The sequence below is a fragment of the Meles meles genome, chromosome 1 (genome assembly GCF_922984935.1).
Source record: "Meles meles chromosome 1, mMelMel3.1 paternal haplotype, whole genome shotgun sequence".
NCBI classification, from domain to species: Eukaryota; Metazoa; Chordata; class Mammalia; order Carnivora; family Mustelidae; genus Meles; species Meles meles.
This window is the reverse complement of record NC_060066.1, coordinates 141,093,713-141,165,801: the sequence shown is the minus strand read 5'-3', so window position 1 is coordinate 141,165,801 and position 72,089 is coordinate 141,093,713. Positions and strand designations below refer to the sequence as shown.

The 72,089-nt window shown below is 40.3% G+C and overlaps 1 protein-coding gene and 2 pseudogenes across 2 annotated transcripts in view; 1 reads left to right on the top strand and 2 right to left on the bottom strand.

Moving 5' to 3' along the window:
- Window positions 1-3,393, bottom strand: part of LOC123949176 (guanylate-binding protein 6-like) — an 11,424-nt gene extending 8,031 nt beyond the window's left edge. For both annotated transcript variants that reach the window (XM_046016532.1, XM_046016538.1), the window contains exon 1: window positions 3,237-3,393. The gene's annotated coding sequence lies outside the window, so the exon portion shown is untranslated. The remainder of the gene's footprint in view (window positions 1-3,236) is intronic.
- An 11,564-nt stretch (window positions 3,394-14,957) lies between these two features.
- LOC123953295 lies at window positions 14,958-15,794 on the top strand (annotated as a pseudogene).
- Window positions 15,795-43,850: 28,056 nt separating this feature from the next.
- On the bottom strand, window positions 43,851-61,287 carry LOC123954118 (annotated as a pseudogene).
- Window positions 61,288-72,089: the final 10,802 nt, after the last annotated feature.

Here is a 72,089-nt window from a genome sequence, read left to right as displayed (position 1 = left end):
AAGGCTAAGGTGGTAATCATATTGTCATATGTAAATGTACCAAAGCAACATGTTTTATACCCTAAAACTTACATGGTGTTCTATCAATAAAAATAAAAATAGATAAGAGGTGAATAATTGAGGCAGGTAAATGAGATTATATTTAGTCCTATTAAAATTCCACTTACTGGAGGCGTGGGTGGCTCAGCTGGTTAAGCATCTGACTCTTGGTTTTGCTCAGGTCATGATTGCAAGGTTGTGGGATCGAGCCCTCATGTCAGGCTCTGCACTGGGCATGGAGCCTGCTTAAGATTCTCTCCTTTCTTCTCCTTCTAACCCACCCCACTTGTGCATGCACCCTCCTTCTCTCAAAAAAAAAAAAAAAAGTTCAACATACTTCAAGGAACCAATTGTGAGAAAACTAAATTTCAAACAATTGGTTCCTTGAAGTATGTTGAACTTTATATATATATATATATATGTATATATATATACATATATATATATATGATACAATATACACTGATATACCAGAGAGGATAAACACTTCTCTCAAAGCGCATATATATATATATATATATATATATATATATGCTATATATTATCCTACAGGATATTTCCTCAGATGCAGTGGAAACTTGCAAACCCAGAAGAGTGAGTCTCACAGTAAAATAAGACCACAAAGTCATTCTCTTGCCTCAGAGTTATTCAAAGGATGCATACATTACCACTTCTGTACTTTTCCGTGGCCCAGAATGCAGTCTGCTGCCTTCATTATTCTCCATATTCCTGATGAAGCTAGTGATGAAACCCTGGGTATCATCAGTCTGCGATGTTTTGCCCTCATTGATATTTACAAGAACCTGCGAAGTAGGCTTATGATACCCACTTTGCAAATGAGCTTAGTGGGGCTCAGAAAGTCCAAGGAAGGTATTTTTTCCAAAGCACATAGTGAATAAATGGTAGATCCATGATCGGAAACCTGGAAGGTCTGTTTTACTATTCCATGTTTCGCACTCAATTACCTGACAAGACAGTTTTCCTCAAACATGTTGGTTACCCATGCTTGATGACCAGTAACCTCTAGAGGATTTCTGTTGACTCTCCTATCCCCAAAACACCGTCTCTAGTGTGTTATTATTCTGATCTACTGGGCTCCTCTTGTTTCTGCAGCATCAGGTTGTCATCCCGCAAACCACTCAGCAGTTTTCAGACCTGGATCTCTTCTGTCACAGCTAGTGCTTGCCGGGGGCTGCAGCTCACCTCCGGTTTAGGGAAGATATCTTTCCATATTTTTATTCCTTGATCTCCAGTCCCATTTGTTGTGGCTTTTTTTTCCCCCTCAACACACTGGTTGAACTTCTATTATGTGCTGCACATTGTGCTTGTGTGCTTGGAGAAAAAGAGAAGCTGTGGCTCCTGCCCTCCGAGTTATACTAAGGTAAATGTATTGCTTAGGATTAGGTTCAGCTGTGATAATTAGACAAACAAAAAAAGTCTCCTAAACAATTTACATTGATTTCTCCCTCATGAATTTCGGGTCAGTAATGTAGAGATGGTATGTGCTTTTTGTTTCATAAGGTTTGAGGCTTCAGAACCTTTTTGTCATAAGCTCGGTCATCTATAAGGGGTGGCCCATGGTGTGAGACGATGAGCTGTCATATTTGTATTTTAAGCCGGGAATGGACAAGGGGAAGATAGGCCTCTCCTTTCTGACTCTCTATGTCTACATAAACCAAATTGTTTCTTAAATTCATCTGTATTCCCATACACAACCATAGGAGAAGCTGGAATTGGCATCATTATTCTGGGAAATTATGTGCATGGCTAATTAGCAGGAGCCCTATTAGTACTGGAGGAAAGAAGAATGGAGATTAAAGAGAGAGTTAATAGTGTTTCCTGGTAACCATCTCCAACTAGGAAGACAGCAGACAAGACAATGATGATACTCTACTGTTTCTCATCATTGTAATTATCTCCACTAAGTCTAAGCTTGAGGAGAAATGTGTAATGTCTGTTCTGTTCTCTTCTTGGTCCCCATGTTGGGCACATCGTAGATTTGTGAAACTGAAATAATCCTGAGGAAAGAGATATAGGTGAGTGATGGGGGTTAATTGAATTATGTGTAGAGATGACTTAATTCAACTTACGAATACAGAAGAAGAAAAGTCTTGGGGGAACCTTAAGAGGTGGGAGGCCTGGGAGAGCATGGGGTTTCCGAGGCAATGCAGACAGAGTGAACATCCAGAAGCAGGGAGAGGTTAGCTACATGAAATACCCAGAAAATTCCCTGCAAGTATTAGTAGTAGGATGGCCAGGGATGTCCTTACTAAGCACAGACTTACTGGAGTGATGGAAATAGTCAGGGGAGAGGAAGGAGCAGTCCTGGGGGAATGAAGTGGATCCAAAGAAAGGAAGAAGAGGAATTTCTGGATCCCAAGATAGAGGTGTGAGTATTTAGTGGAGAAGAGTCATGGCCTCTGTTACTTATTCCCCCAAATAATAATCAGAATAAGAATGTAAGTAGAAAAACTTCCATATCTGTTTAGAAAGAGAATGCAAATATCACAAAATATCACCACAGGTTAAATTTAAGTGAAAGGTATATCATATTTCTTAAGCTTCCTCTGTAATTCAGATTTGTTTTTAATATGTAGACTTTTTGAATATGTAGATTTTAGAGCAAGAATATGTAAACAAGGGACTCCTGGGTGGCTCAGTTGGTTAAGCGGCTGCCTTCGGCTCAGGTCATGATCCCAGCGTCCTGGGATCCAGTCCCACGTTGGGCTCCTTGCTCAGCAGGGAGCCTGCTTCTCCCTCTGCCTTTGCCTGCCACTCTGTCTGCCAGTGCTTGCTCGCTCTCTCTCCCTCTCTCTCTGACAAATAAATAAATAAAATCTTTAAAAAAAAAAAAAAGAAGGGGCGCCTGGGTGGCTCAGTGGGTTAAAGCCTCTGCCTTCGGCTCAGGTGGGATCGAGCCCCACATCGGGCTCTCTGCTCCACAGAGAGCCTGCTTCCTCCTCTCTCTCTGCCTGCCTCTCTGCCTAGTTGTGATTTCTGTCTGTCAAATTAATAAAATATTAAAAAAAAATATGTAAACAACATTAAGTAGAAATCGCAAATGTAAGGTTTTATATCTTCTATATTTAGATCTATCAATTGCGTTCCACTTCTCAGTTCCCATTTTTATCTCATAAATTAAAGTTTTAAGCCCAAACCTAAAGTACCTCTAAAAGAAAGTTTAGAAATGAACATACCTGCATCTTAGCACTGCTGGTCTGTTCACGAATGAGCTTTCAGCTGTCTCTGAACTCACCCTTGTTCTGTTTCCTCCTCCCGCAGAAGCGGAGAACAGACTGAGAAAGTTGAGAAAGAAAAAGGAAGATGAAACGGAACCTGAAAGTGAAACTACTTTAAGTATTGGTTACATATTGAGAGAAGGCATGCCAGAACCGAGACACCAGAGCTCGAGGAAGTAGAGGAGGGAGGGAATTCAGGGACTCTTAGTTACTCTGTACTTAGACCTTACTAAATGTCACCCTAACTAGCTTTCTTTGTTTTGTCTCCAACTTATCTGTCCACAAATAGACTGTTATCAGAGGCCAAGGGCATAAGCGAGTCTGGCTCCAGGATTCCTGAGCAGATCAGGTTCAGCCACTTGCCATTGACAAAACCCAAAAGCAGAGAGACCAGTGATGGTGCAACAAGAAAGAGATTTATTCCAGGGAAGCCATGGGACGCAGAGGACTAGTGTCCAAAGTGTGTCTCCAAAGTCTAGAAAACTTCCAGGTTTGTAGAAGGAAAAGGTGGGACAGAGGTCAGTGGGTACATGCAGGTAGGCAGTCAAGGTCAGGTCATTGTCCTGGGGTCAATCACACAGGGTCTTGCTGGTCTTAAGGGAACTTAATTAGTTAGAAAGCACAGACTGGTGTCCAAATGTAGGTAGTTTGGTTAACTCCCCAAACTGGGTCCTCTTTAGGACTATGATGTAAGTTAGGTATGCATTCTGTTGTACTTTCATGTCTTCGAATTCATGGAGCTTCTTGAATGAGTCGATTAATATTTTTCATAAATCATGCATGTTTCTGGTTATTTTTTCATATGTTTTATGTCATACTTCCTACCTTGAGCCGATAGATACATATCCTTTGTTGACACCTGGTTTCAGAAGGCATTATTCCTGCATACACAAGGCCTCACTCACCTTTAGCTAGGTGAATGTAGGAAAGAGTGAAGCAAGGAAAGTAAGTAAACAGATCTGAGGACGTGTTATGGAGCCACTCTGAGTCCCTGGGGCTCAGTCCTGCCAGGGTACTGTGAGTGAAATTCAAGGAGTATTAGAGAATGCCTCATTGCACAATGTGTCTGATGAAGGGAGAGCCATCAGTGTCATAGAGGTTGGTGATAAGGGACTTAAGCCACCTGCTTATGTAATTTTGTTTTGTCCTGTAGCCACCCAAATAAACTTGAGATTTGGATGGTCTAACCATGTGTAGCTCATGATGAAAAGTTCTGCTCTTGTAGTGACTTGCTATACCGAAGTCAGGAGCTCAGTCTCAACAACAGCCCTAGAGTAGCTTTACAAACAGCGAGTAACCTTCTGATGCATAAGCTTTGACATTGTCGTGAGACAATAAAAGCTCTGCTAAGACTGTTAGGATTGCAGGTTACCTCTCCTTCCTCATGCTCCCTTTGTCACCACCATGTCTCTCCTGGCCACATCAAGGTAACCACGATCCTGCTTTGGCCCTTGATACAGCTGGATCCCTAAAGTGTGTATTCTGTAATATCTAATGTCTTGTACTCAATACTATGCATGTGAGATTTGTCCATATTTCTGTGTATAGCTGTAGATTGTTTATTTTCTATGATGTATAGTAGTCAATAGTAAGGATATTCTAGAACTTGTTTATCCAATCATTTTTTGACAGACTTTAAAGTAGTTTCTTGTTTCTTGGCTGTTATGAAAAGGGCTGCTCTAAACATTCTTGCATGCATCTTCTAGGTCACATATCTGCGCAATCTCCTTGTGTCTATACCTACGAGTGGATTGTTGAAGTGCATATGTTCTGCTCACAGATTTGACAGTGTCCAACAGTCCCATAGTTGTACGAATTTATGTTTGCACTAGCACTGTAGAGCTTTCCACGTGCTGTTCAAGCTTATCAGACCTCAGTAAGGTCTGCCTCTGCTTCATTCGGTAGATGAGTAGTAGTGGTTTGCATTGTGGTTTTAATAACTTATGAAATGAACTATGAAATGAAGTGTCTTTTCTTATGTTTTTAGCTTTTGGGATGGTCACTTTTGTTATTTTTTGTAACAAAAAACATTGCCTTTTTAGAATATTATGCATTTTTTCACTTATTCATGTTTCTTTTATTTTTTTTAAAGTCTAACAATGCTGAAAGCACTTTTTTTTTTTTTTTTTTTTTTAAAGATTTTTATTTATTTATTTGACAGCGAGAGAGAGAGATCACAGGTAGGCAGAGAGGCAGGCAGAGAGAGAGGGAAGCAGGCTCCCTGCCGAGCAGAGAGCCCGATGTGGGACTCGATCCCAGGACCCTGAGATCATGACCTGAGCCGAAGGCAGCGGCTTAACCCACTGAGCCACCCAGGCACCCCCCTGAAAGCACTTTTTAAAATATTTTTTAAAAATTTATTTATTTATTTATTTATTTTTAAAGATTTTGTTTATTTATTTGACAGACAGCACAAGTAGGCAGAGAGGCAGGCAGAGAGAGGAGAGGAGGAAGCAGGCTCCCCGCCGAGCAGAGAGCCTGATGCGGGGCTCTGGGATCATGACCTGAGCCGAAGGCAGAGGCTTTAACCCACTGAGCCACCCAGGCGCCCCTTAAATTTATTTATTTGACAGAGAGAGAGGTCACAAGTAGGCAGAGAGGTAGGCAGAGAGAGAGAGGGAGAAACAGGCTCCTCACTGAGCAGAGAGCCTGATGCGGGACTCGATCCCAGTACCCTGAGATCATGACCTGAGCTGAAGGCAGGGCTTAAACCACTGAGCCACCCAGGCGCCCCACTTATTCATGTTTCTATTTGATCTTTGTGTCACGTGTGTGTGTGTGTGTGTGTGTGTGTGTGTGTGTGTGTTGTATTCTTGAATAACTGCTTAGAGTAGATATAATATTTGTATTTCCCAACTGAAACACTTTAGGCAGTTTTGAATTCTTTGGTTTTTTTTCTGGGACTGTTTTCTAGGTTTGGCAGCATAATTATCTCTAGCTCATCATCCAGGGAATATCTCAGTTTTAATCTCATGCAAGGAACTCGTGTGCAAGACACTCTTTTGACCCATGAGACAAAATAACAAACATGAATCTGTCCGAGATTATGAAAGGACCTCCCTTCTTCTTCCTGAGACCACACTTTCAGAGCTCTCCTTCACAAACTAGGTTGTGATGGACTTATTTACTCTAGTAAGGACACCTATTATGCCAGAATCTCATTTATCACTCAAACATATCTCAAGGTTCATGCTCTCCCAAAAGGGAAGAAGATCAGGGACTGATTTTCACTGCATTAATGTAATACTTATAATGTTTGAGTGGTTTTCCAGGGCTATCTGAGACCATGCTCAATCACTTTCTGTTTCCTTACGGCATAATTTTTGCAGTCATTGTGGAGGTGATCTTTCACCTTTGGAGTGTAACACATCAGAGAAAGAGTTGGGTATAGCTTCTCTTATAATTCCCACTCCCAGATGCAAGACTATCCCCAAAACAGGTATAAGTGTAATGGGCTTTACTGAATAGGGGTAGGGGATATCATTTTTTTGCGATTTTTGTCTTAATTCCACCTAGTTAACATACAGTGTTATATACGTTTCAGGTATACAAATAGTGATTCAACACTTCTGTACATCACCAGTGCTCATCATGATAAGTACACTCCTTAATCCCCCTCACTTGCTTAACCCAGCCTCCCACCTGCCTCCCTTCTAGTAACCATCAGTTTGTTCTCTCTAGTCAAAAGTCTGTTTCTTGGTTTGTCTCTCCCTTTTTTCCCTTTGATTATTTGTTTTGTTTCCTAAATTCCACATCTGAGCAAAATCATATGATATTTGTCTTTCTCTGACTGACTTATTTCACTTAGCATACTAGTCTCTAGTTCCATCCACAGCATTGCAAACGGCAAGATTTCATTCTTTTTTATAGCTGAATAACATTCCATTGTGTATATGTATACCACATCTTCTTTATCCATTCATCAATCAGTGGAAACTTGGGCTCCTTCTATATGTTGGCTATTGTAAATAAAGCTGCAATAAGCATAGGGGTGCATGTATCCCTTTGGATTAGTGGTTTTGTATTTTTGGGGTAAATATCAGTAGCTTGAGTTCTGGATCATAAGGTAGTTCTAGTTTTAATTTTTTGAGGAATCTTCATACTGTTTCCCTGAGTGACTACACCAATTTGCATTCCCATCAACAGTACAAGAGGGTTCCTTTTTCTCTGCATCCTGGCCAGCAACTGTTGTTTGTTGTGTTTTTTTTAACTTTAGCCATTCTGATATCTCATTGTAGTATTTTTTACAAAGATTTATTTATTTATTTTTATTTTTTATTTTTTAAAATTTTATTTTAGTTTTTCAGTGTTCCAAGATTCATTGTTTATGCACCACACCCAGTGCTTCATGCAGTACGTGCCCTCCTTAACACCCACCACCAGGCTCACCCAACCCCCCACCTCCCTGCTCTCCAAAACACTCAGTTTGTTTCTCAGAGTCCACAGTCTCTCGTGCTTCGTGCCCCCCCCCTCCGATTTCTCCCAACTCACTTCTCCTCTCCATCTCCCAATGTCCTCTTTGTTATTCCTTATGCTTCACAAGTAAGTGAAACCATATGATAATTGACTCTCTCTGCTTGACTTATTTCACTCAGCATAATCTCTTCCAGTCCTGTCCATGTTGATACAAAAGTTGGGTATTCATCCTTTCTGATGGAGGCATAATATTCCATTGTATATATGGACCACATCTTTTTTATCCATTCGTCTGTTGAAGGGCATCTTGGCTCTTTCCACAGTTTTATTTATGTTTTTATTTATTTGAGAGAGAGAGCACTAGCAGGGGGAGGGGCAGAGGGAGATGGAGCAAGAGAATCCTCAAGCAGACTCTGCTGCGAGTGCAGAGACTAGTGGGGGCTCCGTCCCAAGACTCCAAGATCATGACCTGAGCCAAAATCAAGAGTTGGAGGCTTAACCAACTGAGCCACCCAGGCTCCCCTCTCATTGTAGTTTTGATTTTTATTTTCCTGATGGCCAGTGATGATGAACATCTTTTCATGTGTCTGTTGTCCATCGGAATGTCTTCTTTGGAGAAATGTTCTGTTCATGTCTTTTTAAATTGGATTAGTTGTTTTTTGGATGTTGAGTTTTATAAGTTCTTTATATATTTTGGGGCAATGGTGTTAGCAAAATTTGCATTGGGTGTCTAGTCCAGTGCTGGATTCCCTGAAGCACTGCCTTGGCTGGGGACTGCCTGCCAGGGTCCCGGGAGGAGGTTGGGTGCAGCACACGACCATGGCTGCCCACCCCCCAGCTGGGTGTGGTGTGGCAGCTGTGCAAGTTTGGACATAGCCTGCAACAGTGGATGGGGTACATGGTTGGGCACTGTAGGTGGGGGCAGCTGAGCATGCAGCAGCTGGGCAGGGATGAGGCTTTAACAGAATTTGCCCTGAGCCCTGGGTGGAGGCTCAAGGTGTTGGTGCAGTCCTGCCTCTGGCAAGTGACTCTGTGTTTATGCTGGAGGACAGGGGAGGAAAATGGCATCTGTGGGCTCCCTCATTTTCTGAGAAGTCCCCCAACACGTTCTAAAATTAGAACAGATCTGTTTCCCCTTTGCGGTAGGGTTGTGCAAATTGCTGATCTTAGGTTGCCTCCCTGCACAGGCCGCTGTTTCTTTTAGGGCTGCAGCAACCTGGATATTAATCCCCCCTCCAGACTCCTCTCGAGCTGAGTTAGCTGACTTTTAAAACTCCAGGCTCCTGGCCCACTGGTTTTACAAACTCACGGAATTTAGCCCCTCTAGTTTTTAAAGCAATACATTATGGGGATTAGTCTTCCCCTTATGATCTCCCAGGTGCAAGGGCTCATTTCTCTGCCCTCTCATTGCACACAGCTCCCTCCCTTCTGAAGGGAGCCTCCCTCTGCCTTCCTGACCTTCTTAACCTTTCAGACTCAGCTTCTTCTCTGTACTGTTGTAGAGTCTGTTCTGCCAGTCTTCGGATTGCTCTCTGGTTTCTTGACTCCATCAAGAAATCTTGGATGGGGCTGATCTCTGTATTCTCCTGTTCCTGAGTCCCCCTGCAAGCTCCCCTAATTCAGGGATATTTTCACAACCGTCTTTGCCTATCAGCTTTGGGAAGAATGACAAGTCTTCCAGTCCTCAGAAGCCCAAATCCTTTTGACCCTGTGGGTCCTCTCTCTCTCCTTTACCTTTTCTGTTTTCTTTTCTCTGTCCAGGATCTGATTTAGGAGGAAATAAAATGGTCTAGTAAGGCAAGTTAGCAGTCCCTTTTCATTATTTAGCTTTCTGCTGAGACTTGCAACCTGGTAATCTCCTCCTTTGTTCCGGGAAGCACTTAAACGTATTTTTATAAACATATGCATTTTCTTCTATGTCAAGAATAATAACCTGTTAGAAAAATAACCTTTGTTTTAGACAATAATCATGTTATCCCAGTAGTTACTCTGCTGTGAGAGAGGAGGAGGCCATATGTAAACTATGAGTTTTATAAATGGGGTACCAACACCCTTTGGAAACCCTGGGGCACTATGCTCCACAGGTGGACAGAGGCATGGAGCTGAAATGAGGGCTCTGGAGCTTTGGTGACACGTTGAAACAAGTAATAGCTACACATGCCATCACGTTTTTCTAGTTTCTAGTTCACCTCCTCCACGGGGGTGGAGGGTGCAGTGGAAGGAGGTGTCTCAAGAGTCTGCACCTTCTCTCGAGACAGAGGTGACAGGTGTCCCCTCAGGGACAGTGGTTTAGTTGTCCTTGAACACCTTGATGTAGTTTGCTAAGACCAATTAAGTCATGTCACTTTTCTGCACAAGATCTTAAAAGCTCCTAATTGCAGTTAGAAGGAAGTTCAGTCTCCATACAAGGCCTGTAAGATTCAATACAAGAGATTTAAAAATCATGTGTGTATTTTTCCCTGATGAAAAAGCAACCAATTTCCTGAAATTGAGCCTGTTATGAAAGTAGATCTTCATTGTTTTCAGTTACGATCTGAATTAAAATTGCAGGAAGTACTGTTTGTTTCATGTGGACTTGAATGACCTCAGAGATTGTTATTCTGGCTTGAAATCTTTATGTGAGTTTATTTTAAAACATGTGACTATCTGGTTCAAAAGATAGAAGGGATTGCAGCAGATAGGAAAGTCTGTGGAGCAGAGGTTGAAATAGGGCCAGAGTTTGGGTGCGGCTCCCAGTAACAGCAACAAGCAGAGGCCTTCCATTGTGTCAGCTTTCTGTCTAACCCCTTGAGGATTTTATGTTGTTCCCACTGAAACAGAGACAAATAAGCACGCTATGTCTAGGTCTAAATATGGGCATATGTAGTAGAAGTATGTGGATGAGAAAAGAGAGGGTGGGAAAAGTTTAGCTTGTTTTGGGGGGAGAGGCAGGAAAGGTATAGAACAAAGTTCTCTTAAATAAAAAAGTACAAAGCTAACAAAAATAAAATTCAAATGTTTGAATTTGGGAGGAAAAAACCATACTATCAATTACACTTCAATAATAAACATTAAAAAAAAAACCAATGACTTGTTAAATTCATAGGAAGAGAAGGTAGAATGGTGGTTCCCAGAGGTTTGGGGGAGGGGAAAATGTTAAGTTTTTTAATGAGTATAGTTTCAGTATTTCAGAATAAAAAGTTCTGGAGATCTGTAACATAATAACGTGTATATAGTTAACAGGACTGAACTGTATAGTTACAAATTAAAAAAAATACCCAAGAAACAATAATGACTGGAAGCATGTGCAGTTGGGAAGGAAAAAGTTTATTGTTTGTCAGCAGCAAGAATATGGGTAGCCCTTGGTGTTTTAAATCTTTGTACACACCATCTGGTCATTTTAGGAAGCTGTGAGTTGATCTATTGTCAGGGCTGCTGATGTGCTGGGAATCATCACTGGGCCTCATCCAATTCATTCTCCATTCAGTCATCACAGTGGATTTTTTATTATTATGTTAATCACCATCCAGCATATCACTAGTTTCCACGATTTTTAAAAAACTACCAATTAAGTCATGTCACTTTTCTTTTTTTCTTTTTTTAATTTTTTAAAGATTTTTATTTATTTATTTGACAGAGAGAGATCACAAGTAGGCAGAGAGGCAGGCAGAGAGAGAGGAAGGGAAGCAGGCTCTCTGCCAAGCAGACAGCCTGATGCGGGACTCGAACCCAGGACCTGAGATCATGACCTGAGCCGAAGGCAGAGGCTTAACCCACTGAGCCACCCAGGTGCCCCTCATGTCACTTTTCTGCACAAAATCTTAAAAGCTTCTATTTGCAGTTGGGAGAAAGTTCAGTTTCCATACAAGGCCTGTAAGATCCTACACAATCTAGCTCCTGCCTGCCGTCCTCTAAAGTCATGCTTGCTGTCTCTCCTTCGCCATGTGGATTGTCATTCAGGTAAACACAGTCTCTCTTCTCCAGTAAGCAAATAGGCACAGTCTTCTGCCTGAAACTCACTTCTCTCATATCTTTCCTAGTTGTGCTCTTACAAATTCATCATACTTTTACTTCCTCAGGGAAGGATCACTGAACTGAACTCAGAAGAATCACTGAACTGATTAATCTAAACTGGGGCTCCTTCTACATTTACTCTTTGTAGCCTGTACTACTTTTTTACAATGTCAGATGTTCGAAGTCTCATTTGTTGATATAACAGTTTGGTTAATGTTTTATTTCTAGATAAAAAACTCCATGAGCATAGGGACCTATGTTGTTTTGCTAAGCTAAAATCCTTGCTCCTTTCCATACTGTGTAGCAGTCAATATGTATTTATTGAATGAGTAGATGCAATCATGTTTAGAAGTGCCTGCTTTGGTGTTAGTAAGGACTATGTTTGATTTTGATTCCTAGCATCTTGGCATTTTGATCTCATGAGACAAGCTATGGAAAATCCATCCCATAATGCTCATAAATGATTTAATGAATGTGAGCTTTTGTTACTGACTATCTAGTGTTGACCTTCTTTTCATCCTTTTCATTGCCATCATCATCATCTTATCATGTTTTCTTTACAATGGATGGGTCATTAATCCAAAGATTAATTAATCTTATCTTTATGAGATAAATACCTTATACCAGAAGTGGTAAGTTTAGAGGCTTTACTTAGATTTGGTATATATTTCCAGTGAAATGAAAGTTTTGGATTTCATTCTGAGTTCAATTATTTAATATTATCCCGAGTAAGAAAATGAAAAGGATTACAAGAACCTTTGACATTTGACAATATTTTAAGGTTTTTAAATATTAAAATATTTAAATATTAAAATGCTTCACATCAAAATGTTAAAAAAATTGATAAAATTTGGTAAAAATTCTTACCCATTGATAAACCAACACAAAAACAGAGACTGGGAGGATTTATATTATGAGTTGGTAAGTTGGCTCCTGTTACTGTTGTCTTCTCCATAGAGAGTTAATTTAAACACATTTTGAAGCAAAGAAGACCTCTTTCTTTTGTCAAGTGGCCCCTCCTTCCATGCTTTCACCCAGCCCTTATGGCTGTTTAGACCCTGAAATACCTATTATGAGAGTAGAATGTGATTATTTGGAGATGGTTTTATTTATTCCAGTTCAGTAGTACTCAACTGTGGTGATTTTGCACCAGTGGTGATTTTTCAAAATGTCTGGAGCCATGTTTGCACTTGATCTTAGCCAAAAGGCCGAGAAGCTATTGGAGCCATATTTGATTGTCACAGCTGGATTGGTTAGTAGAACAGGTACTACTGGCCTCAGGGGATTAGAGGACAGGGTTTTGCTAAACTTAAGCACAGCTCCCACAATAATCCAGCCCCAGATCAAGAGTGCCCAGGCTAAGAAACATTTTGTAGTGCAATGAAAGAATAAACTCCTGCTGGCCAGGAAAGAATTACTGGCTCCAGGGTCACTTGGATGGCTCTGTCGGTTAAGCATCTGACTCTTGATTTTGGCTCAGGTCATGATTTCAGGGCTGTGAGATCAAGCCCTGGGTCAGACTCCATGCTGGATGTGGGGCCTGCTTGAGATTCTCTCTTTCCCTCTGCCCCTCTGCCCGGCTCATGCTCTCTCTCCTCAAAAAAATAAATAAAAATAAAAAAGAAAAACTGTCACAAATGGATTGTTGAGTAAAGAAGTTATTCAGAAAAGAGTACATGAAGTTATTTTATATGAAATTCAGAAACAGATTAATTTTGCTTGGTGATAGGAGTCTAAATAGTGTTTAACATTGACTAACCATAATGAAGGAGGTTAATGTAGACTGCATTCCCATATGAATTTGATTCTATTTTCAAGTGTATTCTGTTGGTCTATTTCCAAATGTGGACCCCAGAGGCATACTCAGAATTCTAGCTATTGTTAGATGTAAGTCTGTTAACTTGGATCTAAAAGTAAGGAGATTGGCTAGTAAAAGTTGAACTGTTAAACAACCTCATCCTTTCATGAATAAGATTTTATATCAACAATTTATAAAATTATATTTTTCTTTAAAAGTACTTTCTCTCATTAGATCATAAGAGGATACTTGCAAGAGGATGCTTGATTTAGTCTAGAAAACAGGAAGGATATCACACCCTTTCTGATGATATTTACCCAATATGAATGTAATACTTGGGTGTTATGTAAGGTTAGAGGACAATTTCTTTGAGGTTCTCTAGCCACAATTATTCTGCTCGGAGAGAGCTCATGGTCTGAATGGCATTAATTTTCACCCATATGTTAAAAGAAAAAATGGGAACTTCTAAACTGATATAGAAACCTGATAGAAACACTTCCAGGTAGGAAAATAAGAGAATTCTCCCTATGCTGTGTGCTGATTCAGGCAGATTCTCCTTCTTGGAAATAACTGCAGCATTCCTATGTCTGTGCTTATCTACTAGCTTTAGACCAGCATGTCAGCCCTTGATGGTTGTAAGATTCCTGCTAACTGGCAATGACCTTGGTAAAGCAACCCATTTTCTGCTTACATTAGATATGATTGATTAGAATTTCTATTTGAGAGGCACCAGAATGACTCAGTTGGTTAAGCATTCAACTCTTGATTTCAGCTCAGGTCATAATCTCAGGGTCATGGGATAGAGCCCAATGCAGGGCTCTGTGCTCAGCACAGTCTGCTTGAAGTTCTTTTTCTCTCACCTGCCCCTCTCCCTGTTTACATGCTTTCACTCTAAAATAAATAAATAAATAAATAAATAAATAAAATCTTTTTAAACAAAGAATTTGTACTTAATACCCTGGAAGCCCCATTTAATTTTGGCTCTGTTAGAATCTTCTAATACAGCAGCATATACCAAAGGGATGTTATTTAAAACATGTAGCCTTTGATGTTTTCACATTCTTGCATATTCTAATTTTCTGCCTAGGGCTCTTTTCCACAGGTGAGAGCTCAACTTGAGTAATAGGTGCAAATACAACAAAATTTACTTTATACTCCTTTTTCCAAGAGGCACAGGACCCTTCTCTCATATGCTCAGCCAACTATGAGGGGCCAGCCAAGTTTATCTGTTGCATTAGATGAAGAATAAACTATGGTAATCACAATGAACAAATTGTGATAGGTAATGTATTTAAATGCATTCTTTAAACTTTAAATTACAAAAACACATAGAACACAAACTTTTTGTTAGAGTAGAACAATGATATGTTGAAAACACTGTTATATTCAATTTCTCTATGTTATATTCTCCAGGCTTTGGAAAATAATGTCACATAAAAGTAAAATATGAGGTTCATCTTCAGGCGGCAGCCATGGCAGTTCAAGAGGATCTGGTGCAGCGGGAGATTCACTAGAACTGGGCAAACCAAGAATACATTGAGGTTATCACCAGCAGCAACAAGAAAATCGCAGACTTTCTCTGCTCGTTCGATATATCTTGTCATTCAAGACTTGCAACTCTAAATGAGAAATTGACAGCCCTGGAACAGAGAATAGAGTACATTGAAGCGTGGGTGACAAAAGGTGAGACCCTCACCTAGCGCTACACCTTGGTGCTGCTGGGAAGTTGCTTCATGGAACACAGGTTGATGTGGGAAAGACCCCAGCAGCCTCAGCTCCTTCTTCTTTCCTTAAAGAGCAACAGGGCTTATTCTTGTTTTTGTTTTTTCAAAAGCGTGGACTTTGGCTTCTGCCAGGTATGTTGGAGTTGATGTGGCATGTGGGAAGTCATCCAGGGAAGCTCTTGGAACCAACATTAGGCATTTTATCTTTTAAGTAGCATTTTGTAGAATTATCTGTCAGTGTATGAGGAGCTCAGAGCCAGATGCCTGGGACTCTTTGTTAAGGTCCTCCACACCTCTCTTTCTCTCAGACTTTCCTTACAGCTCTCATTGCCTCTGCATTGATTCTAGAAACAGTCTTTGTCTCCTTTTCACCTGTGGTGGGGGTTGGGAGGCAGTCCTGGCTGAGACACTTATGCCCTGCCAAGGTGGCCACCAGAGAATGTTGTTGCTAACCTACCAGTTTCTTGTCCTTTGGGGGAGGTAAAGGCCAGGCCCCCAGTTGGCTCGAAGGGACATTTTCAGATTTTCTTTCTGTCACTTGGGGTATCTTTGCCTCTCTTATTTCCCTAATAAACTCCTCAACTTAAAAACAAACAAACAAACAAAAAAAACCAAAAGTAAAATATGAGCCACAAATAGCCAAATAATAATCACTGGATTTGTGTAGTCTCCCCTTCAGAGTTAGAATTAAAGGGAGCTGTGGGAAGATGTGAATTTTAATGCATTTTTGAAATTAAAAACCTGGCCTGTGGTGTCAAAGTTCTGAATGGGCCATGGGACATTTAACTTCCAATAAAAAAAGTAGGGAAGTTCAAGCCTCTTCAGAAGTAGTTTTCAAAATTTTATGTACAAGAGAATCACCTGAGGTGATTGTTAAAGACCAACCCAGATTATGTCAGGCACCCTGCTCAGTGGAGAACGTGCTTCTCCCTCTCCCTATGCCACGCCGTCTGCTTGTGCTCTCTCATGCACACTCTCTCTCTTCAAATAAATAAATAAAATCTTTTAAAAAATATTAAAAAAACACCTAGACTCTTATGGCCCAGAATTTATACATATAAGTACCACTGGTGAGTTGGATGTTTCTATAGGAAAAATGACCATGATCAAAGCTCAGTTTTGACTGAGGTGTTATTTTTAACTGATAGAAGTCAATTATGTAAGGATTCAATTCATTTCTACATAGAGACCTACAGAGGATTCACTTCAAGGCTCATTAAGTATAAGTAATAGAGTCTACAGGAGACTCATTTTAAACTGAAAGATGTTTCCAGATTGAAGTTGAGGGGATAGAGAACCATTGTTCATGCTAGTGGACCTCAAAAGAAAGCTGGGGTAGCAATCCTCATATCAGAAAAATTAGATTTTAAACCAAAGTCTGTGGTAAGAAATGTAGAGGGACACTATATAATACTCAGTGGGTCTATCCACTTTTTACCAAGAAGATCTAACAATTGTAAATATCTATGCCCCCAATGTGGGAGGAGCCAATTACATAAACCAATTAATATTCAAAGTAAAGAAACCATTGATAATAATACATTAATAATAGGGGACTTCCAACATCCTCATTCACAGCAGTACGCAGATTATCTAAGCAAAAGATCAACAAAGAAACAAGAACTTTGAATGACACACTAAACCAGATGGACTACATAGATATATATGGAACATTCCATCCTTAAACAACAGAATACTCATTCTTCTTGAGTTCCAATGAAACTTTCTCCAGAATAGATCACACACTGGGTCACAAATTAGGTCTCAACTGATACCAAAAGATTGAGAACATTCCCTGCATATTTTCAGACCACAATAAGAGGAAATAAAGAAGGAACTCAAACACTTGGAGATTAAAGAATAGCCTGCTAAACAATGAATGGGTCAACTAGGAAATTAAAGAACTTAAGCAGTTCATGCAAACTAATGAAAATGAAAACATGTCAATTCAAAACTTACGAATACTGCAAAGGCAGTCCTAAGAGGAAGTACATAGCAGTCCAAGCTAATCTCAAAAAATTGGAAAAATCCCCAATACACAAACTGATCTTACACCTAAAGGAATAGGAGAAAGAACAGCAAATAAAGCCCAAGCCAAGCAGGAGAAGAGAAATAATAAAGATTAGAGCAGAAATCAATAAAATAGAAACTAGAAGAACAGTAGAATAGATCAAGGAAACTAGAAGCTGATTCTTTGAAAGGATTAATAAGATCAACAAATCTCTGGCCAGACTTATAAAAAAGAAATGAAAAAGGATGCAAATTAATAAAGTCATGAATGAAAGGGGAGAGATCAAAACCAATACCAAGGAAATACAGGTAATTGTTAGAACATACTATGAACAACTATATGCCAGCAAATTAGGCAATCTAGAAGAAATGGATGCATTCCTGGAAACTTACAAAGTTCCAAGATTGAAACAGGAAGAGGTAGAACATCTGAACAAACAAATAACCAACAAGGAAATTGAAGCAGAAATCAAAACCTCCCAAAAAACAAGAGTCCAGTGCCAGATGGCTTCCCAGAGGAATTCTACCAAACATTTAAAGAAGAAATAATATCTATTCTACTGAAGCTGTTTCAAAAAATAGAAATGGAAGGAAAACTTCCAGACTCCTTCTATGAGGCCAGCATTACCTTGATCCCAAAACCAAACAAAGACCCCATCAGAAAGAATTACAGACCAATATCCCTGATGAAGGTGGACACAAAAATACTCACCAAGATACTAGCCAATAGGATCCAACAGTACATTAAAAGGATTATTCACCACGACCAGGTGGGATTTATTCCTGGAATGCAAGGGTGGTTCAACATTAACAAATCAATCAATGTAATAGAGCAGTTAATAAAAGATGAGAATCATATGATCCTCTCAATAGATGCAGAAAAAGCATTTGACAAAATACAACACCCTTTCTTGATTGAAACTCTTCAGAGTAGAGGGATAGAGGGAACATGTCTCAATGTCATAAAAGCTATCTATGAAAAGCCCACAGAAAATATCATTCTCAGTGGGGGAAAATTGAGAACTTTTCCCTTAAGGTCAGGAACATGACAGGGATGTCCACTCTCACAATTGTTGTTCAGCATAAGTACTAGAAGTCCTGGCCTCGGCAATCAGACAACAAAAGGAAATAAAAGGCATTTAAATTGACAAAGAAGTCAAACTTTCTCTCTTTACAGATGGTATGATACTTTATGTGGAAAACCCAGTGGGGTGCCTGGGTCAGCTCTGGCAGTTAAGCATCTGCCTTTGGCTCAGGTCATGATCCTGGGGTCCTAGGATCAAGCCCCACAGCAGGATCCTTGCTCAACAGTGGGCCCACTTCTCTCTCTCCCTCTGCTCTTCCCCTGCTTGTTCTTTCTCTCTGTCAAATAAATAATTAAAAAGGAAGAAAAGAAAACCCCAAAGACTCCATCCCAAAATTGCTAGAACTCACACAGTGATTCAGCAATGTGGAAGGATGCCAAATCAATGCACAGAAATCAGTTGCATTTGTATACATTAACAATGTGTCTGAAGAAAGAGAAATTAAGGAATCCCTCCCAGTTACAATTGCACCCAAACTCCCAAGATGCCTAGAAATCAACCTAACCAAAGAGATAAAGGATCTGTACTCTGGAAACTACAGAACACTTACAAAAGAAATGGAGGAAGACACAAATAGATGGAAAAGCATTCCATGCTCATGGTTTGGAAGAATAAACATTGTTAAAATGTCTGTGTTTCCCAGAGCAATCTACACATTCAGTGCAATCCCTACCAAAATACCACTGATGTTTTTCACAGAGCTGGAACAAACAATCCTGAAATTTGTATGGAACCAGAAAAACACTGAATCGTGTTGAAAAAGAAAATCAAGCTGGGGGCATTGCAATGCCTGACTTCAAGCTCTCTGTTACAAAGCTGTAATCATCAAGACAGTATTGTACTGGCACAAAAGCAGACACATAGATCAATGGAACAGACGAGAGAGCCCAGAAATGGACCCTCAACTCTATGGTCAACTAAACTTTGACAAAGCAGGAAAGAATAGCCAATGGAAAAAACACAGTCTCTTCAATAAATGTTGCTGGGAAAACTTGACAGTTACATGCAGAAGAATGAAACTGGACAATTCGCTTACACCATACATAGGCAGTCTCTTCTTGGTCACAGCAACTTCTTTCAAGACATGTCTCTAAAGACAAAAGAAGCAAAAGCAAAAATGAACTATTTGGACTTCATCAGGATAAAAAGCTTCTGCACAGCGAAGGAAACAATCAACAAAACTAAAAGGCAACCTATAGAATGGGAGAAAATATTTGCAAATGACAGAGCAGATAAAGGGCTGATACCCAAGATCTAAAAAGAACTTTTCAAACTCAACACCCCAAAAAACAAATAATCCAGTTGAAAATGGGCAGAAGACATGAACAGACACTTCTTCAAAGAAGACGTACAAATGGCCAACAAACACATGAAAAAATGCTCCATATCACTTGTTATCAGGGAAGTGCAATTCAAAACCACAATGAGATACCATCTTACACCAGTTAGAATGGCCAAAATTAACAAGACAGGGCACAACAAATGTTGGAAAGGATGCGGAGAAAGGAATTGTTGGTAGGAATGCAAGCTGATACAGCCACTCTTGAAAACAGTATGGAGGTTCCTTAAGACATTAAAAATAGAGCTACCCTATGACCCAGCAATTGCACTACTGGGTATTTACCCCAAAGATACACATGTAGTGAAAGGAAGGGGCACATACACCCCAAAGTTCATAGCAGCGATGTTCACAATAGCCAAACCATGGAAGGAGCTGAGATGTCCTTCAACAGATGAATGGATAAGGAAGATGTGGTTTATATCTTCTGGAATGGAATATTACTTGGCCATCAGAAAGGATGAATACCTACTATTTGCATCAACATGGATGGAACTGGAAGGTATTAAGCTATGTGAAATAAGTCAATCAGAGAAAAAACAATTACCACACCAGTTTCACTAATATGTAGAATATAAGGGATAGTGCAGAGGACCATAGAGGAAGGGAGGGAAAACTGAATGGGAAGAAATCAGAGAGGGAGACAAACCATGAGAGATTCTAGACTCTGGGAAACAATTTGAGGCTGAAGTAGGGAGGGGGTGGGGAAATGGGGGAAACTGGATAATGGGCATTAAGGAGGACATGTGATCTTATGAGCATAGGGAGCTATGCGCAACTAACAAATCACTGAACACTACATCAAAAACAAATGGTGGACTATATGTTGGCTAATTGAACTTAGTAAAAAAAGTATAAAAATTTTTTAAGAAGTATAAACAATGGAAATATAAATTTAAAAAAAACAATCTTTTCTGATGATAATTTTCTGTAAACTCCTAAATGAAGACTATTGTTGTTCTGTATGTCCAGAAACAGCCATCTATTGAAGGGAGGATGGTACTTGATCTGAGAGGCCATCAGAGAAATGAGCCTCCTTTTCTGAAAATCTGAATATGGGCATGGAAGCACTTTAAAAGATTTTGCTTGAGAACTGTGAGTTTAAACTTACCTCACACATCACCATTCTAGTATATGTGCCCAAGGGATGTAGTTAGATATCAGTATATTTTAAGTGCACTGAGATACAGGCTTTTTCATTGGGAGACAGCCATTCTGGTTTTGCCTAGTGTTCCCTATAACGGGCTAAACATTATGGACACCTGGCAAGGGTGTGGGTTGGTTAGAAAATACTGCCACCTGGGGCACTCTTTAGATTAATTAAATCAGATGAGGGCAGGAGAGAGAATTATTGGTACTTCCTCAACAGCTAGGTTGAGAACCAGTGGTCTATCATAATATACATTACAGAGAGATGACTTGAGGTCATGGATAAAAGCGTCTCCCTGCACCTTTTTAAAGGACCAGAAGAAGACCTGTATCTCTCCATGCAGTGGTCATTCCATCCCACTTGCTGCTTCCCAGGGTTATGTGATATGACAGGAGGCTGTCACCTCCCAGTACCCTCTAGTTCAAGTGGAGAAGTTGAACTCCCGCAGAACTGAAACCAGTAACTGGCCCCTCCTGGCTAGACTATCAGGCCACCTTCTTCCTTATCTCTCCATTCTTCCAGTGCTATTTTGAATTAGAGATGGAGAACTTCAGGCTTATGGGTAAGTTGCACGTAGCAGAAGGCTTGTGAATGAGCATTTCTCATTCTCATCACTGCAGGGCAGTGAGTTCAAGAGCAAGCTCTCAGCTGCCTTTCTCAGCCTCACTCCCCGACTCTCCTCCTACCCTGCTGTCTCCCTTATGGAAGCTGAAAGAATATAAGGACATCATCACTGCCACAAAGGAAATGAAGCAGATGATAAAACCTGGAACACCAAGGAAAAGGCCAGAGAGGCCAAATAAATATGAGACCAAGTAGATTTCACAGCAATTAATACAATGAAGAAAGAGAAGGTCCTTTCACCATGAGAAGCTGTCTGTTCATCAGGAGGACATCAAAATCATAAATGCTTATGTATCAAAAACAGATTTTCAAGATGGAGGAAACAAAATCTGACAGAACTTCCAGGAGAAATAGACAAATTGATAATTATAGATGGAAATTTCCATACCTCTATCTCAATAACTGCTAGGAGAAGCAGAAGGAAAACCAGCATATAGAAGACCTGAAGAACTTTATTGACTAACCTGTGCTGATTGATACTTATGAAAGATTTCACCCAACAATGGCAAAGTGCATATTCTCTTCAAATGAACATAGAACATTTCCTAAGGTAGAATATATGATGGAAGGAAATAAAACATGTCTTAATAATTTATTTTTTTAAATAATTTGGCTAGACTATTTTAGTGAAGTTTCTTTCCCCCTCACTGTGAAGTGTCTGGTATCAGTCCTCAGACAGCCCATCCTTGGGCATGCACACAGTCACCCTGGGATGGCAGAGATTTTATCAGGCTTTTCTTTGTCTCCTTCCCAAATCTGTCTGTCTTCCATTACTGGTATCACAACCAGCTGGCAAAACTCCACTAGTTTCCAGCTGATTGCTCTATGTGCTTTTTTTTTTTCCATTTTATTTATTTTTTTCAGCATAACAGTATTCATTGTTTTTGCACAACACCCAGTGCTCCATGCAAAACGTGGCCTCCCTATTACCCACCAACTGTTCCCCCAACCTCCCACACCTGACCCTTCAAAACCCTCAGGTTGTTTTTCAGAGTCCATAGTCTCTTATGGTTCGCCTCCCCTCCCCAATGTCCATAGCCCCCTCCCCCTCTCCCAATCCCACCTCCCCCCAGCAACCCCCAGTTTGTTTTGTGAGATTAAGAGTCATTTATGGTTTGTCTCCCTCCCAATCCCATCTTGTTTCATTTATTCTTCTCCTATCCCCCTAACCCCCCATGTTGCTTCTCCATGTCCTCATATCAGGGAGATCATATTATAGTTGTCTTTCTCCGATTGACTTATTTCACTAAGCATGATACGCTCTAGTTCCATCCACGTCGTCACAAATGGCAAGATTTCATTTCTTTTGATGGCTGCATAGTATTCCATTGTGTATATATACCACCTCTTCTTTATCCATTCATCTGTTGATGGACATCTAGGTTCTTTCCATAGTTTGGCTATTGTAGACATTGCTGCTAGAAACATTCGGGTACATGTGCCCCTTCAGATCACTATGTTTGTATCTTTAGGGTAAATACCCAGTAGTGCAATTGCTGGGTCATAGGGTAGTTCTATTTTCAACATTTTGAGGAACCTCCATGCTGTTTTCCAGAGTGGTTGCACCAGCTTGCATTCCCACCAACAGTGGAGGAGGGTTCCCCTTTCTCCACATCCTCGCCAGCATCTGTCATTTCCTGACTTGTTAATTTTAGCCATTCTGACTGGTGTGAGGTGATATCTCATTGTGGTTTTGATTTGTATTTCCCTGATGCCGAGTGAGGTGGAGCACTTTTTCATGTGTCTGTTGGCCATCTGGATGTCTTCTTTGCAGAAATGTCTTTCATGTCCTCTGCCCATTTCTTGATTGGATTGTTTGTTCTTTGGGTGTTGAGTTTGCTAAGTTCCTTATAGATTTTGGATACTAGCCCTTTATCTGATATGTTGTTTGCAAATATCTTCTCCCATTCTGTCAGTTGTCTTTTGGTTTTGTTAACTGTTTCCTTTGCTGTGCAAAAGCTTTTGATCTTGATGAAATCCCAATAGTTCATTTTTGCCCTTGCTTCCCTTGCCTTTGGCAATGTTCCTAGGAAGATGTTGCTGCGGCTGAGGTTGAAGAGGTTGCTGCCTGTATTCTCCTCAAGGATTTTGATGGATTCCTTTCTCACACTGAGGTCCTTCATCCATTTGGAGTCTATTTTCATGTGTGGTGTAAGGAAGTGGTCCAATTTCATTTTTCTGCATGTGGCTGTCCAATTTTCCCAGCACCATTTATTGAAGAGGCTGTCTTTTTTCCATTGGACATTCTTTCCTGCTTTGTCAAAGATTAGTTGACCATAGAGTTGAGGGTCGATTTCTGGGCTCTCTATTCTGTTCCACTGATCTATGTGTCTGTTTTTGTGCCAGTACCATGTTGTCTTGATGATGACAGCTTTGTAATAGAGCTTGAAGTCCGGAATTGTGATGCCACCAACTTTGGCTTTCTTTTTCAATATTCCTTTGGCTATTCGAGGTCTTTTCTGGTTCCATATAAATTTTAGGATTATTTGTTCCATTTCTTTGAAAAAAATGGATGGTATTTTGATAGGGATTGCATTAAATGTGTAGATTGCTTAAGGTAGCATAGACATTTTCACAATATTTATTCTTCCAATCCAGGAGCATGGAACATTTTTCCATTTCTTTGTGTCTTCCTCAATTTCTTTCATGAGTACTTTATAATTTTCTGTGTATAGATTCTTACCCTCTTTGGTTAAGTTTATTCCTAGGTATCTTATAGTTTTGGGTACAATTGCAAATGGGATTGACTCCTTAATTTCTCTTTCTTCTGTCTTGTTGTTGGTGTACAGAAATGCAACTGATTTCTGTGCATTGATTTTATATCCTGACACTTTACTGAATTCCTGTACAAGTTCTAGCAGTTTTGGAGTGGAGTCTTTTGGGTTTTCCACATATAGTATCATATCATCTACGAAGAGTGATAGTTTGACTTCTTCTTTGCCAATTTGGATGCCTTTAATTTCTTTTTGTTGTCTGATTGCTGAGGCTAGGACTTCTAGTACTATGTTGAATAGCAGTGGTGATAATGGACATCCCTGCCGTGTTCCTTACCTTAGCAGAAAAGCTTTCAGTTTTTCTCCATTGAGAATGATATTTGCGGTGGGTTTTTCATAGATGGCTTTGATAATATTGAGGTATGTGCCCTCTAACCCTACACTTTGAAGAGTTTTGATCAGGAAGGGATGCTGTACTTGGTCAAATGCTTTTTCAGCATCTATTGAGAGTATCATATGGTTCTTGTTCTTTCTTTTATTAATGTGTTGTATCACATTGATTGATTTGTGGATGTTGAACCAACCCTGCAGCCCTGGAATAAATCCCACTTGATCGTGGTGAATAATCCTTTAATGTACTGTTGAATCCTATTGGCTAGTATTTTGGCGAGAATTTTTGCGTCTGTGTTCATCAAGGATATTGGTCTGTAGTTCTCTTTTTTGGTGGGATCCTTGTCTGCTTTTGGGATCAAGGTGATGTTGGCCTCATAAAATGAGTTTGGAAGTTTGCCTTCCATTTCTATTTTTTGGAACAGTTTCAGGAGAATAGGAATTAGTTCTTCTTTAAATGTTTGGTAGAATTCCCCTGGGAAGCCGTCTGGCCCTGGGCTTTTGTTTGTTTGGAGATTTTTGATGACTCTTTCAATCTCCTTACTGGTTATGGGCCTGTTCAGGTTTTCTATTTCTTCCTGGTTCAGTTGTGATAGTTTATATGTCTCTAGAAATGCATCCATTTCTTCCAGATTGTCAAATTTGTTGGTGTAGAGTTGCTCATAGTATGTTCTTATAATTGTCTGTATTTCTTTGGTGTTAGTTGTGATCTCTCCTCTTTCATTCATGATTTTATTGATTTGGGTCCTTTCTCTTTTCTTTTTGATGAGTCTGGCCAGGGGTTTATCAATCTTATTGATTCTTTCAAAGAACCAGCTCCTAGTTTCATTGATTTTTTCTATTGTTTTTTTTTTTTTTTTGGTTTCTATTTCATTGATTTCTGCTCTGATCTTTATGATTTCTCTTCTCCTGCTGGGTTTAGGGTTTCTTTCTTGTTCTTTCTCTAGCTCCTTTTCGTGTAGGGTTAGGTTGTGTACTTGAGACCTTTCTTGTTTCTTGAGAAAGGCTTTTACCGCTATATATTTTCCTCTCAGGACTGCCTTTGCTGTGTCCCACAGATTTTGAACTGTTGTGTTTTCATTATCATTTGTTTCCATGAATTTTTTCAATTCTTCTTTAATTTCCTGGTTGACCCATTCATTCTTTAGAAGGATGCTGTTTAGTCTCCAGGTATTTGGGTTCTTTCCAGCTTTCCTCTTGTGATTGAGTTCTAGCTTCATTGCATTGCGGTCTGAAAATATGCAGGGAATGATCCCAATCTTTTGATACCAGTTGAGACCTGATTTGTGACCCAGGATATGATCTATTCTGGAGAAGGTTCCATGTGCACTAGAGAAGAATGTGTATTCTGTTGTTTTGGGATGAAATGTTCTGAATATATCTGTGATGTCCATCTGGTCCAGTGTGTCATTTAAGGCCTTTATTTCCTTCTTGATCTTTTGCTTGGATGATCTGTCCATTTCAGTGAGGGGGGTGTTAAAGCCCCCTACTATTATTGTATTATTATTGATGTGTTTCTCTGATTTTATTATTAATTGGTTGATATAGTTGGCTGCTCCCACGTTAGGGGCATAGATATTTAAAATTGTTAGATCTTCTTGTTGGACAGACCCTTTGAGTAGGATATAGTGTCCTTCCTTATCTCTTATTATAGTCTTTGGCTTAAAATCTAATTGATCTGATATAAGGATTGCCACCCCAGCTTTCCTCTGATGCCCATTAGCATGGTAAATTTTTTTCCACCCCCTCACTTTAAATCTGGAGGTGTCTTCGCATCTAAAATGACTTTCTTGTAGGCAACATACTGATGGGTTTTGTTTTTTTATCCATTCTGATACCCTGTGTCTTTTGATTGGGGCATTTAGCCCATTAACATTCAGGGTAACTATTGAGAGATATGAATTTAGTGCCATTATTAGTCTGTAAGGTGACTGTTACTGTATATTGTCTCTGTACCTTTCTGATCTACTACTTTTAGGCTTTCTCTTTGCTTAGAGGACCCCTTTCAATATTTCCTGTAGAGCTGGTTTGGTGTTTGCAAATTCTTTCAGTTTTTGTTTGTCCTGGAAGCTTTTTATCTCTCCTTCTATTTTCAATGATAGCCTAGCTGGATAGAGTATTCTTGGCTGCATGTTTTTCTCGTTTAGTGCTCTGAATATATCATGCCAGCTCTTCCTGGCCTGCCAGGTCTCTGTGGATAAGTCTGCCGCCAATCTAATATTTTTACCATTGTATGTTACAGACTTCTTTTCTCGGGCTGCTTTCAGGATTTTCTCTTTGTCACTAAGACTTGTAAATTTTACTATTAGGTGACGGGTTGTGGACCTATTCTTGTTGACTTTGAGGGGGGTTCTCTGCATCTCCTGGATTTTGATGCTTGTTCCCTTTGCCATATTAGGGAAATTCTCTCCAATGATTCTCTCCAATAGACCTTCTGCTCCCCTCTCTGTTTCTTCTTCTTCTGGAATCCCAATTATTCTAATGTTGTTTCATCTTATGGTGTCACTTATATCTCGAATTCTCCCCTAGTGGTCCAATAGCTGTTTGTCCCTCTTTTGCTCGGCTTCTTTATTCTCTGTCATTTGGTCTTCTATGTCACTAATTCTTTCTTCTGCCTCATTTATCCTAGCAGTGAGAGCCTCCATTTTTGATTGCACCTCATTAACAGCTATTTTGATTTCAACTTGGTTAGATTTTAGTTCTTTAATTTCTCCAGAAAGGGCTTTAATATCTCCAGAGAGGGTTTCTCTAATATCTTCCATGCCTTTTTTGAGCCTGGCTAGAATGTTCAGAATTGTCATTCATAACTCTTGATCTGACATATTACCAATGTCTGTGTTGATTAGGTCCTTAGCCTTCGGTACTGTCTCTTGTTCTTTTGTTTGTGGTGATTTTTTCCGCCTTGTCATTTTGTCCAGATAAGAGGATATGGAGGAACAAATAAAATACTAAAAGGAGGGGCACCTGGGTGGCTCAGTGGATTAAGCCGCTGCCTTCGGCTCAGGTCATGATCTCAGGGTCCTGGGATCAAGCCCCGCATCGGCCTCTCTGCTCTGCAGGGAGCCTGCTTCCTCCTCTCTCTCTGCCTGCCTCTCTGCCTACTTGTGATCTCTCTCTCTGTCAAATAAATAAATAAAATCTTAAAAAAAAATACTAAAAGGATGGCAAAGACTCCAGAAAAATGCGCTGTAACTAAATGAGAAGAGACCCCAAATTGTGGGGGGGAGAAAGGGGATAAAAAGAGGTTCAGAAAAAAAAAAAGAAAAAAATTTAAAAAATAAAACAAATAAAGAAAAAATATAAAAAAGAAAGGAAAAAAATATATATTTATATAAACTAGTCAAAAAACGTTAAAAAAGAAAAGGGTAAAAGTTTTAAAAAATTTAGCAGAAGAAGAAAAAAGAAAAAAAATTGAAAAAAGAAGAAAAAATTTGAAGTAGCCGCAAGACTAAAGAATCATGGGGAGAAAGCCATGAGTTCCGTGATTTGCTTTCTCCTCCTCTGGAATTGCGCTGCTGTCTTAGGAATTGAGCCTACTTTCCTTGATAGATGAACTTCGTCCTGGCTGGATATTTTGTTGATCTTCTGGGGGAGGGGCCTTTTGTAGTGACTCTCAAGTGTCTTTGCCCGAGGCGGGATTGCACCGCCCTTTCCGGCGGCCGGACTAAGTAATCGGCTCGAGTTCGCTTTTGGGAGCTTCTGTTCCCTGAACGCTTTCCATAGAGTTCCGGAGGACGGAATGAAAATGGCGGCCTCCTAGTCTCCGGCCTGGAGGAGCCGAGAGCCTGGGCCCCCACTCCTCAGTGCGCCCCCAGAGGACAGCACCCTATCACTCCCGTATCCCCAGCCTCTAGCCGCGCTCCGAGCTCACCCAGCCCGCGACCTGTTCAAGGTAACCCCGAGCTGAGAGTTCAGTCCTCGGCTCTGTCTCTGCAGCCGGCTTCTCCGTTCTAAAACCTGCGAGCTCTGTGACACTCTGACACCCCCATCCTTCTGTGACCCTGCGGGACCTGGGGCCACGCTGACCCCGCGTGGGCTTCACCCTGGTTTAGCCTCTGGAGCAATGTCCCTCAGTGGAACAGACTTTTAAAAGTCCTGATTTTGGGGGCGCCTGGGTGGCTCAGTGGGTTAAGCCGCTGCCTTCGGCTCAGGTCGTGATCTCGGGGTCCTGGGATCGAGTCCCGCATCGGGCTCTTTGCTCTGCAGGGAGCCTGCTTCCCTCTCTCTCTGCCTGCCTCTCTGTCTACTTGTGATCTCTCTCTGTCAAATAAATAAATAAAATCTTTAAAAAAAATAAAAAATAAAAGTCCTGATTTTGTGCTCCGTTCCTCCGCCACTTGCCGGGAGCTGGCCCCTCCCCCCGCAGTCTATCTTCCCATTGTTTTAGATTCACTTCTCCGCCAGTCCTACCTTTCAGAAAGTGGTTGATTTTCTGTTTCTAGAGTTGCTGTTCTTCTTCTCTTCGATCTCCCGTTGGATTTGTAGGTGTTTGCAATGTTTAGATAAGCTATCTAGCTGATCTCCTGCTACCTGATGTAGTCTCAGCCTGCTACTTCTCCGCCATCTTGACTCCTCCCTCCAGCTGATTGCTCTATGGTTTTTGACAGTGCCTTGGGAAATAATTGCTCCAGTCCAATCCAATCAAACTCAGGGAAGTATCGTTTTTGAGGCCAGTTGGAGTTCTGAATGCAGAACTGAACTTCTGAAAGAAGAATGCTTAACTCCCTTTTCTCTGGTTCTCTCTGATGAGTTAGCTGCCCTATGTTGCTTTTAATTAAGAGGAGTATATAATTTCTTAATTGATGACTACCCAAATTGCCATTGGTTTTTAGGCTTGGACTTAGGCTTGGACTCCCCTAAAATTGGTTCCAAACAAAGTCAGTTCCTCTGGAGAGAGCTTCAGATTCTCCCTCCCCCCACTTAATTCTTTATTTTTATTTTATTTTTTCCACCAAACTTAATCACTAAGTTGTACAGACTTTCTCCTTTTGGTGTAAGCCTTCTCACACTTGTTGCTAGGTTCAACTAGTTTCCCAGAGAGATATGTACCAAAAAAGACTGAGCAAAAATCTGGCTCTTTTTCAAATTGGTTCTTTGCATGAAGGCTCCAAGTAAGATGTTCTTCAGTGTGGTCAAATCAATTCAAGATTGTTCTGTCAAGATTCAAAGTTCCTGTGTATGTTAACTCCAGCAGTTTCTGAAATCTATCAGCCTTCATCTGACTCCAATCAAGGAAGACATTATTCTCACAAGTGCTTCTGTAGATCACACCGAAATACTCAGTAAATAAAGCAAACACATTCCTATGAGCTTTAAACTGGAATTCCCTAATCACTACGGTGCAGTCACAAAGAAAACCTGCTTCCTGTTGTTTGTTCATCCTCTCTAAAAGGTGCTCACAGTGGTGTGAAAACTGCATTTTGATATCAGAATGGAATTTTACCTTTGTTCTAGAGCAATCCAAGAGGGAAAAGTTTCTTCACACTCTCTCTGCTATCTTGGAAGGATACCCCAGAGTCTTTTATATTATGGACCCTCTCCTCCCTTCACACAAAATCTCTGAGCTGTGGTCCAGGGAGGATAGAAGTGGTGAGACAGTGGCCCACTTCCCTCTGAGTGACACCTCTGCTTTAAAGCAGGGTGCTGGGCAAGGCCAATAACCTCTTGTTTTCTCTCCTTGCTCTCCTGAAGTGGAACCTCTGCCCCATGAGTGAGCCATGAAAGTGTGAAGGATTCCAGTATTCTCCACCTGCTGCACCAGCCATAGCTCTTCTACCCAATCAGTGGGAAATGGGTAGAGGGAAGGAGCCCCTCACTTCTTAGCTGCACTCATTAGGAAATTAACCTCTGCCACTCAGAGCTGGGGGTGATGAAGAATGGTGGTGGTCTACCCCTCTCCATGTGATATGTTGTCCCTTGACTGGAAACTGAGGGTAGGGAGATCCTTGTTTTCTTGGCCACACCTATCCAAAATGGATGTTCTGTTTCCTGTGGAGCTGAGAGCGGGTGGCAGGGGATGTTGTGGGTAATGGCTTGAGTGCCATGGACTCTCACTGTTCTTTCCAAAATTCAGTAAAATTTCTTAAATATTATTTATTTGCTCTATGTCCCTAGGGCAGCTTCCAGAGGCTTTAAATGGTTGCTTTTTAAACAATTTTAAACATTTTTAAACATCATTGTTTTGCTGGAAATTCAATGCCATTCCAGAAGTTGAATTCAACCATTTTAAAAATAGTTTAGTGTAGGGGCACCTGGATGGCTTAGTCAGTTAAGTGTCTTCCTTCAGCTCAGGTCAGGATCCCAGGGTCCTGGGTTAGAGCCCTGCATGGGGCTCCCTGCTCTGGGAGCCTGCTTCTTCCTCTCCCTCGGCTGTTCCTCCTGCTTTGGTCTCTCTCTCTGTGTCAGATAAATAAATAAATCTCTAAAAAAAAAAAAGTAGTGTGGCAGTATCAAGAACAGAGAAAGATCTTTTCCTGTCTCACAGGAAGTGGCTTCATAAGCCTACAGCTGGAAACAATGGTGAGATAAATGTTCACCATTTTCAGCTGAAGGAACACCCAGCTTTTCTCACCAGCCATCTCCCCACACAGGCACAACTGGGAACACTACCCTCTCTCCTCCTCCACTATCATTTTCCGGGAACCACAACAGTATCGCCAAAGGACTGCCACCAAGCATCCACTAAAAAGCAGTCACCTAACAGATGTAGCTAGATGACGTTTTTCAGGAGTTGCCATGCAACTTTTTCTTAGGGCCTGTTTATGTTCCAAAATATGACTTATTGTCATGAAATCCATGTCTGTTCTTCAGTTCTTCCTTCCTTTCTAGGGAGTGCTTAGAGATCCAACAGTTAGAAAGTAAAAGAAACTTGGAATGTTTCCCTTCTCCTCTGCCCAGTCCTCACAAAACAAGAGAAATAAATTCAAGGAGAAGCAGTATACTTGTGGGAAAGTATACCACATCTTTTGGAGGTATTCAGCAAAATCATAAATGATACAAAAATATATTTTTTTAAATATTTTATTTATTTGACAGAGATCACAAGTAGGCAGAGAGGCAGGCAGAGAGAGAGAGAGGAAGGGAAGCAGACTCCCCGTTGAGCAGAGAGCCCAGTGTGTGGCTCGATCCCAGGACTCTGAGATCATGGCCTGAGCCGAAGGCAGAGGCTTTAACCCACTGAGCCACCCAGGCACCCCCAAAAATGTTTTATCTTGGTATGCTTTGACCCTTATTTGGGAAAGAAGAACATAGCAATCATTCTGTTCCTTATTTCATTTCATTTCATTTCATATCAGAGGGAGAGAGAGAGAAAGGTGCATGAGCATAAGCCAGAGAGCTGCATACAGAAGGAGAAGCAGGCTCCCTGCTGAGCAAGGAGCTCAAAATGGAACTCAAGCCCAGGACCCTGGGACCATGACCTGAGCTGAAGGCAGACACTTAACCGACTGAGCCACCCAGCCTTTCCCAGTCATTCTGTTGCTTTGAAAGCCTGAATTAGAATGTCTTAGACAGGAAGCTATGGAGTACTACTTACCCTCTTAAACCCACTCTCACAGCAAACCACTTCATACCTTCTGAATATCAAGCAAGCAAGAAATAGGCATTGTGATATTTCCTCTAAATATATTAGCTTTTATCTGATTAATGACCTTGGTTAGAATTCCACTGGTCAAACTGAAGAACAGACATGCATTTTTATGATGAAAAATCATACTTTGGAACATAAAACAACTCTCAATAACTTAAAAGGATTAAAATCATACAGAATATGTTCCCTGACATAAAAAAAATTAGATTAAAAATTAATTTCAAAAATCTATAAAATGCAAAATATTTGGAAACTAAGCAAGCACACGTATATAACTCTAGAGGTAAAAGTAAAATCACAAGGGTAAACTAGAAAGTATTTTAAAAATAAACCATATCAATATTTGAGGAATGTGATTTAAGCAATGATTATAGAGAAATTTGGAACTTTAAAACTTTAAAACTTCATAACATACAAAAGAATTAAAATCACTGATTCAACTGATGTCCTAAGAAATAAGAAAGAGGAAATTAAATGCAATTTGTATAGAAGAAAGAAAATTATAAAACAAATTATAAAATTATAAAACAAAACTTAGCATGGTCAAGAAAAAATCACCAGTATAAAGAAGGAAACTGAATATATTGTGAGATACCCTGCACAACTGTGAACCTAATGGAGAAATTTCATAAACATCTTTATGCCAATACAGTTGACAATCTGGATGAAATCGATTCCTTGAAAATTCCAGCCTAACAAAAGTGATGCAAAAAGAGAACATTTGAATAACTATATATAAACTAAAATTAATTTTAGAATTAAAAACCTTCTCAAGAAAACAGCTTAATGAGCAGATAGATTTATTGGTGAATATTATCAAATTTTGAAAGAAAAATAAAACCAATTATATACTACATTTTTCAAAAAAATGTTATAAGAATTTCCTGAGTCATTTTTGGGGCCAGCATAAAACTGACCCCTAATTATGATAAGAACATTACAAGGAAATAAAATGAGACAGCAAGCCTCTGAAGAACTTATACTACAAAAATCCTTAACAAAACATTTGCAAATTGAAAACAGCAAAATAAACTAAGTGTATTTAATCATGACCAAGTAGAGTTCTCCCAAGAAAACAAGACTGACTTTTCATCCAAAAATCAACAAATGCAATTCACAAAATTAAGAGAATAAAGAAGAAAATAGACACAGAAAAAATATTTGACAAAGTTGGCTTGTAATCTTAACTGAGGAAGAATGAAAATCTGTAGGCAAAATGGGAAAAGAGCACTTTCTAAATTGGATAAATTTTATCAGTGAAAATCTAAAATGAATATTCTATGCCACAGTGAACTATTGAATATTTTCCATCTTCTATCAGGAGAAAAAAATGGATTTTTCTCTCACCACTTTGATTAAACCTTACACTAGAGATCCTCAGGTAATATTAGAAGTCCTTGTCAGTGCAATAAGGCAAGGGCAAAAATGGCATAAAGATTTTAAGAAAGAAGCAAAGCTGTCTTTATTAACAAATAAAGTGATTCTTTTGCCTCAAGGTAGTCTCTTCACTTTATCAAACACATAGCCACTGGGGGCGCCTGGGTGGCTCAGTTGATTAAGGGGCTCCCTTTGGCTCAGTCGTGATCCCAGGGGTCCCGGGATCAAGCCAAATGTCAGGTTCCCTGCTCAGCAAGCAAGTCTGTATCTGCCCCTCCCCCCTCTGGTGCTCGCTCTCTTGCTCTCTCTCTCAAATAAATAAAATCTTTAAGAAAAAAACATAGCCACTGACAATCTGCATTTCATGTATTCAAAGAGACAACAGGAACAGATGAAGATTGGGGCCTTTTCTAGTCCAAATATATTAGGGAAGGGATTCATTAATTCATGTCTGATCAAGGACTTTTCCTCGATCAGTCAATGGGGCCAAGAGTGGGCACTATATTCAGTCTAGCCTGGTGCAAGTGGACACACACACTAAAAAAGTGTCAAGAGATAGGATTATATCGTCTGATGTAAGAAGAGCTCAATTCAATAACAGTTTTGAAGCCACACTTCCAAGAACATTCCAGAATTGGTATATCAGTCAGTAGTCATAAAAACAAATTTCATTTGTTGAAACATAATTCATTTGCAGAACTGATAGAGGACCTGAGACCAAAAGCAGGGCCTCATGAAGCAACCCAAGGCTAAGTCAACTGCATGGAGAAGGCTAGAGAAACAAGTGATAAGATGGTGATGGGAGGTCCAGAGGCCTGGGCCTGAAGGCAGAGTGATACCACACAGGGCCTGTCTTATGGGAGTTGGAGCTTGCAGAAGATGACCCTGCTTCCAGATATTAACTGAAGCAAGCAAGATAATCACTAAGACTTAAGATGGAAAGCTGCTTGGAGTGTTTACTTAAGGACTGAAACCTGTTGTGCTAGCCTTACTCTGGGACTCTGGGATTCAGAACTATCAGGCCCAAGCCCTGCTCTGTGAGGGAACATGCATATTGTACTTGCTTCCCCCAATCCAGTCATACAGAGCCTTGCATCAGACTAGTAATGTCATCCTTCTACTTGGGAACCTATGTGTTTTTTTCCCATTAGATCCAAGAACACATTTTCAGTAAAAGTCTACTTCCTTGACAATGAGTTACAGGAGAGATATTTATTACCCCTTGAAATGATAAACAAATATTACCCTTACTCATTCAAGCAACTGTTCATCTCTTTATTCATTCTTTCAATCACCATGCACCTTGGGTTTTACTACACTTTCATGTTAATGTGTTAGGTTCTTAGGACTCAAAAATGAATATCTCTTGAAGAAGCAGGTAATTTTATTTCCAGGAAATATAAATTAGATTGAAGCAAAACATAGGAAAAACTTGGTTCCTATTCCAACAGATAATCACTAGCCACAAAAGAAAAAAAAAATTTCACTTCTTATTCCTAGATAGCATCCTTTATTTTAAAGTCCCTATATAGTATAAGTTCCATGAAAAAAGAACTTTAGCTATCATATTTCTTTCTTTCTAGGGATCAGACAATGATAAGTATAGAATGAGAGCTAAGCAGACAGTCCAAATAAAGTAATAGTTAAAGCATATGAAAATTACATGTATAAAATTTTTTCATTAAAAATTATTAAATCAAAAACGTTTTTATTTTTTTCTTTCAAAGATTTTATTAATTTATTTGAGAGAGAGAGAGCACAAGCAGGAGGGGCAGAGGGAGAGGGAGAAGCAGGCTTCCCACTGGCAGGGAGCCCAAGGACACAGGGCTCTGTCCCTGGACCCTGGGATCATGATGTGAGCCAAAGTCAGACACTTAACCTACTGAACCACCCAGGAACCCCCAAAGCATTTTTTTCTTTTTGTTCTTTAATTCATGGTGTATTGGTTTCCTATTGTTGCTGTAAAAATTACCACAAAATTAGTGGCTTAAAATAACACAAATTTATTCTTTTACAGTTCTGAGAATCAGAAGTTTAATGTGCATTGACAGGGATGCTTTCCCTCTTGAAACTCTCAGGGAGAGTCTTTCCTTACCTTTTGCAGCCTCTGAAGGCACATTCTATTCTTTGGCTCATCCTGCCTTTTCAAAGACAACAGGGTAGTCCCTCCCAAACTCTCTATATATAGTCATTTCACTTTTTCCTGACTTTTACTCTCTTTCTTAAAGGACCTTGTGATTACACTGGGCCCATCTGAATCATGGACCCATCTCAAAATCCTTAATTTAATTACATCTGCAAAGTCCTTTTACCGTGGGACCCTATTTACAAGTTCTGGAACTTATTTGCGAACATCTTTGGCGAGTCATTATTCAGCCCCACCACATAGGCTACCTCTAGTCTAAGAGACTGGAACATCTCTTTGATTCACACTCTCACTGGGGCAGGAAATTCTATAGAATAGCTTGCTTTTCCAACTCTCCAACTCATTGTAAGAGAGAAACTCTTATTCTTCATTCTGAACACTTGAAGTCATAGCTGGATAAAGCAGTTGAAAATCTCTAGAGCAGATGTGTTAACATCCTCATAGAGGCACAGCTACTATGACATCTAAGGTCACAGGTGAGGAGAATTCACCAGAAATATTTCTTTGGTTCCACCAGCCTTTAAATTGCCTTGGAGATCTTAGTCTGGTCTTTTAGTCTAAAATGCGAAGTAGCTATTACATTTGAAGAGTTCCTGTAATTCTTACAACTGAAATTCACTATGCATCCCCCTTTTATCTTTTTTTTTTAAAGATTTTATTTATTTGACAGAGAGAAATCACAAGAAAGGCAGGCAGAGAGAGAGGAAGGGAAGCAGGCTCTCCGCTGAGCAGAGAGCCCGATGCGGGACTCGATCCCAGGACCCTGAGATCATGACCTGAGCCGAAGGCAGTGGCCTAACCCACTGAGCCACCCAGGCGCCCCCACCATTTTATCTTTTTTAAAAGCTAATTTAGCACATTTGACTCCTGAACATACTCTGAGGGGATGCACAGAAAAATGTTCCCTGTAATCAGAAGAACTTTATTGTCTAATTGGAAGCAAATACTAGATTTCAGTTAGTTGTGCTGAGGAAGGACTCTCTTTATTACCTGGACCCATGTGTCCCACTTTAACAGGGGACTGACACTATGACTCTAGCTAGTATCTTGGTATCCATGACAATTTGGATCTTAAGTCAAAAGTTTTTAAATGTTTCAGTATCCTCATCTCCCCAGGCTTGTGTACCTGAGCAAATGGCCCAGGATCTGCTAGAGGGAGGGCAGAAGAAATCATTTTCATTATTCTTGACCTGAAATTTCAGGGCCCTTCTTCCTGAGGACATGACTTTCCCCCAGATGATGAGTTCAGGGTCTGAAACTGGCTGGGGGTTGTCACACTTGAATGGGTCTATAAATCAACAGCTTCCTCATAAACTGTGACTTCAATGATTTTTTTCTCTCTATCCCTCTTGACCTCATCTTCTATTCATCATCTTCTGAATTCTTCGTGTTCAGGTCTATCAGGCTGTCCCTCTAACCTTGCTGCTCAGCTCTTCCTGTATCAGCTTGACTTCTGATGCTCAAGTGTCAACACCGTCCTCCATGTGTCAGGGTGCCCATCCCCGGCACGACTGGACTTCCAGTTCTGCAATAGCAGGTTGTCCCATCTGCCTGAATAGGGGAGAGATGCCACTACTGAATGTTTTAAGGGGGGGTGGGATCCCTCTCACCCACATGTTCTCGTTTTCTGGTAATTCTGCTTACAACACCTTAAAGGTGTAATTCAGGGATGGAAAATAGAAGCCACTCTAGCTGAGATTTCAGAGGGTCACCAGGAACTTGATAACTTTGTTTTAAAGTGAATATAGGGATTAAAAAACCAAGGCCAAAGTGAAAACAAGATTAGGATGCAATTTTGGTGTCTTCCACTACTCTGATTCTGAGCCTTAAGCCCCTCATTGGATTGCCTGATGTGACTTCTAGGAGCAATGAGAAAGTTATCATTAGTGGTCAATTTTACATTCCTATTCATTTTTAGAAGTAGTATTATAGTATACTTTTCTTTTCTTATTTATGAATAGGTAATGTAAGCTTCCTTTACAAAATTTATGTTTTCCTCTCATTCTTAATCCCATGCAGTCCTCCCCAGAAGGAACCACTGTTACTATTTCTCATGAATTTTTTTCCATAGAAACCATACTATCTATATACATGATATTGCATCTCATTTTTTTTGCCTTAAAGTATAGCTTGAAGATTGTTCTATGTTAGTATATGTAAACTCTGTTGTCAGATTATTTAACAACCATGCAGAATTCTACTCCATATATGTACTACTTTATACTACCACTTATATTTACAAAAATTTAATTTATATTACTGATCTTTCCATTAAGAGCAGTGCCACAGTAGATCTCATTTGTGTTTGTGTGTGTATATAACTTTGCACATGTATTTTTCTAAAAATGCATATGCTATATCAAGGCACAACTGCATTAAAATATAAGAAATATTAGGACAGCCTCTCAATAGAAGTTATGCAGTTTGCATTCCCATGTAAGAGAGACTCTTTTCCCATAACTTTCAATCTGAGAAATGAAAGATTATAGCCAGCGGTTTTAGTTTCACTTCTGTAATTGTGAGTAAAGCTGAATATCATGTATTTTTATGTTTATTTTCTGTTAACTACTCACATACCGAGTTTTATTTCTTTTATATTGTAGCATAGAAACATACAAGTTGAAAATATATTTTCAGAGTGTCATTTGTCTTTTGACTGTTTTTTTTTTTACATAAAGGATTTATTTCAGCTTTATGTACTTTTTTTTCCATCTTATTTATTTTTTCAGCGTAACAGTATTCATTGTTTTTGCACAACACCCAGTGCTCCATGCAAAACGTGCCCTCCCCATTACCCACCACCTGTTCCCCCAACCTCCCACCCCTGACCCTTCAAAACCCTCAGGTTGTTTTTCAGAGTCCATAGTCTCTTATGGTTCGCCTCCCCTTCCAAATTTTTTTTTTAATAAACATATAATGTATTTTTATCCCCAGGGGTACAGGTCTGTGAATCGTCAGGTTTACACAATTCACAGCACTCACAGCTTCATGTACTTTTGTATACGTGTCTGTCTTCTGGGTTTTATGTCATGCTTAGAAAGAACTCCACGTTTTAAGATTTTTAAAAAAGATTTTGGATCTCCAAATTTTATGGTTTCAATCTTCATGTTTAAATCTATAGTACATCTGGAATTTTCTTTGCTATCTAATCTCTGTGTTCTCTAAGTGGTTAGCGAGTCCTTGACAGTTTATTGGACAGTTCGTTATTTCCCACAGACTTGAAAGCCTTTCAGAGAAATAGTTCCTAAAAGTATCTTTTTCTTTCTTTTTTTTAAAAAATATTTTATTTATTTATTTGACAGAGAGAGATCACAAGTAGGCAGAGGCAGGCAGAGAGAGAGAGAGGGAAGCAGGCTCCCCGCTGAGCAGAGAGCCCGATGCAGGACTCGATCCCAGGACCCTGAGATCATGACCTGAGCTGAAGGCAGTGGCTTAACCCACTGAGCCACCCAGGCATCCCTGAAAGTATTTTTTTCTATCTCTGGACTGTATTCTACAGCTTTGTCTGTCTTTTTTTTTTTTTAAGATTTTATTTATTTATTTGACAGACAGAGATCTCAAGTAGGCAGAGAGGCAGGCAGAGAGGGAGGAGGAAGCAGGCTCCCCACCAAGGAGAGAGCCCGATGCGGAGCTCGATCCCAGGACCCTGGGATCATGACCTGAGCCGAAGGCAGAAGCTTTAACCCACTGAGCCACCCAGGCGCCCCCAGCTTTGTCTGTCTTGTTAGGACCTGGTGCTACACTGGTCTAATTACTGCAGCTCTAGAAGAGGTTTTCACACAGAGAAAATACTGTTCTTTTTTGTTACACTTCTTCTATATCACCCTGACAATTTCTTAAAGCATTGTAAGCATTTCCGTTTAGACTTCTATAAAGGTAGTAGCCTACTTATCTTCACAAAAACATCTTTTTTTTTTTAAACCCCAGGACACATTACATTTATAAATCTATTAGGGGAGAATTGACTTGAAATATATATGTATATTATTTTCTTATTTTGTGATTTCAGAAGCATTCTTGATAAGTTTTTTCAAGATATTTTTTACCTCCATTGCAAATTTGATTTATCTCCTAAACAAGCAGTTGACAACCTTTTTCTGTAAAGGGCTGCAAAGGAAATATTTTAGGTTTTATGAGTCATACAGTATTTGTTGCAACTACTCAAGTGTGCTGTTGTGGCATTAAAGGAGCCACAGACAGTATGTAATTGAGTAAGTGTGGCACTGTTCCAATAAAACTTTATTTAGAAAAACAGGCAGCAAGGCAGATTTGGCCTGTAGGCTAAAGTTTGCCAATGTTACAAAAAGTTGTTTTTCTTCAAACTAATAAAACCAACATTTAATCTATCTAATGTGTGTCAGGCACTTATGTATCCTCTAGTAGGCACATTTTATGTTTAACATGTGCCTGAATGAAACTTTTAAAAAGCGTACACATCAAAAATAGGATGGAGCATGTATCGTGTTCTTTAATTTTGTGAGAGAAAAGTTAGTTCTAATTAAACAGTGAGCTTGGGCTCTTCAGACTTTGACCAACAAATCTAGCAGGAACAGGCAGAACTGTGGCTGCTTCAGTGGCAAGGGTGTCCAGGTTCTGTGGAATCCAGGGAGGTTTATTCTTTCTAGTAATCTCACATATCGGAGACAATCTATTTCTGCATTATCTCTTCGGATTTCTTCCTAAATCCTTCATTAAAGAAATTCTTTGGGATCTAAAGCAAAGGATTGTGGGGAAAGGAAAAAGTCAAGTTTCAAAAATCCACTTTTTTTTTTTTTTTTACAAATTGTATATTTAAGAACTTTGTATATTGTCTCTCCTTTATGATAAAGCTGTTATTTCTTACTGGATCATCAGAGGTTAATATTGGGACAGAATATCTTCTGAGTTCGACCTGGGCAGTCAGAGGATGACATTTTCCAACCTTGCCCATATGCATGTACATCATCAGCATTTTGCTAAGGATACTAATCTAGGCATGGGGAAAAATGCAATACCATGTTCCAATCAAAACCGTGGGTTGGGAGGGAGTTATTAGTTCATGTGTGTATATTTTCAGCATGGGCAGGATAGCATGGTCACCTGTATCATAGAAGTAATGGGATCTTATAAGATGATAAAGAAATCTGATACGAATACTTCTAAATGGGAAAAGAGAGAATTCCCCTGGTGCCATGCAGTGACTTAGGCAAATTGTGCAGCAAGTTTAGAAGGTATCAGCTCCCCCTGTATTTCTAAGCTTGGACATATCTGATACTTTTAAGTCATCATGGATCCATGTCCATATCTTTGGTGGTAAAAGGGGTTCTGATAATTGAAGTGATCTTGGTAAAGCCCCCTGTTGCTGCTTATATTAAAAACACCTGGTTGGGGTGCCTGGATAACTCCATCAGTTAAATGTCAGACTCTTGATTTCAACTCAGGTCCATGATCTCAGGGTTGTGAGTTCAAGCCCCACGTTGGGCTCCATGCAGGGCATGGAACCTGCTTAAGATTCTCTCTTTCCCTCTCTCTCTGCATCTTGCCACAACACCTCTACTTTCCTGCACTCTCTCTCTGTCTTAAAAACAAAAAGCAAAAAAACACCTGGTTGGATTATCTACTTGATAATCCATGAAACCATGTTTAATTTGGGTTCCATGAGACCATTCTAGAATCCCTCCAGTATGGCACCTTGGAGAGGTTATTTATCTTCTCCAGGGACTTGGAAGGGCCAAGGTCATCCCCAGGGTCTCAGTGCGGAGCACAACTCAAAGACCTCATGAAAAGCCAGGATTCAATACTTTTAGTGGATCAAATGCAATGAATGGCAGTAATGCTTCTCTTTGGCATTTTGCTTTAGCTTTCACCCATTCCTTATTGATGTGCCAGGGCGGTAGCCCCCAGGAACTGTGGTTCCTGCCAGGTTTACATTGATTGGCCTTGCGCTCCAGTGCCCTTGTCTGCACTCACAGATCATTGTCTGTTTCCCTCTCCAGCTTCTTGCTTAGTTGGATGTTGTTTTCCTTGAGGCTTCTTTCTGGAGCCTCCATCTGCTGTTGCTGCTCCTATTCTTCCATCTCCGCTATGCCTGTTCCTTCTCAACCACCTCCTTCTTGCCTTGCTCCACCACCCCATGCAGATTTGAGAAAGAGAAGAAAGTCAAAGGTCAGGCCTGCGCTTTACCCTCTTGAGATCAGAAACAAAATCAAATTTGAAAGAGAGGGTGGCCCCATCTTCAAGAGTAAGTCTGCAAATATGATGGGAAAGGCCCTGACCATCTGGCTGATGTACAGCTACAGCTCTGCTGGTGAGTTTCAGGTTTAAAAGAGTTTGCATTCCACAGGAGAAAGGGACGCTCATCATTCTGGAAAGTTCTTTGCCCCCTTTGGACTCTGCAGGAGCTAACCCACCCAAGAGCAGAGCCCTGCTCTTGCCTGCTATGGCCTTGTCTCCAGAGGTGACAGCTTTATCTGTCTACAGGATGGATTTATTTATTGCCACCTATGACTCCAAAAAGCCCTGAAGGACCTCCTTTGCTTGAGGAATCAAGAAGGAACAAAGGACCTAGATGTCCTCTCAGGTGATTTTTTCTATACACACAAGACCATCTAGATCATTTTTATTCTACATAAAATGCTCCTTGAGCCCCCTACTAAGTGTCCAACTTGCCTTATTAGAAGGGCAAGAATCCAGGTGTCCTCCCAGTCTCCTTCCCTCCCCCAACTCAGGCTTCAGCCAGTCAGAATGACGTGCAGCTGTACAAACCCACAGTCTCCGGTGCTTTCATATATTTGCATGTTTAGCTAGGGCTCTTCTCTCTGGGTAGCATCTCAATCTGATCAACAGGTACAAATACTTCAAAATTTACATCCCCGTCCTCTCTGAGTATGTTTTCCTAGACCATATGTCCAGTATAAGATGCAGACTCTAATCCATGCTGATGTTCTCCCTTGCTATCTGCTAGATGTGTAGCTTTTGGCAAATTACGTAATCTCTCTATGTTTTTTAGTTCACATCTAGAAAATGTGGGTAATAAGAGTTGATACTTCCTAACATTTTCTGGAAGATTAAATTAAAATATCTAGAGAAAGAGCTTAACACTATGACTGTAAGCAGTAACAGTTCAGTTTACAGTGGTGTGTGATTGTTTTGTTTATTACTACCACCAGAGCAGCCCAGGATCACAGATCCTTAAGTGTTATCACTCTCTGTCCAGTTGTCCATTTATTTGAATCTCTCACTTTGATCAGCCTTGAGTGCAAGAACTCTAACTACATCATAGATCCTCAGCCCTTGGCACAATGACTGTCATATTATTGGGTAAAGAAATAAATAATTTCTGTTCTGTCTCTTTCTTGTGGATTTCAGAAATCCATACTGTTTATTTGGGCATAGGGATTTCCACTCTCCTCAGGAGTAAATAGCAAATAGTGGGCCTTAAAAGCTAAAGCCATCATGATATCCTCACTCTGTCTTATCACCCACAACTTGTGCTGTGCTCTCAGATTATCGGGAGACCCCTGTGACTCTATTCTGTAGGGTCCCCATGCTCCTCTTATTCCTTCCCTCATTCCTTTCCTGGGTACCTGCAAATAGTTCCAGTCAGTCTTGCCTGTAGAGCTTGAGCCCTCCAGGAACAGAGAAGGTTTCTGCTGAAATGCCTTCTGTTTGGGCCTTTGAAAGCTGATCAAGTTTAGTTTGGCAGTATTTAATAGAGGCCTCTTTATTCTACAGCAAGAAATCCTCCTCCTTGGGGCGCCTGGGTGGCTCAGTGGGTTAAAGCCTCTGTCTTCAGCTCAGGTCATGATCTCAGGGTCCTGGGATCGAGCCCCACTTCGGACTCTCTGCTCCGCAGGGAGCCTGCTTCCTCCTCTCTCTCTCTGCCTGCTTCTCTGCCTAGTTGTGATTTCTCTCTGTCAAATAAATAAAATAAAAACAAAGAAAAAAAGAAAAAAAAAAAGAAATCCTCCTCCTTATCCTTTCTGATTTTCTGCAAGGGAAATGTACAGGGATGTCACCACAAGAAAGGATCAGAGGAGATCAAATTCCCAAGAATCCATTAGATGGGTGGTCTAACTGCAGTCCTCTAAGAAAAGTATCTTAGTGAAACAGCATAAGCAATGCAACTAGAATCAAGAGATCTACTGCCAACTCTGAAAACTCTGCAAGACCTTCCTAAAGTTTCCAAACCTCCCTGGGTCTCAGGTTCTTCATCTATGTAATGTTGAAGTTGCATGATCTATTCTCTATAGTTCCTAGAAGCTGGAGCATCCTGTGATTCTATCTGCAATAATATAATGACACAACTGAAATAAAAATAAACATAATGAACAACGTGCTGAGAGAGTCTGTCCCAGGAAGTTAAGTGTCTGCGAACCGGAGTGACTGTACCTAGAGAGCTGCTAGCCCAGGAGTGACTTGGGAGAGATTTGAAACCACGCCATAGTTCACTAAAGGAGAAATCATTGCTGATTTTGCTTGAGAGATCACAAAAATCCTAAATAAATTTCTCAAGCGTTGAGGGGAAAGATGGAAATAGAGTCCTCTAGAATTCTCTCTACTGTGAGGATCCATACTACTTTACCCTAAGTAGGAGATGAGCTATAGATTGAATATGTAAAACTTCAAGCATAATTTTAGAAGGGCAAAAATGAGAAAGGTTGAATAGTAAGAAAAAGTACCACAAGCTTCTTCTGGAACTCCTGTTGGTCATCCTAGGAAGAGTACTCCATGAACACTGCAATGGCTTCCCTCTTACAGTCTGCATGGACATCCAGCAGCTCCTGGAGCATGTCTGTGGGGAGCCTCACTGGCTGGGCCATCTGCTCACTGTAGTGGCCAGCTGCCTTCTGCATGGCCACTGAGATCTCACACTGGCTCAGTGTCGTTACTGCGTTCTCCAAGCAAGACACTGTTCCCTGACTGATGGCGTCCACATAGGTCACACATACACATTTCTCTCTGGGTCTGAATAGTTATAAGTACACATGTATATATAAAATGATACAAAACTATTGAAGAATACATAATTAGCATATATCAGGCCACAGAGAAATATGATTTTGGACAAGGAGATTCACTATTCTCAGTGACCTTGAGTTCTTTCCCAAGGGTCCTAGCCCTAACCCTTGCATGGGTACAGATATAAGAACAGAAATTATTTGATTATTTTTGGAATTGAGGATCCAGTTCCTTTTCCAAAATATCCTCAGTATGGGCTAGGAGTTCCTTTTCATGTTTTGGCTGCTCAAAGACAAAACAACTTTGGGGAAAGAAAACCCCATAACATTTGATGGGGCCTTTACACTCCCGGGGTATATTGGAATTTTTAGCTTTAGAGTTCTAACCTGAGGAAGAGAGAAAACAATTACAGTAAGCACACTCTTGGGACAAGGCAGCTAAAGCTTTTTATGAGTGGGAGTTTTCGATCTTTGGAGTCTTCTAAACTCAGAACTTCTTTAACGTATTTGTACAAATGGCAAATCAAACTCATGTGAATGACATAACTCATGTGAATGACATATTAATTTTTTAAAAAAATTTAATTCAAATCTAATTAACATACTGTGTATATTAGTTTCAAGTGTAGAATGTAATGATTCAATAGTTCTATACATTACTAGTGCTCATCACAGGAACTGTATTCCTAATTTCCTTCACCTATTTCACTACCCCCCCACCTCCCTTCTTGCAACCACATTCGTTCTCTATATTTAAGAGTCTGGGGATTTTGTTTGTTTCTTTTTAATTTGTTCATTTGTTTTGTTCCTTAAATTCCACATCGGAATGAAATCACATGGTATTTGTCTTTCTCTGACTGACTTATTTTACTTAGTATTATACCCTCTAGATCCATCCATGTGGTTGCAAATGGCAAGATCTCATTCTTTCTTATGGCGAAGTAATATTCTATTTACCACAATTTCTCTATCCATTTATCTATCAGTGGACACTTGGGTTGCTTCCATATCTTGGCTATTATAAATAATGCGACAGTAAACATAGGGGTGCATGCATCTTTTCAAATTAATGTTTTCATTTTCTTTGAGTAAATACCCAGTAGTGGAAGCACTAGATCATCTGGTAATTCTATTTTTAATTTTTTGAGGAACCTTCATCCCTTTTTCCACAGTGGTTGCACTAACTTGCATTCCCACTAGTGGTGCATGAGGGTTCCCTTTTCTCTACATCCTCACCAACACTTATTTCTTGTGTTTTTTATTTTAGCCATTCTGACAGGTATGAGGTGATATTTCATTATAGGTTTGATTTGATTTTTGATTTTCAATGATTATGACTCCCTAAAGAAGTTAAGCTAGTTGACGGCATTGTAATTAGGTCAAGACCTTAAAATAGTCCGAGGAATAGACAGATAACTTATTCAAAAATTATTAAGTATCTATTATGTGCCTGGCATTGGGGCTATGTTCAAGGCTAAGAAGATACTGCAGTGACTAAAATGGACGAAGCCCTTTGGAGTCATACAGCTGATAAGTGCTAAGACTGCTAATGTATAACCAACTATGGCCAGGCAGGCAGAATTTCGTCTTAATGGAAGGAGTATTGGGAGAAAGGAATGGGTAATGCCTCTTTTCCTACTTATGACCTCTGTCTGTCAAATAAATAAAATCTTAAAAAAAAAGTTTGTGACTGCATCTCACTTCTTGCTTGTTTTGAAGATGCCGTGAATCATAGCTAATTGAAGGGATCTCAGCAGCAGTTACAATATTTTCTAAGAGGAACATTAACCTCACATGCATTCCCACCTATTTTTCCTGTGCTGAAGGGGAACAGAACTTCTGAGATCCCTGCAAAGAATCAGGCAGAAGTGGGGATGGGTGGTTGATACTATATTGTCATTTTCTGCCTTTGAAATTCAGTAAGGTGTCCTCTTTTTCTTATGACGTTTTGTTCATGCCCAGCATCAGATGCTTTACATTAAACCTTACTCATTGACTTTGTAGGATCTGGATATGCTAGTCTATAAGCTATTCTGCAACACCAAGATAACTTTGGTCTAATTAGAATTTTCATGAAAGCTAGGTAAAGCCAGTGAATTCATAGATAAATAATCTGATTTGCCTTTTTGTTTTTTAAATCCAGGTAAGGAAGGAATTATTGTGTGCCTACTATGTTCTACATACTGTCCTTGTTGCTGGAAATTGGCAGCAAAGAATCAGCAAAGGTTGGATTTCTTCCTCTATAGATTTTAATGTTAATAGAAGAAGAAGAAAAAGAATAAAAGAATAAATAAAGAGAATAAATTTAAAAAGAATAAATAAAGATATAAGTTCATATTGTGTTAAGTTTACATGGAGGAGCAACCTGAGACAGGATGGACAAGGAAGACCTCTTTGAGAACTGACATTTATGTAGAGCCTTGAAAAGAAAAAAAAGGAGCCACTGGGTGAAGGAGCAACAAGCATTGTAGGCAGAGGGAACTATGCATGAAAAGACCTGGAGATAGGAAAGGAATTGCAGTTTGCAAGCTAAAAATGAGGCTAGGGTGGCTGTGGTGTAACTATGGCAGAGAAAATATAATAGATGAGCTTGGAGAAATAAGAAAGACTGGGTCATGGTGTGCCTTTGAGGAGTATGGATCTTATGTAAGTATAATGCAAGCTTAGGGAGGGTATTAAAAGCAACTGAATTAATGATCACTCTGGTTGTTTTGAAGAGAACTTATTAGAGAGGGTCAAAGTGAAACCAAGAAGGACACTGGGGGACAAAAACAAGTATTTCAGGCAAAAGAAGAGGGTGACCTAGCCTAGGATGGTAAAATAAAAACGAGAGAAAGAGAAAGCTTTGAGCTATATTAAACAAGAGTAACAAGAGGACTGATGTATTGGGTGTGGGAAATAAACTGAGGGATGTAGGGTTTGGGGCTTAAACCCTCACACTATTGAGAAGAAGACAAATGAGAAAGCAAGAAATATGCTTTCATTTTGCTTTGTTTTACTTGATTTCATTTGGGTTTAGGAGTGATCAAGGCTTATATTGTGAACATGATAGCTTGAAATGGACAGATTGCAAAGAAGTAAAGAAATCAGGTTGTTATTTGATCTATGCGTGTGAATTTCAGAAGAGATATCAAGGCAATAAATATCAATTTGAGAGGTATCAGAATAAAAGTGACATTGAAAGTCCAGAGATTGGATGAGGTCATTTTGCGAGGGGATAAATGAAGGAGAGTAAAGAATCTGCATCCTGGAGAGACCTACAATTTAGATGACCAGATGAAAATCAGAGTCTGGTAGGAAGACTGAAGGAGCTAAACACAGGGATAGGAAGAAAGAGTCGTGTGGTGACTTGGAAGGCAAGGAAGGAAAGAATTTCAGGGGAAGCAGGGAGAAGAAGGGGAGTAAGATAGATGCAAAGAGACACCAACTGACTCAGAGAAAATGGAGGTCATTGGTAAAGAGCATTCAGTGAAGTGTTGGTTTTAACCAATAATTATATTCTGTAATATATTCTCCCCAGAGAAGAATTCATTGAAGACAGAGGTGAGAAAAGGAAATTGAGACTATATATTTTTGCATGAGGAGGAGTAAAAACAAAATATGGGGTGATAGTCATAATGAGATGTAAAGTCCAGGGAGAATTTTTAAGATAATAATTATTGAAGCACAGTGATTAGTTAATAAGAATACTCCAGTAGAGCAAACAAAACATGATATGGGAGATGTAATTGCAAGAGCTCCATGCATGACAGGTTAGAAAAGATGGCTTTGAGAACACCAGTATGAGGGAATTTTCTTTTACAGGAAGCGGAACAGCAGGAGTAGAAATTTGGAACAGAAAAGGTTTGGGTTGCAATTTTGCTGGTGAGAATTAGATGTGTTTCGTAAGAAATTTGGAATCTCCCTTCACTCTGGAGGAGTGGTGAGAAACAGAGATTCACATGGAATTAAGCAAATAAATAACTTTTGTCATAGAACTTCACTCACCAAGGTTTTCTCTTGCAAGGCATTAGTACATCAAATAGGATTTACCTGTATGATGCAGCCCAGTGCTAGCCACAACCACTGCAAGTTGAGAAATCTTGTAAAGAATCTTTAAGGCTTTCTGTTTCACCAACAGCTGCTCATTCTTGTTTTCCACCAAACATATGGGAACAAACATGATGGATATAGATACCACGGCAATGTGCAAACCCCAAAACTCTCTGTAGAAATAAGAACACAAATTGATTTTCTGCCTCAGGATTAATCAAAATTTGTGTGCATCAGCTGGGGGCTGGGGACCTTTGTATTTTTCTGTGATATAAAATGGAGGATGACGTTAGCAGACCACAGAGAGTTTCCCCCACAATAATCTCAGATGATGGTAGTGAACAAACAGCAGATATTGCCAGCCCTCCAAGTTTTATTTCCATAATAAAAATAAAACTCAAGCAATGCTTATCATGTATTGAGAATCTGCCTTGCGCTAAGCTCAGTAACAAGTGCCTCGACAGAACCTGACCTCACTTGTGTTTTTAAGAACCTTGCAAGTTTGGGCTTATTATGCCCATTTTGCATATGTCATAAGTGGAGTTCAGAAAGACGGAGAAATTTGCTCAGGTTTACATATGAATAAGTGGTAGAGCCAGGATTTGAAACCAGTGAAGTCTGTTTCATTATGCCATGCTTTGTAACCACTTATCCCGCAGAATAATCTTTCTCAGCAACACTGATTTCTACTCCATGTACTCCATATACAGGGGCTTTCTATTGACTCTCCTATACCAATAATGCATTCTCTAATGGATTTAGTAAGATGAGATGGGTTCCTCATACTTCTTATCCCATACACTGGCAATTTCAATTCCAGGCTCTTTCCTTGCATGACCAGTGTCTCATCAAGAGCTCCAGATCACCTAGTATTTTTGAATGGTATGCTGTCATGTTTTCATTCCTTGATATCCAGTCCTATCAATACTGTGTTTTTATTTATTGAAATATATTGAATGAGCATCTATCATGTACCTGAAACTGCTTGTTTCCCAGGACAAAATCATTTATGAACCATGGCCTCTGCCCTCAAAGGTAAGACTAGAGTAACCATATCAGTTAGAATCAGGTTTTGGTTGTGAGAAACAGAAAAAAAGAAGAAGCCTCATAAAAAAAATATACTACTAAATATATTAAAGATGTTACTGTATTATGTAAATTCTAGGATCAGTAGTCCATAACTGTCAGGATAGATAAGTGTTTCACAAGATTGGGGTCCGGGACTCTCCTATCATATGCTTAGCCACCTATGCAGTATACCATCATATCTGTAGTAAGAACAGATCGGAGAAGGGAAAGAAGGATAGGCCCCTCCTTTAAGAACTAATCACTTCTACTTAAAAACAATACATCTTAAGTTATTGCATTATCAAATTGAACCACAGGGAAGCTGAAATTGCTGTGAGCATCCTGGGAACATATACATATAGCAAACAAGCAGGTATTCTATTAGTGAAGGAGAAGGGAAGGATGGTAATTGATTTTCTCTATGGTTGTTCTATTCTCTATTTCATTTATCTCTAATTCTTCTTATACATTTCCCTCTGCTAACTTTGAGTTTAGTTTTCTCTTCCTTTTTCTAGTGCAAAAGCATCTAGAAAAATATGACCTCTACCTGAGTTGCCATGAGCTCATCTTATAAAATAGAATCATATAACATTCAGAGCTGAAAATTCCATCATAGCTCTAAAAGTATGCAACGATGTCAGAGACAACTTTTTTAAAAGACCTGAAATTAAACAGAACAATTTCTAGAGTTGAATCCGCACTGGGCTAATTATAGTGACTGTGTACCTACTGAGATGCAGAGATTAGTACAGAATGAGGACTGGGCACTGTCCCAAGCCCCAGAGAAGGGTCCTTCCTCACCAACTGGATCAAAATAGCCCCTTAGCTGTCTGTGTGTCTGTATGTCTCTTCCTTTCCTTTTTCCTTTTTATTTTGTTCCATGACACTATAATACAAAAATATGACTCTAGAGATGAAGAATATAAGGCTAGTTAGTCCTTTTAACATTTTATTTTTTATTTTATTTTTTTTTAAAGATTTTTTATTTTTTATTTATTTGACAGAGAGAGATCACAAGTAGATAGAGAGGCAGGCAGAGAGAGAGAGAGAGAGGGAAGCAGGCTCCCTGCTGAGCAGAGAGCCCGATGTGGGACTCCATCCCAGGACCCCGAGATCATGACCTGAGCCGAAGGCAGCAGCTTAACCCACTGAGCCACCCAGGCGCCCTCCTTTTAACATTTTAATCAATATTTTATTATTGTTATTTTAATCATATTTTAACATTTACCATTAACTTACTTTTTTTTGTTTTGTTTTGTTTTATTTATTTTTATTTGTTTATTTACAGCATAACAGTGTTCATTGTTATGGCATCACACCCAGTGCTCCATGCAGTACGTGCCCTCCCTATTACCCACCACCTGGTTCCTCAACCTCCCACCCCCCCCACCCCCCTGCCGCCCCTTCATAACCCTCTGGTTGTTTTTCAGAGTCCATAGTCTCTCATGGTTCATCTCCCCTTCCAGTTTCCCTCAACTCCCTCTCCTCTCCATCTCCCCATGTCCTCCATGTTATTTGTTATGCTCCACAAATAAGTGAGACCATATGATACTTGACTCTCTCTGCTTGACTTATTTCGCTCAGCATAATTTCTTCCAGTCCCGTCCATGTTGCTACAAAAGTTGGGTATTCGTCCTTTCTGATGGAGGCATAATACTCCATTGTGTATATGGACCACATCTTCCTTATCCATTCATCTGTTGAAGGGCATCTTGGTTCTTTCCACAGTTTGGCGACCGTAGCCATTGCTGCAGTAAACATTGGGGTACAAATGGCCCTTCTTTTCACTACATCTGTATCTTTGGGGTAAATACCCAGCAGTGCAATTGCAGGGTCATAGGGAAGCTCTATTTTTAATTTCTTCAGGAATCTCCACACTGTTCTCCAAAGTGGCTGCACTAACTTCCATTCCCACCAACAGTGTAAGAGGGTTCCCCTTTCTCCACATCCTCTCCAACACACGTTGTTTCCTGTCTTGCTAATTTTGGCCATTCTAACTGGTGTTAGGTGGTATCTCAATGTGGTTTTAATTTGAATCTCCCTGATGGCTAGTGATGATGAACATTTTTTCATGTGTCTGATAGCCATTTGTATGTCTTCATTGGAGAAGTGTCTGTTCATATCTTCTGCCCATTTTTTGATATGATTATCTGTTTTGTGTGTGTTGAGTTTGAGAAGTTCTTTATAGATCCTGGATGTCAACCTTTTGTCTGTACTGTCATTTGCAAATATCTTCTCCCATTCCGTGGGTTGCCTCTTTGTTTTGTTGACTGTTTCCTTTGCTGTGCAGAAGCTTTTGATCTTGATGAAGTCCCAAAAGTTCATTGTTGCTTTTGTTTCCTTGGCCTTTGGAGACATATCTTGAAAGAAGTTGCTGTGGCTGATATCGAAGAGGTTACTGCCTATGTTCTCCTCTAGGATTCTGATAGATTCCTGTCTCACGTTGAGGTCTTTTATCCATTTCGAGTTTATCTTTGTGTACGGTGTAAGAGAATGGTCGAGTTTCATTCTTCTACATATCGCTGTCCCGTTTTCCCAGCACCATTTATTGAAGAGACTGTCTTTTTTCCATTGAATATTTTTTCCTGTTTTGTCGAAGATTATTTGACCATAGAGTTGAGGGTCCATATCTGGGCTCTCCACTCTGTTCCACTGGTCTACGTGTCTGTTTTTATGCCAGTACCACGCTGTCTTGGTGATCACAGCTTTGTAGTAAAGCTTGAAATCGGGTAACGTGATGCCGCCAGTTTTGTTTTTGTTTTTCAACATTTCCTTAGCAATTTGGGGTCTCTTCTGGCTCCATACAAATTTTAGGATTATTTGCTCCAGCTCTTTGAAAAATATCAGTGGAATTTTGATCGGAATGGCATTAAAAGTATAGATTGCTCTAGGCAGTATAGACATTTTAACAATGTTTATTCTTCCAATCCAAGAGCATGGAACAATCTTCCATCTTTTTGTGTCTTCTTCAATTTCTTTCATGAGTGTTCTGTAGTTCCTCGAGTACAGGTCCTTTACTTCTTTGGTTAGGTTTATGCCCAGGTATCTTATGGTTCTTGGTGCTATAGTAAATGGAATCGATTCTCTAATTTCCCTTTCTGTATTTTCATTGTTGGTGTATAAGAAAGCCACTGATTTCTGTACATTGACTTTGTATCCTGCCACGTTACTGAATTGCTGTATGAGTTCTAGTAGTTTGGGGGTGGAGTCTTTGGGGTTTTCTATATAAAGAATCATGTCATCTGCTAAGAGAGAGAGTTTGACTTCTTCCTTGCCAATTTGGATACCTTTTATTTCTCTTTGTTGTCTGATTGCCGTTGCTAGAACTTCTAATACTATGTTGAACAAGAGTGGTGAGAGTGGGCATCCTTGTCGTGTTCCTGATCTCAACGGGAAGGCTGCAAGCTTTTTCCCATTGAGGATGACATTTGCTGTGGGTCTTTCATAGATAGATTTTATGAAGTTCAGGAATGTTCCCTCTATCCCTATACTTTGAAGAGTTTTCATCAGGAACGGATGCTGGATTTTGTCAAATGCTTTTTCTGCATCAATTGAGAGGACCATGTGGTTCTTCTCTCTTCTCTTATTGATGTGTTCTATCACACTGATTGATTTGCGAATGTTGAACCAACCTTGCAACCCAGGGATGAATCCCACCTGGTCATGGTGGATAATGTTTTTAATGTGCTGCTGGATCCTGTTTGCTAGGATCTTGTTGAGAATCTTTGCATCCATATTCATCAGTGATATTGGTCTGAAATTCTCCTTTTTGGTAGGGTCTTTGCCTGGTTTGGGGATCAGGGTAATGCTGGCTTCATAAAAAGAGTCTGGAAGTTTTCCTTCTGCTTCAATTTTTTGGAACAGCTTCAGGAGAATTGGTGTTATTTCTTCTTTGAAAGTTTGGTAGAATTCCCCAGGGAATCCGTCAGGTCCTGGGCTCTTGTTTTTTGGGAGGTTTTTGATCACTGCTTCAATCTCATTACTAGATATCGGTCTATTCAGGTTGTCAATTTCTTCCTGGTTCAATTTTGGGAGTTTGTAGCTTTCCAGGAATGCATCCATTTCATCTAGGTTGCTTAGCTTATTGGCATATAACTGTTGGTAATAATTTCTGATGATTGTTTCTATTTCCTTGGTGTTCGTTGTGATCTCTCCCTTTTCATTCATAATTTTATTAATTTGGGCTTTCTCTCTTTTCTTTTGGATTAGTGTGGCCAATGGTTTATCGATCTTATTGATTCTTTCAAAAAACCAGCTTCTAGTTTCATTGATACGTTCTACTGTATCTCTCGTTTCTACCTCATTGATCTCTGCTCTAATCTTGATTATTTCCCTTCTTGCATGTGGAGTTGGTTTGATTTGTTGCTGATTCTCCAGTTCTTTAAGGTGTAGAGACAGCTGGTGTATTCTGGATTTTTCAATGTTTTTGAGGGAGGCTTGGATGGCTATGTATTTCCCCCTTAGAACCGCCTTTGCTGTATCCCATAGGTTTTGGACCGAGGTGTCTTCATTCTCATTGGTTTCCATGAATTGTTTAAGTTCGTCTTTGATCTCCTGGTTGATCCAAGCATTCTTAAGCAAGGTGGTCTTTAGCTTCCAGGTGTTTGAGTTCCTTCTGAACTTTTCCTTGTGATTGAGCTCCAGTTTCAAAGCATTGTGATCAGAGAATATGCAGGGAATAATGTCAGTCTTTTGGTATCGGTTGAGTCCTGCTTTGTGACCCAGTATGTGGTCTATTCTGGAGAAGGTTCCATGTGCACTTGAGAAGAATGAATATTCTGTTGTTTTAGGGTGGAATGTTCTGTATACGTCGATGAGGTCCATCTGGTCCAATGTTTCATTCAATGCTCTTATTTCTTTATTAATTTTCTGCTTCGATGATCTGTCTATTTCTGAGAGATGCGTATTAAGATCTCCTACTATTATTGTATTCGTATCAATATGACTCTTTATCTTGATTAATAGTTTTCTTATGTAATTGGGTGCTCCCATATTGGGGGCATAGATATTCACAGTTGTTAGATCGTCTTGGCGGATAGTCCCTTGAAGAATTATGTAGTGTCCTTCTGTATCTCTGACTACAGTCTTTAGTTTAAAATCTAATTTATCTGATATGAGAATCGCAACTCCGGCCTTCTTTTGAGGCCCATTGGCATGAAAGATGCTTCTCCATCCCTTCACTTTCAGTCTGGGTGTATCCTTAGGTTCAAAATGGGTCTCTTGTAGACAACATATGGATGGGTCCTGTTGTTTTATCCAATCTGCAACCCTGTGTCGTTTTATGGGCGCATTTAGGCCATTCACATTGAGAGTGATTATTGAGAGACAGGTTTTTATTGACATCATGTTGCCTTTGAAGTCTTTCTGTCTATAGATTGTTTCTATATTTCTGTTCAATGATATTCTTAGGATTTTTTTCTCTCTTATAGGACCCCCCTTAATATTTCCTGCAGTGTCGGCTTGGTGGTTGCATAGTCTTTTAAGCCTTGCCGGTCTTGGAAACTCTTTATCTCTCCATCCATTTTAAATGTCAGTCTTGCTGGATAGAGTATTCTTGGTTGCATGTTCTTCTCATTTAGTACTCTGAATATATTTTGCCAGCCCTTCCTGGCTTTCCAGGTCTCTGTGGAAAGGTCTGACGTTATTCTAATGGGCTTTCCTCTGTATGTAAGAAGCTTCTTTGTCCTAGCTGCTTTTAAGAGGGTCTCTCTTGAAACATAATTCCCCATTCTAACGATAAGGTGCCGTGAGGACTTTCGAGAATCTAAAATCTTGGGAGGAAATCTTTCTGCCTCTAGTACATGAACGTTGTTTCCATTCGTGAGATTGGGAAATTTTTCATAGACAACTTCTTCCACTATATCTCCTAGACTTCTTTCTTTTTCTTCCCCTTCAGGGATTCCAATAATTCTGACGTTGGAACGTTTCATGGCATCGTTTATTTCCCTGATTCTGTTTTCGTGGCTTCTGAGCTGTTTGTTCCAGGATTCCTCCTGATCCTTTCTCTCTATCTGTTTGTCCTCCAGATCACTAATTCTATCTTCTGTCTCAGTTACCCTAGCTTTTAGAGAATTTAGATTGGATTGGAACTCATTGAGAGCATTTTGAACATCATCCCTGGTGGCTTTCAGTTCTGCCCTAACATTGTGAACATCATCCCTGGTGGCTTTCAGTTCTGCCCTAATCAATTCTGTTTGGTCATCCATGGCTTTCTCCAACCTAGCTATTGCCTGGATAATTGTTAGTCTGAATTCCTTTTCTGACATATTGTCTATGTCTATAGCCATTAGCTCTGTTGCAGAAGGCCCATCCTCTGTATTTTTCTTCTGTTGGGTATTCCTCCTCCTAGTCATTTTGGTAAGAGATGACTAAACAGATGCAGCTGGTCTTATCGATTGTGGTGCAGTCAATGTGCACCCTGGAACGCTTCTGTGCAATCAGGATTCCCCATCCAAATGAGAGAAAAACGAAAAGAAAAAGAAATAGAGAAGAAGAAAGAAAAAAAAAAGGGGGGAAAGAAAAAAGGAAAAAATAAAGAGAGAGAGAGATAGGAAAAAAAGGGAAGATAAAAGAGAAGGCTCAGCCCAAATGGGCCACAAGGTAAGATTTGTGGAGTATACAAACAAAAACAGACAGACAAAAAGAGTGATAAAAGTATATGACAAGAGAAAAAAATATGTATATATAAACAAAAAAAAAAAAAGGGAAGAACCTCATCAGAAAGAACCCCAAGTATAAGGTTTATATATTATCAGGACAAACACAAATTCACAGAAACACTGACAGAAGGAAAAATTGGGAGAATGGTTATAGATTCTCAGTGTGGGTGAGGAAGGTTATTTTGATTCTTCCTGAAGGTATCTTGATGTTTTTGTTAAGGGACTCAACTTTCCTAAGTTACAGGGGGATTAGAAACTGGTTTGCCTATAGGGGTAGCATTGATTGGGGAAAGGGGATTACCTTGAAGTTTAACTCTATATGTATAGTAGAAAATAAAAATTAAAAAAGTATAAATTAGACTAAACTAAGTTAAAATTAAAAAAGAATTAAAAAATTAGAAAAACAAAAGAAAAACACGGGTGTATGTATCAAAAAGTTCAGGTTAGAAGGTTATTAAAGAATTTGATGCACTGGACATCTCATTGTGATGGTAAATAGGTTAAAAAAATTATCTGTATGTATAAAAAAAAAGAACCAGAATATTGGTAAAGAGTTAAAAATAAAAGTTGTATTTATGAAGTAGTGGTGGTTGTTCTCTTGTAGTCTTTTTTTTTTTTTTTCTTCCTTCCTGGTTGGTTTTCTGGGGGAGGGGCCTGCCACGTGGGTTTTCAGACAATGATGTTCCCTGAGTTAGGTCCTCCCGCTCCCCTCAAGGGGGTGAGCTCTTTTTTTTTTTTCATGAAACTGTTTTTTTCAGCCTTTTGTTCTCTGGGGGTTTTTATGTTCTTTCATCTGCTTTCTCTCGCCTTGACAGCTTTTGATGGTTTTTGGAGGTTTAGAGGAGAGCAAACAGCACCCCAACCTCCCTCTCAGAGAGAAGCCTCAGACTGTTTTGCAAAAGCTGCTGGCAGAGTGGGTTCTGAGTCACTGTCCCTGGGGATGCAGGAGCTCCTCGTTGTACCCAAAACCAGGGCAGCGGTGGCTGTCTAGGCAGCTCCAGGCCGCCAGAGAGGTTCCGAGCAGAGATCGCACACTGAGATTTTCTCGCTGTCCCGGGCTGGGAATGTCTGGTTTTTCCAGCTGCCAGAGCTCCAGGCTAGCGCCTATGAGCACCTATCCCAAGGGAGGGTGTGGGACGCGCGCGTTTCAGGATTGCCGTCTGGCCAGGCTCCCAGCCCCTCAGGGGAGCCAGACCCCACTCATTCTGGGGCGCGCTGGCATTCAGGTGCACTGGCGGCTCAGGGACGGAGACCTGATTTCTCCGCCGCAATCTCTCTGGCTCCGTACCAGGGGAGGCTGTCCTGGGTCCCAGGACTTAGGTCCCTGACCCTAACCGCCCAGGTTCCCACTATTACCCCCCGCGATCCTTTGCTGTTTGTTTTTTGAGTGCTTTCAACCAGACTCCAAGTTAATGCTGGTCCCCAGACACAGAGCACTCTCGTGTTAGGGTGTTACTTTCCAATCGGTCACCTCTGGTGGCTCCCTCCCCCTTTTGTTTATCTTCCGATATCAGTCCGAAGCTCCCAGTCTGCTTTACCTGCCACTGACGTCTTCTGCTCCTGTAGAGATCCAGACGTGTATAATTCTGATCTCAGGCTGATTTCATGGGTGGTTGGAGTTCTTTGGTAGGTAATCAGCTCACTTTAGGGTACAGGTTGAAATGGTGTCTCCTCCTACTTCCCCGCCATCTTGACTCCTCCTTATTTTTTTTTTTTTTTTTTTTACCTTTTACTTGGAAGTCCTGTGATAAGCAATCCAGGACTGGTATTGAGGCTCTGTTCAAGAAAGTCAACAGGGGCACAAGGCTCTTCTTGAAATAGGATCAAAGCTGGATATAATAGTCACATACTCAGGGAAACTGAGGAGGATACCAGAGTCAAAAGTAAAAGTAAACCTAGCTGCTCTGAACTACCTAGGACATCATGTGTATATTAGTGGACTGCAGAAAATCTATGAGTGAAAGGGGCTTGGAAAATCCACATTTTCTCCCTACTCAGCCTTCAGGAATCCGAAGACCATCTACTTGCCTATTTTCCCTCCAACTCTGATCCTGGAAGAGTTTCACACAAACATTTCTTCACACACCTCTTCCCACTAACTTCAGTGTCCTTGCCAGACATGATAAAGAATGTATTGAATGATTTCAACAGCTTATTTCTTAGGAGGGATTTCTTAGATAATACCTTAGTCAGAGAAGTTTCTATTGTTTTACTTGTTCTTTTTAAAATATTCAGTTTAGGGGTGCCTTGGTGACTCAGTGGGTTAAAGCCTCTGCCTTCAGCTCAGTTCATGATCTCAGGGTCCTAGGATTGAGCTCCACATCAGGCTCTCTGCTCTGCAGGGAGCCTGCTTCCCCCTCTCTCTCTGCCTGCCTCTCTGCCAACTTGTGATCTCTGTATGTCAAATAAATAAATAAAATCTAAAAAAAAACATTTAAAATATTCTGTTTAGGGATGCCTGGGTGACTCAGTTGATTAAGCAGCTGCCTTCGGCTCAGGTCAGGATCCCAGAGTCCCAGGATCGAGTCCTACATTGGGCTCCTTGCTCGGCAGGGAGCCTGTTTCTCCCTTTGCCTGCTTTGCCTGCTGCTCCCCCTACTTGCGCTCTCTCTCTCTCTCTGACAAATAAATAAAATCTTTAAAAAAAATAAAATATTCAGTTTGATAAATAGTGTTTTTATAAAACAACCAGAAATCATAGATGAACAAAGATGACAACCAAATACTCTCCTTAAAATTTCTCATATCTGCTGTTTGAAAGACTGACTTCTCACATTTAAACACTTATTTCTCCCTACATCTCCCTCACATATATCTGCTTCTGAACACTATGGGGCAATATTCATATTCATATAGCTCAATTCACATCAGATAGCAAAAACATCATTACTGTTGACCTATATGGAACTTCTCCTCATGAATCTATGTAATGTGCTGTTCAGTAAGTCTAATGACAGAGGAGGGCATTGGTGTATTGGTAAGAATCTATTAGTAAGGGAATCATAATGAGAAGCTTGTCCTAAATTGATACAGGTTAATAAATAATAAGTTGGTTAAATTGGAATAATATTTTTTCATGTTCCATGAATTAATGAGTTTCTAACTCTGAAAAATTGTTTGAGCACCTTACCTAGAAATAAAGTGTTGTTTGGCACCTAGTGTTTGCAGTTGTGGGGACTTCAGTGGACAATCTGAGACAGGAATCATGAAACATAAGAAGGAGCACAAACCTGATGACATTCAGATTCATGTGGGCTTCCTGCAAATACAGGCATTAAGCAGTTTCAGGTCAGGAATGTTTTTAGTGAAATTTCTCAACTAAGGAAGTCTGGGAATAAAGGAAAGAAATATCTTTAGAGTCAATATTTATGTGTTTTAGAATTCATAAACAGGGGGAAAAGGCAGTAGCTACTGTGACATAAAGCTGAAAACAATAGGATGAACACTGTGTGTATTGCTGGCATGGAGAACTATAGAAAAAAGGAACAGGAATTGATGTGGTGAGTGACTGAAAGTCTGTTCTCTGTTCAGCAGTTACTGTGCCTAGGCCCTGAGGAGCAGACTGGAAACAAAAATTTAGGAGAATTTTTAGGAGAATATTTTTAGAATTTAGGAGAATTTTTAGGAGAATATTTTTAGAATATACACTTGAAAGAAGGAAGCAGCTTCCTCTAAGAACAGAGTAGTGGATGTTAGCATTTTGTATTTATGACCTTCACAAAAGAGAAAAGGGCCTCTTGTGCCACTCCCTGAGAAGTCCTGGTGTTCCCTCTATTTTATGTCCTTTATTTTAGCTTCAGCCAGTTGTGCCTTCTTGTCTCCCTCTTCTCCTAGCAGAGAATATTTGTTTTAGGCCATTTCATTGAAAGTGACCAGGTATCCAGGGTGTAGCTCAGATTCTTGGTCATTCCTCATCTTGCTGTAACCCTATTCCCCAGGGAACAGACCTGGTGCCTTGCAAATGAGACCAGTTGGAATGAATATCTTCATCCTTAATCTCAAGCTCCAGGCTGTGAAATTAAAGCAGTTAGCTAGGTTGGCCTCCTTCCTGTACCTGTGACATCTGGTTGTCACAGGTTGTGAATATATGTGCAAGCAGATTATTGTTAATCTCCATTGCTGGATATGCCCCTTAATACATGTGTTCAAAATGTTTCAAGGATAGTTCATTTTAGGTTAATTTTAATAGACTGCTGGGAAGATGGTGGAGTGGGAGGACCCTAAGTTTACTTCCTCCCAAGGTTACAGCTAAGTAACACTCACATCAGTGTAAATATCCCAGAAAACAACCTGAAGACTGTCAGGACAAGCTCCACAATGAAATGTGGAGAACATGCCACATTGAAGAGGGTAGAAGGACACAAATGTGGTGGGGGAAAGTAAATGGACATGCAGGACTGTCACTGGCACAGAGAAGGGAGAGAAACAGACTATCACACTGGGTAGCTGGCTTGGGGAAGACAAATCCCCTTAACAGTTGGCTTTGAAAACCAGAGGGTCCAAATTCTGTGAGTTCTTACAACCGGCAGAATTTTAAAAATCAGTGGACTCAGCTTTGGGAGAGTCAAGAGGGTGAGAGGAAACTGAGTGCCCACCCTGAAAGAGACAATAGAACACATAGCCCAGAGAGATACAGCATAGAAGCAGCAGTTGGAAAAACACCTGGGACACACAGGAAGGAGATCTGTTTACTAGTGTCAGAATATGACCCAGAGGGGCAGAAATCTGGGGCAGATTTCTCTGAGAAGGAGCATTTCCTGTTCCTGTCCTGTAGTATAAATGCATGGCCACCTGCACAAACCAGCATGGCACCAACACTCTCTACCTGCCTGGCTAACACCAGCACCCTACCTCTCTAGCCAGGCCTGCCTCATTCCCAACCCTGTTGTCCCCACCCTATGGACCAAGGTGGTCTTGCTTACACTCATCTCCCTACCTGTGCACATTTCAGATTCATGCCCTCTCACCCAGCATCTTGGTCCTGGTGGCAGTGATACAGCTCACAGAGGACTAGCATGCAAACCTTGCTGAAATTGTGCAGCCTGTCCCCTTGCACATTATGTATGTGCCCCCTCCAATTTACTCTTAGCCAGAGCCCATCCAAACTGGGGCCACAAGCCTGGTCATGTGTAACAACACCAACAAGGGACAGCACCACTCCAACATGACTCCTACCCACAGGAGAGGGAAAAGTAATTGTAAGGGCCTGGTTGGCCAGAGGGAGCCATTTCCTTGTGGGCTTGGATTGACCCCACCCCTCCCAGAGGAACTTACTTGCAAACCCTGGATATAGGGGCGGGCCAGGCCATAGGGAGACATCTAATCAGTGGGGCGCACATATATTTGCTGTGGTGAATTGGAATTCAACTGGCCACCCGTATTTCTGACCGAGCATGACTGTGCAGTTTTCCCTGTGTGTTGCCGTCTTATTGGCCACCTGTGTGTGGGCCGGGCTCAACCACCTCTATAACGGTTAGTCTGTGAGGAAGAGGGGTAGTAGTGTAGTAGTGATAGCGTCGGGGTAGTCGTCGGGAGCGTTGGGGTCATTGGGAGCAGCGTCGTCAGGAGCAGTGTGGTCATCGGGAGCGTCATGAGCATCGCCAGGGAGTGGCCTCACCACATAAGGGGAGTTGTCTTGTAAGGGGAAGCGTAGGGTAAGGGGAAGCATTGGGTAAGGGGAAGCGTTGGGGTCAGTGTCCCGGTCGTAGACGTCTCTTTGTAAGACACGGCCCTGACTGGTCGGTTTGATTTTCGATGCTTGGTGTGAAATAAAGCTTTGCTTGACTTTCGCTTTGTGTCAGTCTCATTTCTTTGATCACAGACCCTAACATTGAGGGCTCGTCCGGGATCAAACGACGAGAACTGAGCCAGCATCGGAATTTCTGGGAAAAGCCTCTGGAGGTATTCAGATCTTGTCAGTCTGTCTGGTTGTGGAGATCGAAGGTATAGCCCACCAGGGAGAAGCTGGACGCAGTCATGCTCCCAAGGGCTGGAGTGGATCCCTCTCTGGTAGATCGACAGGGGGTTTGAGTCGCCCTGGGCGGTTGGGGGGTTCAAGTCCCCCTAGATGGTCAGGGGGTTCAAGTTCCCGTAGGCAGTCAGGGGGTTCGAGTCCCCTAGGCAGTCGGGGGTTCGAGTCCCCCTAGGTGATCAGGGGGTTCGAGTCCCCCAGGTGGTCAGGGGGTTCGTGTCCCCCTAGAAAATCCCCACTGGTGGCAGGACTGCTGGGCCTGCGGTTGTCTTTGTCTTGTCTTTTTGTCATCTGCTGTGTTGTTTGTTGTGTTTGAAGGAATGGGGCAAGCAGAGAGTGAGGGGACTCTGACTTTTGTCTCTCCGTTCCTCATAATAGATGTGGGGCTTCCCGCTCACTCATTTCGTATGTTAAGGGCTATAACTGGAGCCATCTGGGGTTGGTCTAACTCGAGACAGAGACTTTAAGGAATATTCCCAAGCAGCTGCCGAAATGCCCTTTGTTTTTGGGTAATTCCTTGCCTTCTCTGGCACGACATGGACTGCCTAGTCCCTCCCCCTTGCTGGCGGGAAAGCATGGCGTCTGAAGTGGAATGGACCCAGGTGGAACGTGAGGTCTGTTGGCGGAGGGATGGCTGAGCTGATGGTTGACTGTCTGCCTCAGGGTTTTGATGGGTGATTGTTAAAGTGGCTTTTGGAGTCTTTGGTAGCCTGAGGCTTTGAAGTTTTGCTTGGATGACAAATGAGATGAAGTGCTAAGGCGCTGGTGCTGGAACTGGGTTTGTGCTTTGAAATCTGTTGGTAAACATGTTTGGTGCTTAACTGCTGTTGCAACAATTCACAATTGGTTAAAATGTAAATGGTTTTCTCTTTGTCCACCCAGAATTGTAAATGAGATCTCTGACTCATAAGGCTTTTCCTTGATATGCTAAGTTACTCAGGAAGTACTGCTGAATCAATGATAAACCTTGGGTAAATGCTGTAACTACTCCAGAGGTTCTATACATTTCCTAAGGTTTTAATGTTTTGATAAGGGTCATCACTTGATATTTAACCATATCTATTCTGAGTTTTTGTCATTTGTAATTTTTTAAATTCTCTTGTAAGATGAATTCCGCCTTAAAGGAAATTCTTATGGGAGATTTTTAGAACAAATACAGGTCTTTGGTATGTTGAAATCCTGGAACTGAAATGGGTAAGAATTTCCAGAAGTAAAAGCTGCACTTGGACTAAACCAGAATTAGTATGGTGACCCAAGGTAAGAATGAGTCTCCAGGAGCTTTCCTAGAAAGGCTATTAAAGCCTATAAAATGTATAGTCTGATCGACCCTGAGGCACCCGAAAATCAGAGGGCAGTGAATCTTGCTTTTGCCAGTCAGTCAGCACCAGATATAAGGAGGAAACTTCAGGAAATTGAAGGATTTGAAGGGAAGAATCTGACTGAGTTAGTGGGAATAGCAGAAAAGGTGTTTAACAACAGGGATGCACAGGAGGATGAAAAACAGACAAAAAGCTGATTAAGGTTTTGGCATTACATGAGACAGGTAGGGGATAGTAAATGGAAGGAAAAGCCTAAGCACAGAGAAGGCAGGCGGGAAGACTTAGGTTCAGATCAGTGCACTCACTGTAAGGAAAAAGGACATTGGGCCAGGGAGTGCCCCAAAAAGAAGATGACAATTCTGACCACCCCCATGGCAGTAAAAGTAGAAGGCATCAAGGACTGGATTCACATGGGTCACGTCAAATGAGCCAAGGACAAGGACACCCCCCAGAGATGGAAGCCACAGCTGATGGACCCTGCTGACCATGGACTAAAGCTAAGACACAAAAGACCACGAGTTCATTATTGTTCCTATTGTTACCTGTCTGTGTGGGAGCTTCTGAGTCACCTCATAAGACAAAAAGTATAGGTGGGAAATTAGACAAACAGAATTAGGAAAAATAGAAAAGTTTATACAAAGCAGAGAATGGCTAACTCATCAGCTGACTGTGCACTACTGTTACTTTTTGGCCCCTGCATTATAAACACCCTAATATCATTTGTACAAAAGAAAATTAGTGTGATAAAAATGTTAGTCTTATATGCTCAATGTAACCCCTTACAACAGGAGAACATAGAACTGGCTGAAAAGTCAAGGATTTGACTAAATTCCAAAGAAAAGGGGGGAATGTAAGGGCCTGGTTGGCCAGAGGGAGCCATTTCCTTGTGGGCTTGGATTGACCCTGCCCCTCCCAGAGGAACTTACTTGCAAACCCCAGATATAGGGGCGGGCCAGGCCAGATGGAGACATCCAATTAGTGGGGCGTGCATATATTTCTGTGGTGAATTGGAATTCAACTGGCCACCCGTATGCTCATGACCGAGCATGACTGTGCAGTTTTCCCTGTGTGTTGCAGTCTCATTGGCCACCTGTGTGTGGGCCAGGCTCACCACCTCTATAAAGGTTAGTCTGTGAGGAAGGGAGGTAGTAGTGTAGTAATGATAGTGTTGGGGTAGTCGTCGGGAGTGTCAGGGTTGTTGGGAGCAGCGTTGTTGGGAGCAGCATGGTCATCGGGAGCAGCGTCATTGGGCGCAGCATCGTCAGGAGCATTGTGGTCCTCCGGAGCATCCTGAATGTCACTGGGGAGCGGCCTCGCTGCGTAAGGGGAGTTGTCAGGTAAGGGGAAGTGTCAGGTAAGGGGAAGTGTCAGGGTCGGTGTCCTGGTCATCAATGTCTCTGTAAGAGATGACCTTGACTGGTCGGTTTGATATTCGATGCTTGGTGTGAAATAAAGCTTTGCTTGACTTTTGCTTTGTGTCAGTCTCTTTCCTTTGATCACAGACCCTAAAAGTAATCACATACATCTCAGACTGTGACCCCAGCAGTGGGTTTGGGGCAGACAGTTGATCTGACTGCAAGTCCTACCCACCAAGGGAAGCTTCTCAGGGGACAACACAAGGAACACTCCCTTCAGTTTGGTGCAACTGTATCTCTGGCAACTGCCTTGTCTGACTCAATTCAAGCTCAAGGGAGCCTCAGACTGGGTCTGCAAACACCACGGGGACCCACCACTGCCCAAAACAGTCAAAGAGAGCCACTGGAGATGGCTGGATTTAAGGAAAAAGTGGCTTAGGCACAACAGTAGGGCACACACAACACACATGGGAGATACCCCTGAGAGCAGAGATGCAGCTGAATTTCCTAACACACAGAAAGAGTTACATAAAATGAAGAGAAAGATGAATGTTTCCCAAATTAAACAATAAGATAAAATCATAGCAAGAGACCCAAGTGAAACAGAAATTAGTAATATTCCTGATAAAGAATTTAAAGTAATGATCATAAAGATACTCACTGAATTTAAGAGTAGACGACATCAGTGAGACCTTTAAAAGATATTTAAAAAAAAGCAATCAAAGATAAAGAACACAATAAGTGAAACTTAAAATAGGTGGAATAAATATCAGACTAGAGGAAGCAGAAGAACAAATCAACAACCTGGAAGAAGAGTAATGGAAAATAATCAAGCTGAGTAGTTAAGAGTAAAAAAGAAAAACTATGCAAAATGAGAATAGACATAGGGAACTCAGTGACTCCATCAAAAGTAATAACATTTGCATTATATGGATCCTAAAAGCAGAAGAGACAGAAAAAGAAATAGACTCTTTATTTAAAGAAATAATAGCTGGGGGGCACCTGGGTGGCTCAGTGGGTTAAGCCTCTGCCTTCAGCTCAGGTCATGATCTCAGGGTCCTAGGATAGAGCCCCGCATTGGGCTCTCTGCTCTGCAGGGAGCCTGCTTCCCTTCCTCTCTCTGCCTGCCTTTATGCCTACTTGTGATCTCTGTCTGTCAAATAAATAAATAAAATCTTTAAAAGAAAAAAAAAAAGAAATAAGAGCTGGAAATTTCCCAAATCTGGGAAAGGAAACAGAAATCCAGATCCAAGGAGGCACAGAGATTCCCTCAACAAAATCAATGCAAGGAGAATCCAAAATCAATCCAAAATCAATTCACACCAAGACACAGAGTAATTATCTTGGCACAAAGTAGTGATAAAGAAAGAATTTTAAAAGTGGCAAGAGAAAACAGTTACACACAAGGGATCCTAATAAGCTGTCAGCAGATTTTTCAGTATAAACTTTGAAGGTCAGAAGATGGAAGCATGATACATTTAAAGTGCTGAAAGGGAAAAAATCTACAAGCAAGAATACTCTACCTTATAGAGTATCATTTAGAATAGAAGAAGAAATAGTTTCCCAGACAAAAGTTAAAGGACTTCATGATCACTAACTAGCCCTGCAAGATATTAAAGGGGACTCTATGAGTGGAAGGGAAAGATAGATAAGAATAAGAAAAGTAGGAAACACAAAACCAGTAAAAATAAATATATCTGTAAAAGTCAAGTGACTTGTAAAATAAAATGTTGGAAAGTATGACACCATATACCTAAAACATAGGTAGGGAGTGGTGAGGAATAGAGAATGTGTTCAAACTTAAGCAACTGTGAACTTAATATAGAGTCTATGTACAGAAGATGTTACATATAAACCTAATGATAACCAAAAATGAAAAAACGGTAAAAGATATCCAAAAAATAGAGAAAGGAATCCAACTATCTCATAAGAAAGTCACCTTATCATGAGAGAAGAGAACAAGGAAAGAAAGGACAGAGAAGAACTACAAAAACAACCATAAGACAAGTTAAAAAAAAATGGAAATAATTGCATACCTATCCACTTTGAATGTAGATTGAAAAAACTCTCCAATGAAAAGACATAGGGTGATGGAATGTATTAAAAAACAAGACCCATCCAAAGGCTGCCAATAAAAGAATTCTTTTCAGACCTAAAGGCACATTCAGACTGAAAGTGATGGGATGGAGGAACATTTATCATGCAAATGAATGTGAAAAGAAAGCTAGAATACCAACACTTTTATCAGACAAAAAAGACTTTAAAATGAAGAGTGTAATAAGAGACAAAGAAGGACACTACAAAATCATAAGGGGGACAAGCCAATAAGAAGATATAACAATTACAAGAATTTATGCAACCAACACAGCACCCAAGTATATAAAGTGGTTAATAACAAACATAAAGGAAGTAATCGATAGTAATACAATAATAGTAGGGAACTTTAACTCCCCACTTGCAACAATGGAGAAATCATTCAGACAGAAAATCAACAAGGAAACAGTAGCTTTGAATGACATATTACATCAAATGGACTTAACAGGAATATTCAGAACATTCCATCCTAAAACAGCAAAATAGGTAGTCTTTTCAAGTGCACACAGAACATTCTCCAGAAGAGATCACCTATTAACCCACAAACAAGTCTCAACAAATTCAAAAATTTCAAAGTCAGACCATGCATCTTTTCTGACCACAACACTATGAAACTAGAAATCAACCACAGGAAAAAAGTCTAGGAAGAACACAAATACATAGATGTTAAATAACAACTACCAAATAATGAGTGGGTCAAGCATGAAACCAAAAGGGAAATTTAAAAAATAATGAAAATGAAAACACAATGGTCCAAAATCTTTGAGATGAAGCAAAAGTGGTTTTTTTAAAGATTTTATTTATTTTTTTGAGAGAGAGCGCACAGAAACAGAAAGGAGGGGACAGAAGGAAGGGGGGGAGGGAGACTCCCCACTGAGCAGGAAACCCACTGCAGGACTTGGTGCCAGGACCCCGAGATCATGACTTGAGCCAAAGGTAGACACTTAAACTACTGAGCCTCCCAGGCACTCCCAAAAGTGGTTTTAAGAGAGAAATTTGTAGCAATACAGGCCTACCTTGAGAATTAAAAAAACCTTAAAAAAACTTAGCCTTATACCTAAAGGAACTAGAAAAAGGACAAACAAAACCCCAAACCAGTAGAAAGAAGGAAATAATAAAGATTAGAGCAGAAATAAACAAAATAGAAACTTAAAGTACAATTGAACAGATCAATGAAGCTAGGAGCTGGTTTTTTGAATAGATCAACAAAAATGATGAAACTTTGGCCAAACTCATCAAAAACCAAGAGAGAACTCAAATAAAATCAGAAATTAAAGAGCAGAAATAATAAATGACAGCACAGAAATACAAAGGATTATAAGAGAATATTATGAAAAACTATATGCCAACAAATTGGACAGCCTAGAAGAAATGGATAAATGTCTAGAAACATATAACATCCCACAACTAAATCAGCAAGAAGTAGAAAATTTGAGTAGACCAATTACCAGCAGTGAAATTGAATCAATAATTAAAAAAAACTCCCAACAAACAGAAGTTCAGGATCAGAAGACTTCACAGGTGGATTCTGTCAAACGTTTAAAGAAGAGTTAATATTCATTCTTCTCAAACTATTCTAGAAAAATGGAAAAGGAAGAGAAATTTCCAAATTTATTCTATGTTGTCAGCATTACCCTGATACCAAAATGAGATAAAGACACTACAGAAAAAGAAAAAAAAAAGCAACTACAGACCAATATCTTCAATGAACATAGATGCAAAAATCCTCAACCTAATACTAGCAAAATGAATCCAACAATACCTTATGAAAAAAATTGAAGAGGACACAAAGAAATGGAAAAGCATTCCATGCTTATGTATTGGAATAACAAGCATCATTAAAATGTCTATGTTACCCAAAGCAGTCTACACATTTAGTGCAATCCCTATCAGAATACCAAAAGGATTTTTCACAGACCTAGCAACAAACAATCCTAAAACTTGTATGAAACTACAAAAGAGCCCCAAAAGCCAAAGCAATCTTTATTATTTTTAAAGATTTTATTTATTTGTTTGTTTATTTATTTATTTATTTATTTATTTATTTGAGAGAGAGAGAGAGAGAGCACAGGCACGGAGTGGTAGGCAGAGGGCGAGGGAGAAGCAAGCCTCCTGATGAGCAGGGAGGCCAGTGTTGGTTCGATCCCAGGACCATAGGATCATGACCTGAGCCGAAGGCAGACACTTAACCAACTGAGCCACCCAGGTGCCCCCAAAGCTATCTTTAAAAAGAAGAGGTATCACAATCCCAGATTTCAAGATATACTATAAAGGAGCAGAATTAAAACAATATGGTGCTGGCACAGAAAAAGATACATAGATCAATGGAACAGAATAGAAAATCCAGAAATAAACCCATGTTTTTTGGTTAATGAATCCTCGACAAAGGAGTCAAGAAAATACAATGGAAAAAAGACTATCTCTTCCACAAACGGTTTTGGGAAATCTGGACAGCTATGTGAAAGGAATCAAACTGGATCACTTTCTTATACGATACACAAAAATAAACTCAATTTGAATTTATCAATTGAGTTTCAAAATGAATTAAGGATCTAAATTTGAGACCTGAAAACACGAAAGTCCTAGAAAGTGCATAGGGAGGAGTCTCTCTGACATCGGCTGTAACATTTTTCTAGATATGTCTCCTGAGGCAAAGGAAACAAAAGCCAAAAAAAATTTCATACTACATTGAAATAAAAGTCTGAGCACAGCTAAGGAAACAACCAACAAAACTAAGAGACAACCTATTGAATGGGAGAATGTATTTGCAAATGACATAGCTGATAAAAGGCTAGCATCCAAAATGTATAAAGAACTAATACAACTCAATACCAAGAAACCAAATAATTCAGCTAGAAAACAGGCAGAAGAGGGGCACCTAAGTGACTCAGTCTGTTAAATGTCTGACTCTTGATTTCAACTCAGGTCATGATCTCAGGATTGTGAGATTGAGCCCCACATCAGGTCTTCACTGAACACAGAACCTGCTAAAGATTCTCACTTCTCTCCCTCTGCAACTCCCCACTTGTGCACACCCTAGCTCTCTCTCTCTTTTTGTCTCTCTCTTTCAAAAAAAAGGGGGGGGGGGCAGAAGACATGAGCAGTCATTTCTCCAAAGATGACCCACAGATGGCCAACACAAACATGAGAAGATGCTCAACATCACTCATCATCAGGGACATATAAACCAAAACTACAATGACATATCGCCTCACACCTGTCAGAATGGCTAAAATTCAAAACACAAGAAACAAGTGTTGGCAAGGATACGGAGAAAAAGGAAACCACTTGCACTGTTGGTGGGAATGCAAACTGGGCCAGCCACTGTGAAAGGCAGTTTGGATATTCTCCCCAAAACTAAAAATAGAACTACCCTCTGATCCAGTATCACACTACTGGATTTACCCAAAATATATGAGAACAAAAATTCAGTAGGATACATGCACTCCTATGTTTATAGTAACATTATTTACAATAGCCAAACTATGGAAGCAGCCCAAATGTCCACTGATAGATGAATGGATTAAGAAGATGTGAGATCGATCAATCGATCTATCTATCTATAATGGAATTTTACTCATCCATGAAAAAGAATGAAATCTTGACATTTGCAACAACATGGATGTAGCTAGAGTATAATGTTGAGTGAAATAAGCCAGTCAGAGAAAGACAAATACCATATAATCTTACTTATATGTAGAATTTAAGAAACAAGACAAACAAGCAAAGTTAAGAAAGAGACAAACGAAGAAACAGATCTGTAACTATAGAGAACAAACTGATAATTACCAGAGGGGGCGGGGGGTAGAGGGATGAGTGAGACGAGTGAAGAGGATTAGGAATCCACTTATCTTGATGAACACTGAATAATAGACGGGATTGTTGGATCACTATGTTATACACCTGAAGCTGATGCAACACCGTATGTTAACTACCCTGGAATTAAAATTTTAAAAAACCTTTTTTAAAATGTGTGACTTTGGTATTACATCAGTCAGACTCTGCTGGTTGAACTTACATAACTGTCCTTCAGAACAATGTGTTACTTAAAATATGACCCATGAGAAATTATACTAGTTACCAAGCATGTGTATATACAGCCTTGAGAAAAAACATACTGGCAACAGGCCTCTAGGGAAGAGGACGATATACGTCCTTGAAGCCGAGCAGCTGGGGATGCCCAACGCGCTCAGGGAAGAACACCACCTGCTTCATTTTTCCGTTATCTCCCCTTTCCCCCCAAGAGCACTTGTGGCTAATTAGATGAGCCCTTTGAATGTGCTTGCTCAACTATAAACTTTATACTGCTTGACCAGAAATATTTTGCCCTCCTTCTTATCTATAAGGCATATGATTAATGTGTAGCCTTCTTCAGCTGCTTTGTTGATTACTGTCTATTTCTAAAAAAAAAAAAAACAGGGCTGAGGAGTTGTTCGGAGCGACAGTCTTTTCTACTGTTGTCCCCTGTTCCCTTTCTCTTGCAGCTGAGTTGGTTGTGCCTCATTCTTCTTAGGAAGCGGCAAACTTGCTAATTTACATTGGCACTACTTGTCACTCATTATCCCCCAAAGGCTTCAAAATCAGCATCTGTGTTGATGAAAGTCACCTAATAGAGGTAGCCTGAGCTAAGAAAAAGGCTCACATGAAGAAGTGCACAGAATTCTCTGATATAGGCTTATCCTGAGCACTCTCTGAAGGGTCCAAGGTCCCGGGACTGTGGGTTCTGGGTGTAGGTGGGCTTCCTCCCTGTAACTTGGAGTGCTCCAGCCCCAACCCAAACACCAGAGTTAGGCCAGTCTGTGGCCCAGCTCCCCAGGAAATATCCTTTCCAAACTGTAGGAACAGTGACCAAACCTGAAGAAGGACATCAAGTCCTTATAACCAAGGAGAACTGTTATCTTTACATTGGTGCCCAATTTTTGCTGAATGTGTATATCTGGTATTTTTCACCAAAGTTTTGCGTGATCAGCATCCTTTCTTTTCTTTCTTTCTTTTAAAATCCATCTCTTTTCCTTCCCTT